A 67232-nucleotide genomic window follows, 5' to 3' on the forward strand; every position below is an offset into this window, starting at 1 on the left:
ATCAATTCTGGACGGGCAAATACTTTCTATGTAACCATCGGGCTCGTATTCATCAACATCAATTCTCTAGGAGGCAGACGAACGCATCTTATCTTGAACATTACAAGCCCGAGACGGATACCTTTCATTACTTATTTGATCAAGATGTTCATCCTCAGGACAATCATTCCATCTATTCGGAAGAATCTTAGACTGCTCCACTTCTTTTATATATGACATTCCAACAGGAAACACCTCAATGTGTGTCAGCCTCAGCGTCAAAGTATCAAGTCTGGACGGGCAAATACTTTCTCTGTAACCATTGTTTTTTTATTTTTAATTTTAATTTATTAAATATGAAACATTGATAATTCACTATGATCATGCACCCATTATTTCTCATTGTTTTTATCTTTGGTTTCTCCTCCCCTTTCATATAATACAAACTGCAATGTATAAGCTCTTTCTCTTCCACTCATTGCGGAGATAACTTTTACAAGCGTGGCAGCTATCATGCATTCTTGAGTTTCAGAAGCCTTCAATTGTATGCTATTGGTCAAGGGATAAGAAAATGGATGTTGGAGTGGACTTTACTAGGGCAAGTTTGGCAAGTTTGGAAGCCTACGCGGTGAGCAAAAATACACACTAAAATATTTAGTTATAAATGGAAATTTTGATATTTATAAAGTCAAAAGAGTTTAGAATCAAAAATGGACAAAAGAAAAAAAAAAACACAAGGTGAAATCTGGGAATCCTAAATTCCTAATTTGTTTGTCCACAAGGCACGGGTATTCAAGAATAAAATAAATAAATATTTTTTTTCTTCCTATTTTGTTTAAGAAAAGGATGAAATAAAAACTTTTGGCTTTGAAGGAGAGAAAAAGACAGCTGACTACACTCTGCTGCAGCGCACATACTTAAATCTTTAAAAGCCGCATTTTCTCTCTGTAATCTCCGCCATATCCAAATGGCTTCCTCAGCTCCTCACTCTCAAACCAAACCCTACCAAAACCTCCATTAATCCCCGCAACTCCTTCATCTTCCTTCTCTCTCTGTCTCTCTCTATACATATCTATTTATCTACCTACTCTCACTCACTCACTCTCTCTCTCTCTCTCTAGCTATATATCTACAATGGCTTCAACGCCTCCACACTGTTCAATCACAGCGACAAAGCCGTGTCAAACCCACCGATACCCACAAAACCAGCACCTAAAATCTCAGCGCCAGAGCCGCCAAAGCAATCAATGGACGAAGCAACAAGTTTCTCTCCCAAAGCCTTTGCCTTTACCATCCCAAGCACCACGCACTGCCGCAAAAACACCCACTGCCACACCCACTTCCTCCTTTTCTTCTCTCTGCCCTCTCCCTCATCCAAAATCCGATCTTGTCACCGCTTTTTCGGGCCGCCGCTCCACACGATTCGTCTCCAAAATGCACTTGGGCCGCCCCAAAGCTACCATGGGATCCTACCGCTCTCCGCTCGCCGAGGAGGCCCTGCACCAAGCCGTCCAATTCGGTAATGACGATCTTGCTCTTGATGATATTTTGCTTAGTTTTCACTCCAGGCTTTGCGGGTCTGATGATTACACTTTTTTATTTCGAGAGCTTGGGAATAGAGGTGAGTGTTGGAAAGCGATTCGGTGCTTTGAGTTTGCAGTGAGGCGTGAGAAAAGGAGAACTGAGCAGGGGAAATTGGCTAGTTCTATGATTAGTACTCTTGGTAGGTTAGGAAAGGTTGAGCTTGCTAAGAATGTGTTTCAAACGGCTGTTAATGAGGGATATGGAAAGACTGTTTATACGTATTCAGCGTTGATTACCGCTTATGGGCGAAATGGGTATTGTGAGGAGGCTATCAGAGTGTTTGAGTCGATGAAAGATTCGGGCTTGAAGCCGAATTTGGTTACTTACAATGCAGTGATTGATGCGTATGGAAAAGGGGGAGTGGAGTTTAAGAGGGTAGTGGAGATTTTCAATGAGATGCTGAGAAATGGGGAGCAACCGGATCGAATCACTTATAATTCGCTCATAGCGGTTTGTAGTCGAGGCGGGCTGTGGGAGATGGCTCGAAACTTGTTTAGTGAAATGGTGGATAGAGGAATTGATCAGGATATTTATACGTATAATACCCTTATAGATGCGATTTGTAAAGGTGGGCAGATGGATTTGGCATATCAGATTATGTCCGAGATGCCTTCAAAAAATATTTTGCCCAATGTGGTCACTTATAGTACCATTATTGATGGTTATGCTAAGGCTGGTAGATTAGAAGATGCACTAAGTTTATTTAATGAAATGAAGTTTTTGGCCATTGGTCTGGATAGAGTTCTGTATAATACATTGCTTTCACTTTATGGGAAGCTTGGTAGGTTCGAAGATGCTTTGAAGGTTTGCAAGGAAATGGAAAGTGTTGGGATTGCCAAGGATGTTGTATCTTATAATGCACTTCTTGGTGGGTATGGGAAGCAAGGGAAGTATGATGACGCTAAAAGAATGTACAATCAGATGAAAGAAGAACGTGTATCACCAAACATATTAACTTATTCAACATTGATTGATGTGTATTCAAAAGGTGGTTTGTATATGGAGGCAATGAAGGTTTTTAGAGAGTTTAAGCAGGCAGGGCTGAAGGCTGATGTTGTGCTTTATAGTGAACTTGTCAATGCTTTGTGCAAAAATGGACTGGTGGAATCTGCTGTTTTGTTGCTTGATGAGATGACCAAGGAAGGGATTCGACCTAATGTTGTCACTTATAATTCAATAATTGATGCTTTTGGTCGGTCAGCAACAACAGAATGTGCAGCTGATGCTGCTGGTGGCGGCATTGTGCTACAGACAGAATCTTCATCTTCAGTTTCTGAAGGGGATGCCATTGGGATTCAGGTGGGAGATAGGGGGGATAACAGATTTATGAAGATGTTTGGGCAACTTGCTGCTGAGAAAGCGGGTTATGCAAAAACAGATAGGAAGGTTAGACAAGAAATCTTGTGCATTCTGGGCATCTTTCAGAAGATGCATGAGCTAGATATCAAACCAAACGTTGTCACATTTTCTGCCATTTTAAATGCTTGCAGGTATATCTTTTTATCTTTCATATATGTGTTATTACATTATTGAGGACCGTGTTGCTTAAAGATCCGTTAAAATCAAATTGCGCTGTGCATTACTAGATATTGAGATTTACGTGTGGCCTCCGTGTATTGGAATGTCGTTGAGAGTTTTAGGCTACAATGCCCATGATTAGATGGTTGGTTAGGAAATCTAATGTTGAGTACAATGTCAATGCTTTTATCTCTGTTTTGCCTTCCCCTAATCTCTTTGTATATGTAGTTTAATAGTCTCCCAGAATGTATGGCTAATCTCAGTTTCAATGGCCTTTAAATGCAGCCGTTGTAATTCTTTTGAAGATGCTTCAATGTTATTGGAGGAACTCCGGTTGTTTGATAACAAAGTTTACGGTGTTGCCCACGGACTTCTCATGGGCTACAGGGATAATGTATGGGTTAAAGCTGAGTCTCTGTTTGATGAAGTTAAGCAGATGGACTCTTCAACTGCATCTGCGTTCTATAATGCTCTGACCGACATGCTATGGCACTACGGACAGGTAAGTTTTACCAATTGAGATGCCACCTTTTCAGGCTTTCATGGTTTTCCCTTTTGCCCATACGAAATGACGTCAATATGTTTTTTTGAAGTGTTTCAATATTTCTCTGTTTTTTTTTAATAGAAACAAGGGGCGCAACTGGTTGTGCTTGAAGGGAAGCGCCGAAATGTATGGGAGAGTGTGTGGTCGAATTCATGCTTGGATTTGCATTTAATGTCTTCTGGGGCTGCCCGGGCAATGGTTCATGCATGGTTGCTCAATATACGCTCTATAGTGTTTGAAGGCCAACAACTGCCGAACCTGTTAAGGTTTGCATTTTTTTTCTTTTCATCAAACAAATCACTATTCCATAATATTTTCGGTCAGAAAGTTTAGTGTTCTGGTCGATTCCGTGCAGCATTTTGACAGGGTGGGGCAAACATAGCAAAGTAGTAGGTGACAGCACCTTAAGACGAGCTATTGAGGCGCTTCTTACCAGCATGGGTGCACCCTTTCGGGTTGCCAAGTGTAACTTGGGTAGGTTTATATCAACGGGATCCATGGCTGCTGCCTGGTTAAGAGAATCCGGCACACTGGAGGTGCTTGTTCTTCACGATGACAGGACTTGCCCAAAAAGTGCAGATTTGGAGCAAACCTCCAATTTGCAAGCCCTCGCCTTGTAGTAGTTGTATGTAACATATGACAATTTCTGGTATCCTTCTAAACATGTTTATAAATGTAATATATGTGTTGTTATCAGATTTTTCTAGCTTGATGCTCTCTTTTTTGTATCTGAATTTGGAATTTTGCAGTCTATTTTTCCATTAGGGGATGTAGCCTTCGAATTTTAATGGAATATTTACCCACCAGTGTTTCCCAGAGTCCCTCAGTCTAATTCTTTCATGCCATGGTCCATGAGTCCATGAGGTAACTCAATTCGCATTGGGTTGGTTGGGAACGTGAAAACCCTGTGACTCCTGAATCCTAAAACATGCTTGTTTCTAATGTGGTTTGGTGATTGATTTTCTACATGGAAATTAAAGAATTGATTAAACAAAATGTTGGATTAACTGGAAAATGAGAATACAATTTTGACACCCTCCCTATGCACAAGATCCCCTTGCGTTACGTAAATGCTGAGGCAAGATAGCAAAGCCTCGATAAATCACCTAACGTTTATCTACACTAAACACCACCGAAGGTTTATTGGTGTTGTCAGAAAACTCCACTTCTTCAAAAGATCAAATTGACCTCAATAATTAAACCTCATGGGTGTGTACATGCCATCTGATTTTTTTGGGTAAACTTAAACGCAAGGGGTTTTGTAAAAGCAATTTAAAACCTCAAGAGGAGGAGTTGTAATTTTCAAAACCTCATGGAGTTGCTATGAAAACACTAAAATCTTCGGGGTATCAATGTAAATAACTCTAAATCTTTTAACTACAGTTGATGCCCTAAACAACCTCTCAAGCTAACTTTGATTGAAATACAAATACAAAGCACTGCAACAAAACAGAAGACCCAAGATAGCAGGAGATTTAAAGAAATAATAAATAAATAAAACATATCTATAAATTATTGACTTAATCAGAACACATCCCTTTGCTTTATCTTTTCTTCGAGTGATTGTGCACAATATGAAAAACTTGTTGCAAAAGCCAATCCACCTTAAGTAGATGTAGAAGATAGTAAAAACTTTACTGAATACATGCGATGCGACGACTGATAAATGGATAATAATATGAAAAAAGTGCCACGATAATTCATGATGATTACATCACCCACAATAAGAAACATTGCATAATCTGTTAGTTTGTAAGTGTAGCTTCAAAACATACATACGCATGCCTGTTGATCAACCGCTTGTGTTGGGGGAGAATTAAGAAATGTAATACCTTTCATGTCCCTAAATCCTATCCTTATGAATCGTCCCGTATGTCACTCACTTCCAAGTACAAGAATATTATCTTAAAATTGCATGTCCACTAGTGTGAAGGCCAAAAATTAGGACATGAAGGGCCTCAACCATGGTGGAAGCTTTTGCTTTTTATAAAAAATGCAAAATTCATATCACAAAACCTTACAGGCCCCGTCACAGTTTGAGGAAATACCCTGAGTGGCTCTAATTTTCTAAAGCTCTTTCCTAGGCTAAGTTCATCTTCAACCTCGAAACAGCAAGGGCAAAGCAGATCTAATATTTGTGCATTTCCATTAGGCACAAACTGACATTCAGTAAGCCTTCCTTCTCAAAATTGGCCTCCGCACTTCCTTCTTTGCAGTTGTAGTGAATCCGGGTGTTGGTATTCCCACCGTGGCTTCATATAAATCCTTCAACCTTCAAGGTGAGGCATAATAAAAGTAGATAATAATTATAGCAAGTTAATGAGCACCAAAATGTCCAGAACCTGTCAAAAGTAGGTGTACTAGGAAGAAAAATAACATAACAAATACCTTGGAATACTGACAAACAGAGCAATCACTAAGACTCCAACAATAAGAGGGAAAACTGGTGCTGGAGTTAAATCCTGTAGGTCATGGAAGTGGAAGACGATAAGGAAACGAATGTTTAGTTAGTTTTTACTCTTAACCCACTTCATAGCCTCACATGCAAAAATTAAATCACCATAAACAAGAGTAAGCACCATGAAATCAGCAGCAACTAGGTTATATGATGACTTAAGAAAATAAAGATAGGGGCTCTATAACATAGGTTAATACCGTTGTACATTTACAAGATTCGTTTAAAAACTATTGGACAATAAGTGGAACAAACCTGTTTGTGGTGATCCTCTTTAAACATGTATCTAAGTGGGCCAACATGTATATGAGTGTGCTTCTCTAAATCGACTTCGATAATCTCAGATTCAAATTTGTGGCTGCTTGATGGAAGACTAGACCGGAGCTGCAGAAGGTGCTTACCCTTAGGTAAGTCCTTCACCTGGAAAAAGTTGGAAAGAGGAAGAGGAAAGACAGACTCAATCCGAGAAACATCACTAGATGATTTGATTTCCACAAGTAGATGTGAATGCAGTTCCTCGATTCTCTTTCCTTCAACGTGGCAACTTAAAATAGTTGTCTCTGGCTGTTCAAAGACCAGAAAATCTAATGCTTTGATATCCTCGTAGCCAACCTACAAATTTAGCAAAATGCTGAAATCAACATATATGGGAAGCAACATCAACAAAGGCTATTTTTCCATCTTCATTTTTCTTCTTCTTTTTCACTGTTTGCATAAAAATTTCTAGAAACTAACCTTGACAGTGACAGATTCTGGTGATGCACGCTCAATTTTAGCGCTACCCAAACCATCTTTTTTTACTACTTTGATTACATAGGTTGTGTCAGGAAGGAGTCCTCTCAAACGATAACTTCCAGATGAATCAGTCACTGTTTCCTCGTAAAAGCCCTTTGATTCTGATCTGGCTTCAACTAACACACCTTCTTTTGGTTGGCCAGACAACAAAGTGACCACACCCATGGCACTGGGAAGAGTATAAACCAACTTAGATCTCACAGAAAGCATAAATTAGATTTAAAATTGCACGTTTACACAGTTACACCGTTCAAATTATAGAGTGCTATTTAATATTCAAAAAATAGATTACAAAAACTCGGACCATGCATGCTCTGAAAGATATGATGCAAAGTAGCATAAGATAAAATATAAAGTCCATTTGAAAAATAAAATAAAATTATTGATTAGAAGTCAAAATTACAGTAGCATACTAATCACCAAAAGTAAACAATAATGACTAAAAAGGGAAGGAAAACAAAATCAATGAGGCACAGTTGTATTACATAAGCTTATACCAAGTGTTTGGGGCTCGATTTAACTTTTATCCAGTCTTGGCAAGGGACAAATCCTAATTACTTCCACATGGTTCAAAATTCTTACCATGAAAGAGAACGGTTTGCCACTGTTTATATGTGTGGAGGTAATAATAAAAAATAAATAAACATCCATATGATCACATATAAAAATTATGGCTTTATTACAAACTAAATATAAGAGAAGACTAATGGAAAACCTGTAAGCCACTCGAGTAGCCTGGAAAACAGCTTCTCTAGACTCCCCAGAACCAAGATCTATCGCCAGTGCTGGAGGGGAAAAAGCAAACTCCTACAGGATGTCAGGAACAAAAGTCATTCGTCGGGTGGAGTGATTAATTATAACCTTAGCTTTGGGATAAAAGTGAACCATTTAATATTGGGGTTTTAGGGCCCTATCACAGTAGTATCTTTTTATGACGACCAGTCTTTTGCAGTGGCGGATGTAGGATTTAATCATTAAGGGGAAAAACTTACACTCTAATAATACAAAAATTTATGAGAAAAAGAGAGGCAGAGAGCTAACTAGCTTGTAAATCATATTAACAAAACTCTGAATTTCAAATTTCAAAGACAAACCAGGTTCAAAAAACCCAGTGCATGTAGTACTGAAAAACTTGAATTTTGAAAGTAGAAACCAAATAAAAAATACTGTCCCACCTTAAACAGTTAAAGTTGAAAACTAATTGGACAAAGTAAACTGGTCAAAAGATCTAAGCCTGAACAAAAAAGGCATTGTATCTAGACTGAAATATATATATATACACACACACTATGGGCTTGTATAATTAGCTTAAATTTTTTTTTTCAGTTCCAATGCTTTTTTAGCCACATACTCGGTGGAACTGATTTTTCTTGTCATATATTATTTCCAAACAAAGGTAAGCACTGCACATTAGACTAGTTTTGTTCTAAAACTCGTGTTGAAACTTTGGTACTGAACTGATTAACCAAATGTATTTTAAACTCAGAGCAGTAAAATGATGGATGCTGATTGTTGAACCAATGTCTTGTAACCTCAGAATGCGTTCAAAGTTACTTAACTCGTACATTCTGAATATCCAAAACAAGGACTTTAAAAGAAAGGGGATGCAGAATAGGAACAAAAACAAAATAATTAGCATGAGCTTTTTATTTGAGTGCATATGCTAGAAGGGTACCTTCAGCAGAGGACGGAGATAGAAAGTCCCAGGAAATAAGTTGTTAAAGAGGAAGGTTCCACCAGCTCCAGATACTGAGTTGTTTCTGTAGCCATCATCGCCACTCAAAGATAATAACACTGAAGGAATAGGCTCTTTAGCATCATCTTTAGAATATATATTTACGGCAATTTGGCCAAGCTTCTGACAAGAAAAGGAATGAGGGCCAACTTTTTTCAAATGATAGCCAGGCTGCACAAAATGAAAGACATTAGGATGATAGCAATGAATTGCAGTCTCAAGTATGTCTTGTATTCAGTTCAGAAGTGAAGATAATATTAGTTCATTCCTGTCTTAATCATTAATACCACAAATATAAAGTATGTCCCAACTATTCCCTCGAATTATATATGTACTTTGACCATCTTAAGGCAAAACCAATTTGCATTGCACTACGCCAGGAAGGGAGAATCTTAATGCAGGAATAGAGATATCAACCTGTCTTTTGTTCTTGATTTAACTCATCCGTATTGAGAAAAATAAAAGACGTAAGAATAAGCACAAATATGTCAAAAAGATACATGATGGTTGCATCACAAGTTTAGCTAGAGAGGTTTTTACTGACAATCTTTAGGGAATACCTACAAACAATCTATCAAGTTATATCTCGAGATATATTAGCAGTGAAGGGCAAGATCTCCAAAATCTGAACTACTTACATTATATATCTCTTAAGTTGCTTTTATGGATTTTCCTCTAAAACATGCTTAATCCTCGTAAAATCAGTAATTATTACAAAATAAACACCACCAAGAATCCAAAAAATGAACAAACTACAAAAACATCTACCAAGTCATCAAAATTCAATGCATCACCTTGACGGAACACCATGCAGAATACTTTATTGCATTAAGTAAATTAATGTCATAACATAATAGATGTCCAAACCTTGGAAGCCTCAACACTGTATGTTATTTCATCATATAAAGGACCCCCAACAAAGGAACCATCCTTTCCCGTAGTAGTTTCAAGTACTAATTCACCGTCCTTAAGTTGAGCAATGCGGCTATCTCCAGCAGCCAGAATCTTAATATGAACATCAGAAAGAGGGGGAGAGACTGATCCTTTAATATATAAACCCAATCGACCAGAGAATGGAGGGATTGAAGCTTGACAACCATCATTTGTAACTACGACCTGACGAAGAAAAGTTTTAAGATTAATCTTGATACAACATAATAGAGACTTCTATTTCTATAGTTAGAAAAACTAAAAACCAATCCATACATGATGTTGTTTGGGATAAAACAAGATCTTCCCCATCTCATTATTTCTGCAAAACATCACAGATCATGTCATAAGCAAAAATCGTGAAATAACAGCAAATCAGTAACACCGATGTGGTACTAAGTTTTCTTAGCAAGAAAAAGTAAGTAAAACTGTGAAAGCATAGAGTAACAATTAAGAAATAAATCAAAAGACATATACTAAAAGGACAATATTATTGATGCATCTCAACATTTGAGATGTACAAGAGCTATAACTAAGCAGTACGAAAAAACTATGCACCTTGAATCCCGAGGAACGAAGGTAAGTTTTTCTCCGAGATTGGCCCATACAGAATATTCATACACAGCAGCACTTTGGTCATTTTCACTGGAAGTAAGTCTAGCTGTGGTCCCATCTATAATACTGCCCCCGCTACTTAGAATGTCGACAATGAAATTCTCAGGTAGCTCATTGACACCATCAAACGAGCTTGAAGCAACACTGATTTGTCCTTTAAGAAGATACTTTTGTCCTTTCAGATAAATAGGCTGCAAAATGAGATAAAACATGTGAGGTGAAGGAGATTCTACTTAAGCAAGGTTACAAAAGAAAGAAATTTTTTATTAAAAAAAAATGAAGAATCAAGATAAACACCTTACCGATGGGTTTAATGTATCAATCTCAATTGATGAGCTCCCAAAGGAAACACACGAGTTGACAAAATGAAGTTCATGCACTCCAGGATATTCTACACAAATATTCTGAGAACCTTTCTGCAGTTCATAAAGAGGAAAATAAATTTCACACGCTGGTGCATTTGCGTCTTCATTTAGTTCATCTGGGCTTATAAATGAACAGGGCAAACCTTAATTTTCAAATTAACGGATGAACCATCTGGTAGAGTCATATAAGCATCTACATCATGGGTGGAAATGGCATTGACCCAGTAACCTTTTTGAACAAATTCAATTCCTTTTACGTCGTCAAGACCAACATCCACATCAATGAAACTTTGCTCCCAGCACCAATTATCTTCTACAGCTGCAGGTTCTTCTGAATTGTGTTTGACCTAAAGTAGCAACAATCATCCAAAGAAAAACACATGTCTAAATCAATGGCATTTTATAGCAAGTCAGTGCAAATTCCGACATGCACACCTTTTTGCTCATCTCACAACAACTGTCTGCAGCACAAAAATACAAGTTAAACACAATGTTATGGGCAGAAGACAAGAAATGTACCTCAAATCTGTATTTCCCAGGGATGACGTTTTGAAAGAGAAATTCACTACTCTTATCCGTCAAACTAACAGTCCTCTCTTCATTTCGTTTACCAGCTAAACTAACAAGGGTAACGGAAACAGAAGCACCACACTTCTCCTTGCAGGCTACAGTACCACGCACATTGACTAATGCCTTAATTGTACAAAAAGAGGGGGAAAAAAAGGAAGGATCAGAAAGAAATATCTTAGTGATAAATTAAACATCTATCATAAACAAACGCATCTAAAATCATCAGAATTTATTGTTGACTAGATTTTGGTGTCCATAATCATATCATCTGTTCTAATAAACTACCTAGGCAATGAAATAACTAGACCACCAACCAAATCAAGTTGATGCCAAGATATTTTATTCATGGCAGAAGGGCTTCTAATGCATATTAGTATGAGAAAACATTGAAGACCCAATGATAGAGAAAATAAAAGTCATTATATTTTATAGAAGAAAAAAAAATCCATATAATTTACATAAGTTTACCTGAGAAAATTTCACGTCCAATAATGGACTTTTGACCACAACATCGATATAAGAGGGCAAAAACATTAGACCAGAAGCACTCTCAGGCGAAGCTGCTAAAGCAGATAAACGATATTCACCAGGTGGAACCTGGGCAACGTTAAAGACAAAGGTGAGGCAAATTTCATAGGTAATGGGGTTAATTTTGGATCTCGATGCACATGTCAATTAATGACTGGATGAAAGCCAGCAAAAAGGAAAACAAACAAAAACGAAATACAGCAGAAAAAATCAACATACTAAATTTATAAATACTCGCAAAGAAAGGTCCCAAGATCAGTTCTCATTTGCAGTTGTACTTCTATAGCTTATCAACTAATCTTATAACAAAAATGACTAAGTTGGTACAAAGCACTTTTTGTTTTATAGGAAGTTCAAAAGAACTTTAAGCAATCAAAAACACAAGATAGTAGTAACTTGAACCCAGTTCCAGTTATTTGTTGCTTCAAAAATATACTAGGATCAGCTCATTAACCAAACAACTTTACAAAACTTCCAATACCAGTCGCATATAAAATCAATGAAAAGGAGATCAAAGTAATTTAGTCCGGCTTTGATCATAAGAACTGGGTCAGTTATCCCTTCTCTTTCATAACCTTAGCCACCTCAATATAAGAAAAGAAAGTACAAGTCTCTAGATATGCCCAGAAACTAAAGAGCACATCCTCATTGCACATAAAGATAACATACCTCAAAGCAGAAACTTCCACTTCTATCAGTCTGCTTCACTTGAGGTTTGACATTTTCAGGGCCATGAGTCAAAGCTACCTAGAATATAAATGTGACAAATATTATTCCTGCACATAACATAGAATGAAGAGCATAGGACTGATTTTACCTTTGCCTTGTAACCAGAACTAGTCATCTGAACCACACCACAGACATCATAGGAAACTGCTTTAATATCCACAACTGAAGCCATGTTCGGTAATACCTGGATCAGCAAGCAAAGTAGGATAAAACACAATTCATTATGATATAGAAAGTCAATACAATTCACCTAGTTAAATGCAGAATATTGAACATTGTAGTTTCCAACACAAAAGGATGGTACCCTTGCTATAGAATCAATACAAAAGTTCAGAAATAGATTCTCATAAAATATTCTACCAAATAATCATTCAAACTGCTGAACTTGTAATGCTCTTTTGTGGCTTCTATTGCATAGCGATTGGAAGTAACCTGAAACATTGAACAGCTAAGTAAGCTAAATTCAATAGCAAGTAACAATAACAACAGTATGCCATCTAGTTTGGATAGAAGGTGTTGGAAGTTGGAACTATCAGGGATGCCATCTTGTAAATCTTTTGAAAGGAAGTTGGTTGCGATCAATTTCTTTCTTATTTTTATCCTGCTTCTTTGATTTAAAAGGCTAAACCAATATACATGTTCTATTCAGATAATTGCCCATGGTAGGGCCATCACTTGCGATATGGTTGAGAGGAGGAGTTAATGCTTGCCTTTCTTTCCATTTGTGTATCATGTGTTCAGATGAAGCTAGAAATGCACACAATTGTTTATTTATCGACCCATTGCATTAGATTTATGGTGGAAGCCTAGGGAAGTTGGATTAAGTTGGGTTATCCCCACATCAAGTAGAACGCTCCAGGAATGGCTAATAGCAAGCACCAAGGCACTATTAGCCGTTCCTTGAGCAATTATATTGATGATCTGTTTCTCCATTGCCTAATGCATTTTCATTATAGAATACCTTCGTTTGTTGAGAAAGAATGTTCCTTTAGGGCCCGTTTGGTTCGCGGATTCAACTTCTTGGGAATAAACTTCCCATGTCTAATCCCACGACAAGGGAATGGAGGTCCCACGACAAGGGAATGCTGGGAAATGAGGACTAGGAAATGCAACCATATCCCATTCCCATGTTTGGTTAGTGCAGTATAAGGAATGAAAAGTTATCAAATTTCCAACAATACCCTTGATTTTTTAATTATTAAAAGTTAATATATTAAGATTTTTTTAAGGGTCAAAAGTGGTATTTAAAAACAATAACATGGGTAAGTTAGTCCAAAAAAACTGTATTAAATGCTTTCCCAAGTGGGGGGAAAATTTTCCCAAGGTGAGCCAAGGGTGTGAACTTCCTCCCCCTTACATGGGAAGTCCATACCCATGAGTCCATAATTGCATTCCCAAGAGCTCACTTACCAAACATGGGAATGCAATTTGAAACCCATTCCCAATCTCCTAAACCTTGAACCAAACGGGCTCTTAGTGGAGATAAAAAGGCAGAAGTGTTGTGGAAGTTCTATATAATGGATGCTTTTGGGTGGTTTGGTTGGAATGAAAAGCCAGAATCTTCACCAAGGAAAAATATAGTCAGATTCATTGTGGAGAAGAGTTTGTTATTGGCTTCAGTCTCTTTTGCATTTAGAGATATATCGTTCAGTGTTCATGGGATTGGGGAGCTGCAAGTTGCTGATTTTTTTGGGCGTTTTCAATATTTTAGTTTGTAATAAAGAAAGCTAAAAGGGAGGAAGAAAATAGATGCATAAATTTACCTGGTCAAGCTTGTAATACCCTTGTTTGTCAGTGATGGACCTTTCATGACCATCAACTATGATTCTAACACCTTCAACACCTACATCATTTCCATCAACAACACGGCCACCAACAGAAAATCCAGTGACCTGCACAACAAGAATAGAAGATGATGCTGTTAAATATATGCTAACAATCACAACACACAACACAAAAATAACTAATGTTAGCATACACAAATAAATTATATAACATTTTCAAATGGATGCATGGGCTGCCAATTGTTTAATCCAAATGAAATCAGTATGAATAACATATTTGTTTAATATGTTTATAATGTTAGCATGCACAAATTTTCTATATGACGGTTCCGCATTGATGGATGGGAAGCCAATCAATAGAGTTAACCCAAACGAAGTGAGGCTATGTGACTTAACCCAGTTTAATCTTGTTCAGAAATTACAAAAGTATTTAGGGAAGACAGATCGTGAAACAAAGACTACGACATCACCAAATTGCCTGAATAACCTTGTTGGCCATTATGCACCTTACCTGGAACTTTTGGGGAACTGTCACATGTTGATGCTCCACAGTTACTGACATGACAGGAGGTGAAACATCAAATACTGTATTTTCCCCCTTGTAGTAAGGTATGAGCTCGTATGTTCCTGCCAATGATTCAATGAAACTGAGCACTAGGTTCAACTTGAAAGCAGTTAAATTGCTGAGATGCATATGATGAGCATTCTTCCATGCAAGGAAGAAGACTTCAAACCAGATGAATCTTAAAATTTCATCAACTGAATAAGGTGGTGCAGTAACTGAGATTTGTAATCAATACTTGGTCTACAAAATAAGGTAGCCAAAACATTGATTACAGAAGAAAATGATATAAACATAAATCTGAACGTAAATGTTCTGCCCTTTGTAGGGAGATAAGACTCATGCGGCCACCACACCTTCTTTTAACTTTTTAAGGGGGTAAGTGGTGTCCTTTTGTCTGAAGACCAAATTTTGATATTAGGTTATCAAAGGACAAAACCAAATTGTGGTTCTCTGTAAAAGTTGCAAGCATCTATTCATCTGAACTGCTCTTTCCTTCAACACATTAATGTTTTATTTTATTTTATTTTATAAAAGGAACACATTAATGTTTAATATTATTCACTTAGTTGTAAACGAAATGCTAGATGCAGTACCTGTATAGTTTGCTGACCAAAGACTTAAGGGCCTGTTTGATAACCATTTCAATTTTAGTTTTTAGTTTTCATTTTTCATTTTTCATTTTTCATTTTTTGTGCTAGAGTATAGAGGAAATAGGGGGAGAATGGAAGTGAGAATGAGAGTGGAGATGAGATTGAGAGGGAAGATGAGGGGGGAGGATGGGAGGGAGGAGTAACAAAAGTGAAAACTAAAACTAAAAACTGAAATCTATTTGAAATTGTTTTCACTTTCAAGTTTTTGTTTTCACTTTTGTTTACTCCTCCCTCTCATCCTCACCTCTGATCCTCACTCCCATTCTCACTCTCATTTTCCTCTATACTAGCACAAAAAATAAAAACTAAAAACTAAAATTGAAATGGTTATCAAACGGTCCCTAAAAGTATACTCTTAAATGATTCAAATTACATGCACCAACAGTTAAAATCTCAATGGTACATCTACAAATAACATCTAATCAAACAATAATAATACATATAAGATGAATAAGCAGAAAGGTAAAACCCAAACTGAAAGGATATGAGGAAAAAACGCTACCAAAACTGTGATAATAGAACAAATAAACAGAAAATATATAGAATTACCACAAGGTATCGATCTAAACACGAACATCCCATGAGCATCAGATACAGCATGGCAGAGGGCCTTCCTCATTCCAGAAGCAGTACCAGAACCTTGGGGACAATCTACCTCTAAGACGTCATCCGAGTATAAATAAACGTGAACTCCCAATATTGGATTTCCCTACCCCCCAAAAAAAAAAAAAGAATCATAAGTAAATATGCTAGAAGTCCAATTTCACCTTATCACCACATTAGGGGAGCTCACATAAATTAAGAAAATTTTTGTACTAATGGATGGATTTCTCAATGTATTGGACAGAAGATATTTAACATAGGGACTTGTGGAGAAAGCAAATTGTATTTTGCACAATTGTCGTCTCTAAAGTAACATTTTTACCTGAGAAACAACAAATCCACGAATATCATACCCAGGGACATAGAAAATGTCGTCAACTACGCCATTTCCAAACCCCAATTTCACCTGCAAGAAGCATATTATTTCAACACAAGTGGCATGTAAACTTGTAAACGCTTATCAATGGTAACATAATAGGATCTTATAAAACCAAGTAACAAGTACAAAGATCACATTGGAAATTAAAGGGGAAAGAAACACAACACACTAGGCCAAAAGGAAAGTAAAACAATCTTGGCAGGAAGGAATAAAACAAACCTCTGTTGAACCTCTAATTTCAACTTTCAAGTCAGGATGCGAAGCACGTAGTTCATAGTTTCCTGCACCGAAGAAAGGGCATGATAAGAAAGATACCATTTGCAGTAAAATTGATTAATGGAGAGAGAGAGAGAGAGAGAGAGAGAGAGAGAGAGAGAAGGAAATCTTTATAATATAAAAGAAAAATTAAAAACTTTTGGAAATCAAATCACAACTGGTGAAATGTGCAGACATCAGAAAAACTTGTGAATGGTGATATAAACAAAAGCTCAACTTTTGTACCTGGAATAATATTTTTGAACAAGTAATTCCCCCCTGCTGATGTTGGAACAGAAGAAACAACATCACCAGTATCAGACAAAAGTTCAACTTCAATATTTGAAGGACCTCCATTTTTAACAGAACAGCTCCCTCCGCCAACAGCTCCCACGATTCTACCAGAAATTGAGAACCTGCCACATATAAACAAGGTATTTTATACGGAAAATCCAAACCAAGCACAAGAACAGACAGATGCTTCCAAGATAATGAAAACTCAAATAAGAACAAAAGGAGAAATTGAAACAAACCCCGTAAACCGAAAATTAATATCTTCACTACCATTGCAGCCAGTATGATCAACAACAACAGGAACCTATAAAATACTACTATTGTCAGATCTTTTGACAAGCAAATTCTGAGTTGAAAGGCCATGTATGGGAACATATATACATGCATATACATATATATATATATATAGAGAGAGAGAGAGAGAGAGAGAGAGAGAGAGAGGATGATGCTTGGGGAAGATTATATAGATAACAAAAAAGTTAATAAACCTTTTCTGGGTTCCATGACCATCCTTCTGGCCCATTGATTTTAATTACAAAAGAACCCTGCATTAGAAATAATGGCTATGAGAAGCATTGAAGATCAAATGAAAACACAGAACGTTTCAGATAAGTATGGGTTTTGATGACCTCCGCTAATCATGTAGTATTTTTACAACAACACTAGAGCATGAGCATGTAATATAGCTTCCAAGCTCCATAACACGAAAAAAATAACAATAAAAATATAGCTGGAATAGAATGGCATGCACAAACACAAAGACATGGAATTGGTACAAATCCTTAAAATTCATGCATTAACATAAGAAATACCTTGTCATATACGGGAATGAAGTAGTAACCATTTGGAGCACATTGAGTACTATCCTTCAACAACCCATCAACTGTCCTAAGCTCAACCTAAAATCACAATCAAGAAGACATGAGTGCTTTATGCCAAATGCCGTCAAACCCAACAAAGAAAATCAGCCGGTAATTCCAAATTGTTACCGTGATGTGAGAATAATCCAATTTAGCATCCGTGGGCTTCCTCGCCTTGATCAAAGAAGAGCTAGCCTACAAGTTTTTCAAGTGTGATTGTTTGATCAGGTAAAAGGGTAGAACCCACAAACTCCAACGGCAAATAAAACGCAGAGAAGGAAACTAAAAGTGACTTTACCTCGACGAAGCCGCCACAACCGTGGATTGAATCGGCGAAACTGGTAGAAACCCAAGAGATTGCGACGAAGAATAATAAAAGAGAGGCGTCTTTGATGCTCATTTTGCGCTTGTGGTTTGGACTGCAGAGATTGGCGAGAGCCGAGAAGATGTGTCTCTCTGAAATCAACGACACAGATCTGGTAATTTACACGAGCTTCATATCATATAATAAAACAATGAACCAGTCTAGAGAGAGAGTCCAGAGAGTGGAGTGTTTCAGTCCATGCGAGGGGTTAAGAAATCAGAATAACGAGCGTCAATGCCCATCTTTGTAATTTTCACAAAGTGTGGGGCGATGTTTGAATTTATTGTAATTGTTGATATACAATACATATAGGCTAAGCCGCTATAGCCCTCTTTTTATTGTAAAATTAAAACTCCAAACTTTATTAAAATAACTTTTCAGAAAATTTAAAACCCAGCAGCCGCCCCCCCCCCCCAACCCGCCGCAACCCCAACGTCGCAGCAAGTAATTTCCCTCTCTCTCCCTCGGGGGTTTGATTCTGTCTAATGGCTACCGACGGATTCAGACGGCTACAGGTTTCTTCAGCTCCACCTCGAAAAATTAATGTCCAAAAATTTGCGGAATCACGAGCTCCGGAGCTTGAGACACTCCATACAATTGTATCTAATAGAGTGAACAATGATTTCCGGTCTCGGAGAAGCAAGAGAAGAAGAACCACCGCGTACGACAATCAAGCGGCTAAAAAAAGATGCAGAAAGAAGCGAAAACTTGGACTTGTTGATCAGAGCAGCAATGCTTTGCCTCCAGAGAAAGACGAAAAGAATGTTCCTCGTCGCATTCGTCGGAGAACTGAGCTTAAAATGAACCTTGAAAACGGTTTCTGCATATCAGGGGATGGCACGAAGAGGCTTAGAACACATATTTGGCATGCGAAGCGGTTCACAATGACAAAGCTTTGGGGTTATTACCTTCCCCTGGGTTTGCAGGGCAGGTGTAATGCATTACCAATTTACTTGTGCATTTACTTTTTTTGTTGAATTATTGTTATATTTATTCATAAAATGAATGTCCTTAATGCAGAGGACGGGGGTCCAAAGCTGTCCTGAAGTGGTTCAAGGATGGAATGCTTGTGCATGATGCAAGCTATCATGTAGCTATCCAATTGGAGGGTCCGGAGGCAGGCATTTACTTTACTTTCTATCTAATAAATTTATTTATCTCTTCTTTTTCCCCTTTATTTTCTGTTTTTCCTTCCAAAAAATGAGAAAGTGTTGCAATATGTTCTTTTTCCTTACTAAATTTTGATCTTATCTTATTTCATATGCATCCAGGATTCATTACTATCAGTGTTAGAAATGGTGATGGTGCCTTCTTCCTCATCAGCTTCTTCTGTTATTTCTGGTATCATATATGACAGTGCTATGGTAAGTTATCCAGTTGTATTTTTCTTGTAAGAGTGGATGACTTGAGATATTAATTGTATGACCCATTTTTTGCAGCTTCATCATTTGGGAGCACCTTTTTCAACCCCAATTGCTCCTGTGACCTATATGTGGCGGCCTTCTGGCCAACCAAGCGATGGATGTAATGGACTAGAGGGTACAGAGAACTCTTCTACCTTTCGCCAACTTTGGGTGTGGATACATGCTTCTGTTCTCACTGAAGCCTATCATACTCTGAAATTAGCTTGCCAGAAAGAGGTACAAACGCTTAATCTCATCAGACTTCACTTTGGAAGCATCTGGAGTCTGCGTCTAACTAAGTTTTTGTTTTTTTATCTTCTCTTGTTCTAACTTTTACGAATCTTACAATAGACTGTAAGTGGTACTGGTTTGGTATTTAATTTGTGAGCGAATAATGATGTGTTGCAATACGAAAACTTTTGTCTACTTTCATGCTCTGTATATGATATTCATGATAAGCCAACATTACTTTCAAATGTGATTCAAGTGGTTTATGTTCAGTGCTTTGTTGCAAAAGATTCGCCTCTAGTCTAGAGTCGGAGGATTTCATGCCAGGATAGAAAACTCATTACTGTTAGATGCTTACTGCATGTTCTCGATATATTATTTGCTGTTATTAACTCCATGCATTTTTATCTCAGATGGATAACAGGGGTATCTTGATTAATTGTATCTCACTTGAGGGTCAACTTGCGAAATTAGACGTAGTGGGATTAAAAGCATTTCAACTCCTTCAAAGGACATTATACCCTACTACAAGGTGAGTTATGGAAAGAATTTGATTCATTTAACCAAATAATGAGGTTAAAGATGGCTAATGGTGTTGTCTGGCTGAACAGGACTAGAAATGATTCTTGGAATTTGATGAAACATTCAGTTTCTGAGGCCAAAGATGATTCCCAATCTAAGATTATACTTGAAAAAGAGGACAGCATTCCTTCTTATGCAATCTTGTCTCTTAATGTCAAGGATCCTCGCACATTAACAGAGAAGGAAAAGATTGCATATGCTCCAGAATCAGGCTCTTCTAGTATACTAGGTGATGTTCTAGGAACTGAACGCAAAGAGCATGTTGTCTTTGGAAGATTTTCAGACGAGCCTGAAGGTAGTGGCATGCTCGCGGAAAAAAGTTTGTGGGACGTTAGCAGTGGAGTAAGTCCTCCAGTGGAAGAGGAGGTTATTTGCAAGGAAAAACATGACCAGCATAAGAATTTCCTCTGCCTCGATGATTCAAGTTCGGGGGCACTAAATACTTCAACCAAGTCTCCGTGCTCAAGATCTTGCCCTATTATGCTGTTGAAAAATAATAATGGAAGGGGCTTGAATATTGGGTAAACTCCTTTTCTCCTTGCTTATTCTTCATTTAGCGTTTTGTGGGTTAAATTAATTGCTGCATAATATTATGTTCTTGTATTAATGCTAGCTCTTATGTTTGGGTTTCGGTGGACACAATGTCCTCTGAGTTGTATGTTCATATTTTTCCACTTGTTAATATATTATGTTTCTCATAAGAAAAAAAAAGCTGTAGAGTCTCTTGCTTGTTTGTGATTCAGGTATATTAACAAGGTCCATATCTATTTCTTATCTGAAGCATGAAAATCATGACTTAAATGTTTACTATTGGCTCTTTGTGCAATAATTGATAACTCATATTTGAAGTTCTGAATTTTATGGGTAGCAGAATGCGACAATCAATTTTTCTGACCTGCCTTAAAATGACATCAGTTCATCAATTTTTTCTGTTGACTTTTGATCTATTTGTATAGTTACCTTAGAATTCAATCTCTTATTGCCTTACAGATGGTCTGTTATCCTCCCCTTAAGCTGGGTCAGGGCATTTTGGATTTCTCTTGTCTCCAAGGGGGCTCATGCAATGGGTTTGAGAGAGAAGCACTTGATTTCAAGTGAAGTAAGCATGTGAACTTTGTATCTATAATATTTTATATCAGGTTGTCAAATGTCACATGTAAGTCTCCTCTCTTTTGCAGGTGGGGTTGCCATATTTTCCTTCAGATTTTCCTGATTGCAATGCATATTTATGCCTCAAGGAAACTGAAGCTGTTGCCTCTAGTCTTAAAGAGGAACTTCGTCCTCCAGCTATAAGGCCTTTGAGGGTTCCCATTCTACCCCCATGGAACACTATCCGAGCTGCTTTAAACGAAGGATCAACTACAGTTGGAGGAGATGAAATTTTTAGGCAGGCAAATGGCGTCAGAAGCAATTCATCATCTAACTCAGACTCTGGACTTTCTGATCCTACATTAGCTGCCTGTCTAGGTAATTCATTTGATGGTTCTGTAGCACGGACGTCTGTTTCGCTGACAAAATTCTTGAATGAAATTCAAGGCTGTCATTTACGTCTATGTCCTCATGTGGCGGATAAACAGACAAGTTTTACTAAGTTTATGAGGGATGAAAGCAAGCTTGGGCTGGGCCAAAATGGGATTAACAAATTGAAGTACAATCACAAATTATGTTTTGTTAGGGTATTACTGCATGCTTACAAGGAAGGTTTTCTTGAAGAGGGAGCAGTCGTTTGTGCACCTCAACTGACTGACATATCAATGTGGAAGAGGTAGTCCTTTTTGCTTTGGACTTTTTATTCTGAAATTTTGTGATTTATTCCTTACATTGATATCCTATTTGCTTCTTATGATTATATTAGCACTTGGTGGCGCTTGCAATTTCCTCCGTCTTTTATTTTCTATTAGAGGTGTCTTAATGTGTTGGTGGTTGATAAGTTGATCGAATGTGTCTGCTCTAACGTGCCTGGACCATGATAAAGGCAGTATAGTTTGAGAGATCTATTGACTTATGTTAGGTTATGCCTCATTACCATCCGAACTTGCCTTGATGAAAGTTTACTGAAATTTAAATCCGACCATTGATAATTGTAATCTTGGGAGTGGCTTGTAGGTTTTGTGGCTATTTTTGAATGATATTTATCTGTATTTCATAGTAATATCCATGCTGCAGACCAATAATCTAAAGCCTTTTTAAATATAAAAAATAAAAAATAAAAAAAATAGCATCGTGTGTGTCTTGCAGGTCAGAGAGTTTCGATGGAGGACTTCAAATGCCTCAATCGGCTGTGACATCGTACTTCAAAGAGCAATCTTCTGGCAAGTGGGAACTCCAAATACCAGAGGACGCTGTTGGTAGAGAATCTCATCGTTGGCCAATAGGCTTTGTCACCACTGGTTTTGTTCGAGGGAGGTTAGTTTACAGTCCTCCTGCTACATCACAACTCCCAGCTTTTGTTTCTATTGTTCTATACATTTATTTTTTTGTCTTGACTATGTCGCGTTGAATTTTATATGCAGCAAGAAGCCGGTAGCAGAAGCTTTTTGTGAGGCAGTTGTACTTAATCGTCTTAGAGAGGAACAATGGGATTCGAAGCCAGCAAAGCGAAGACGAAAGGAAATTTATGTCCTTGTCAGGAATTTGAGATCTTCAGCATATAGACTTGCTCTTGCCACCATTGTTCTGGAACATCAAGACGAAGACGTGGAATTCATGTGAACTTCTGCAAACTGTGGAGAGAGAGCATGGGCTTTTTGTTTTCTGAAGTACCAGCAATCTCCGATATGCTTATCAAATGCGCCTTTTTTTTATATTTAAAATCTAACCAACTCAAAAAATTGGGATTTAGTTTCCAACAAACAAATGGCATCATCTTTCCAGAGATTACGGTATTTTTCATTCTGGGTTTTCTTCAAGTTTCATCACAATTTTTCTGGACAATACAATTCAGACCAAAAAAAGACTTCAAATATTTTGTTTAAATAGGACCTTGTAAAAGGTTGAAATTGAAACTCTTTGCAAAAGCAAATCTATCCTCGAAAGTTGGTTCTACCAGGAATTTACACCTCAACAAATAATTGCATTACATAAAATTTAAAACAAAGAATCTGAAATCATTAAGGAACGAAGTAATTATGATAATACATTTTACAAATAATAATAGTCGACGAATACAGCTCCCTGAGAAACATCTGCTTATCACTGGCAAAAAGAAGAAAGAGAGAAACATCTGCTTAACCAAATTGTTTTATCATTTACAGCTACCTCTAAAAGCGGCTCAGAATTCAAGAGCGCCGAGGGGTGAGATGCAGCCTACAGAAGTCCAATTAAACACCATGAATCTTTGTCCCTCGGAGTTTTCATAAGGAATTAGCTGCACAACAATGTCAATTGCAAGCACAGAACTTGTTACCGCGAAACAAATAAAAGTTCATCAACTAAGTACCACAACCACACAGGTAAGATTAAATTCGGACAATGATATCAGCATACACAAACTTCATGCACATGCACAAGGGTAGAGGGATAAAAGGAGAACAGACTTCATCTCTAACAAACGCTGAATATATCTGTACATGCAAAATGTATAATAAATGTGGCATTGGAAACATCGATTGTCATGCTTAGAGTTAAAAGCAAAAGCATGCCTATCGAAGAAATATATGCATACCTGCATACTTGCATATTGATACGATAGTAGCCGCATCAAAGAAAAGACGTTGTCCCAACCTAGGTGCCCCAACTTATGCAATCATAAGGTACATGCACTCTTAAAAGAACACTAAAAGATTCCAGTGTATAATTTAAAGAAGTGAAAATGCGTTAAAATCATAGGGCCCTCTTCTATGCAGTCAATCTACTCAGGGGAAACCCTTTCAAGCAAACTCTCAAGCTCGGGGCTTATTTCAATATCTTCTTCCTTCAATCTTTGACGCATCTCAGGATCCGATTTCCCAGCAGCTATGTAAGTCTTAAGCAACAAATAATACTCATTGGAACAGAGGCAATTTAGACGCTTCAGAATCTTGCAAAAGTTCTCAGCACTTTCAACATCTTTCTCTTCTTCAAAATACTTAAAAAATGCACTTGTGGTATCTGGGGATGGATGCCATTCCCCATCCACGGTTTCTGAAACAGCCGCTCCCAAATAGCTAACAGCCAAATCCACCTGACAGTTTTTCAAGAAGTAAAGCATGAACATTTCCCGAGCCTTAAAGAAAGGCCCTTTAGTCCTCTTACAGGCATCTGCAAAGACCAATGCAGCTTCTTCATACATGTCCTGACTGAGGTATCCACGTATAGCAGTATTTGCCAGTCGCATATCATAACTGGAGCATTTGCACTCCCATTCCTCAAAACATTCTTTCAAGCCCTCAATATCATTTAGCTTACAGAGGGCCTGAAGCATGATAAGATAGCTCATATTGTTGGTTGCTGGGAAAGCTTTCTTGAGGGATTCCCATACCCTTTTGACCTCACCTAGATTAGAAGTGCAGGCATAGAGGCTAATCAAGAAATGGTATGTATTGCGCTGCTTCAGGGGTTTCATCATTTCCTCTGACTTTTTAAGGGCTAGCTCAGCCTTATCAAAAATCTTAGCCTTTACATAAATCGCAGCCAGGTTACTATATGTTGACCAACTGCATTGGTTTCCATCTTGTTTTTGCATCTCGTCCAGGACTCTTTCTACTCCTTCAAAATCGTTTAAAGACGCAAAGCTCTGCATCCAGATGTTATACGTAAATGTGTCCAGAGGGATGTTCCTCTGCTTCATTTCTTGCACTAAAGGAGCCACTTTCTCTGGTTGCTGCTTTCTCATATGCATAGACATGATATTGTTAAAGACCAAAGAAGAGGAAGCAAACTCCAACTCATCCATCGTCTCATAAAGAGCCAATGCCTTTTCTTCCATCAGTTCCTTGCAATAACAGTTCAAAAGGGCTCCGTAAGTAAATCGATCCTTTAAAGACGGCGATAGGCCGCTGAAGTAATCCTCAGCTGCCTCTATCCCTTTCACTTTGGACGTAAGATCCAAACGTATGGCAAAGTCAGCTTTCGAGTAATTCATTTTCCTAAACTCCATCCATTCCATTATCTGCACTAATAAAAACAAAATCAACAACAAAACAAACTACTAGTCATTACCTTGAAATATATTAGCCAACCAATAAGCAATAAGCAATAAGCAATAAGCAATGAGCAATGAGCAATGAGCAATGAGCAATGAGCAATGAGCAATGGAATTAAAAACAAGGTCGACTGGAATTAAAACACCTAAAACTCCATAAAATAGCACCAATATTTGTCAGTTATTTTTGAATTTGAGATTAAAATTAAGCAAATAAGAAGGAGAAGGATAGAAGCGGAAATAGGCCTAACCTCTAAGGCATGCTGGAACTTGCGGTACTTGCGGAGCTCCTTGATGCAGCTCTCGAGCTCGTACTTCTTCAACATTTTGCCCTCCATAATGTACTGATTTAACGTCTTTGCCACGCTGCCTCCGGTGGCTCCCAAAGCCGATAGCCTCCGGTACAGCCTAGTGGGATTTCCAGGCTGACTCCGCGCCGACTCCGTCGCAGCCTCAACCGCCGTGCAAAGCTTCCTCACAAGCCAAGTGCCGGCGGATATCGAGCGGCTAGAATTCATTTTCGTCAGAGTTAATTCTCTCTGCCTCAAAGCCAAGGGTTTTGGTAGGGTTTAACAAATCGGTATTTCTGTTAGGATTTAATTTTAAACCTTGCTTCAAATTGGGTGGATTCAAGACGCTGCGTTTTGCGTCGCCATCTTTCTTATTTAAACGAGCCGGGTCATGGGTTGAGGCCCAGACCCGGCCCTGATTGATTATTGAGAGACAAGTCCCAAGTTCCAAGCTTTTGGAATTTCATCTCCGGAAAATGAAGGCTTTGGCTGTTGTTCGTCCCCCAAGCATTTGCTCATGGCCTCCGCAGTCCTTACCCAAATCTCAGTATCTCCGAAGCCAATGCTTTCGGGTCTCGTCCTCTTTGGTGGGATTTTTTGTTTTTGTTTTCGTTTTGGAATTTCTAATTTTTATGTTTATTAATTATTTATTATGCAGATAAAAGAGCCTCAGTCCGAAATACAGGCGAAGCAAGGGAAGAAGGGTGGAGTGATGGATGAAGTGTTTCTGCATTTGTTTAGGAAGAAAATGGTGGAGGAAGTTGGATGGGATTCCCGAAAACCCGGATATGATGGACTCATTGAAGTTGCAAACCGGCTTATGCTCGTAAGCCCAACCAATTCTGACACTAAAGAAGCTGCGGTACTCACTACTCTCCTCTCTTTTTCCAGGACTTAATTGCATAATATCTCGAATATGTAAATAAGAACTTCTATTTTTCCGCCGATGACAGTTTGATATGTGTGTAGAAAGTTGTGTTATTTATGAATTAATTTTACATATGTGACAATTTATGATTTGCAGGAATGTCTCCTTCTAAGCAAGCAATTTCCTTTTTTTTCTGCTGCAAATATTAGTGACATGTATAGTGAATTGGTTCAATAAAAACAAAAAAAAAGATGATAATGGCCATTAGTGAGTGTTGTTGTATGGTTTGTTGTGCTTAATTGGCAGGTGAGAATACTGAGATCCTTGTTTCCACCAATGCTGCTACAACTTTATAAATTGCTAATAGCACCCATACAAGGCGGAAAAGTAGCTGCCATCATGGTTGGTCTGTATTTCCTATTCCTCACTCATTTGATATATTATTATTATTATTATTATTTATCCTTGCATATATATATGTATATGTGATATGTTTTGAACTGAAGCAAGGGTGACTGCAATTACTTGTGAATGGCTTATGGGACCCTGCACTGTTAATTCTGTCGACCTACCCGACGGCACCTCGTGGAATAGTGGGGTGAGTGGTGGCCAGTCTGGTCACCTATGATATCCAATATGTATTTCTTTTCTTTTTTCTTATGTTTTGAGCTAAGCTCCTCAGATAATGAATGGCTATGGGATGGGAGGGTTTAGGTGTTTGTAGAGAAATGTAAGTACTTGGAGCAAAGCAAATGCGTCGGAATATGTGTGAATACTTGTAAGCTTCCTACTCAGGTCAGTAATTCTATTTTAAACTTTTTTGTCAAACGCTAGCCGAAAGAAGAAAAACGATTTTGGTTATGTAGAGGAGGTGATTCTAATTGCATAAAGATGGTTGCTCCAGGCTTTCATGAAAGATTACATGGGTGTTCCTTTAGTGATGGAGCCAAACTTCAGCGACTATAGCTGCCAGGTTAACCCAATACCTCTCTCTACACACATCATTTCAACATATTGATTCTCCGGCATTTAACTCTCTATTGAACTCCCAATATGGCAGTTTAAATTCGGGGTTCCCCCTCCGCTTCCTGAAGATGATGCCACTCTCAAGGAGCCGTGCTTGGACATCTGCCCTAACGCCACACGACGCAGAGAATTCGCCGGAAACATTAATGTACAGCAATGCCCCAAAGCATGAACACTGCAGCATTCATTTGCAACTGGTGATACATATATATCATACTACTAGATTTGAAAGGATGTGTCTCTTATGGACATAACTAGATAGTTGTGCAGCTCCCTTCTTGTATCTAAAAGTCTGCTGCTGTAAATAACAATAGCCAATGGAAAATAGGCTTGCGAAAAAGATCTCTCGTGTCAAAATTTCCTTTCTTCGGTAACAGCTTCTTCTAGGCCAAGGAACATATTTATCCTGTGTCGTTATATTGATACCCAGAAGATTGTAATCAAACAATAAATTAGGGCATCACTCGTTTACACTTCTTTGTCAAACCATTTTCATTCACGTATATGAGGCTGATGATGTTAAGCTGACGAGTAACTATTTTTATTTTAACACTAATCTTGAAAATTACTCGTACCAGAAAAACTTTCTTGCAAGGGGAATAGCATTGTTTTATTATCACCTGTCAATAATCCAATAACACACGTAGAAAAGTTAGCGTGCCATTGCACTATTGGCCGGGGATAGCAAAAAATATTATTCCCGTTGCATGAAAGTTTCTCTCTACTCATACAGATTCATGACAATCTTTTCAAAAATGATTATAATGTTACGACCAGTCGTGATTTGTGTCCTTAAACAAATACAGATAAACCGTTAGTAATTGAAGGCTTAAATTCATTTGAGGTTTTAAACCATTTAAAGTTGAATAATGCTACTCTTACCACATTTGTATATCACATCTTTATATATCTTATGTGGCAACTGAAGTGGACAGCCACATCAATTAAAATTATTTAATATTTTCTTTTCATTTATGATTTATTCAAGTATTTGTTTTTCTAATTGTCTTAATTAAAATACACTTCATTGATTTAATTGATGTGGCATATAACATGGACATGCCACATCATGTGGTAAGTGTAGCATTAAAGAGTTTAGGGTAATAATTAGTGAAAGGATGCTATTGAAACACGCTGCTCACGAAGTGTTATGGAAAAGATTCGTGTAAAATTGGGCTTCCGACAAAGTATAGTAGTAGACAGTCATGGGGCATCCGGAGGGCTATGTCTGATGTGGACGGAGGAGCTAGTGGTCACGGCTCTTTCTTTTGGTACAAACCATATTGACACTGAGGTGGAGATTCTTGGAGTACGAGGTAAATGGCGGTTCACAGGATTTTATGGGTGTCCAGTTACGGCGGAGCGCCATCGATCATGGGATTTATTGCGAAGATTAGGAGAGACAAATTATTTGCCTTGGCTGTGTTGTGGTGATTTCAACGAGATCTTAAGAGCTGATGAAAAGCTTGGTGGGAGAAGGAGGAGAGAGGGACAGATGCTTGGATTTCGACAAGCTATTGATACTTGCGGATTTAAAGACTTGGGTTACACAGGGCCAAAGTATACATGGTGGCGAAATAACCCGATGGAAATTCGTATACGCCTTGATCGCGCATTGGCTACAGCAGATTGGTGTTCTCGTTTTCTTGGCACAAAGGTCATTCATTTAAATCCTACCAAGTCTGATCACTTGCCCCTTAAAGTAATAATTAGTGAAAGGATGCTATTGAATGGGCGACGTAAGAAGTTATTCCGCTTTGAAGAGATGTGGGCTGAACATGTAAATTGTATGCAAACAATCCAAGATGGGTGGCAACGTACTTGTAGAGGCTCTGCCCCATTTACAACTACCGAAAAGCTCAAATGCACTCGTCACCAATTATTGGGCTGGAGTAAGAGCAATTTTGGCCACATGCCACACCAAATTAAAATTACACGGGAGAAATTGGGTGAGTTATTAGATGCACCGCCATCACATCATACAGTGGAGCTACGAAATGCACTTACGAAGCAGCTTGATTCTCTAATGGCAAAAAATGAGGTGTATTGGCGGCAACGCTCAAGAGCCACTTGGTTGAAAGCGGGAGATCGCAATTCAAAATTCTTCCATTACAAAGCCTCTAGCCGCCGGAGAAGAAACACTATCTCAGCGCTTGAAGATGAGCATGGACATTGGCAGACAACAGAGCAAGGTTTAACACAAACTGTGGTTAATTATTTCCAGCACTTGTTTTCTTCTACAGGGTCTTCCGAATCTACTGAAGTAGTGGACGGTGTAAGGGGGCGTGTCACAGAGGAGATGAACCAGGCTCTTTTGGCGGAGTTTACTCCAGAAGAAATTAAATTTGCACTTTTTCAAATGCACCCATCTAAGGCACCAGGCCCAGACGGCTTCTCTCCTTTTTTCTATCAGAAATATTGGCAGATTGTAGGTGAGGATGTGGTGGCGGCAGTCTTGCACTTCTTCAAAACGAGCATTACTTAAGAAGATAAACTTCACGCATGTGGCCCTCATCCCTAAAGTCCATGAACCAAAGAACATGATGCAATTACGTCCCATCAGTCTATGTAATGTCCTTTATAAGATTGGGGCGAAAGTGCTCGCCACCCGCCTAAAAGCAATCCTTCCTACTCTGATTAGTGATACTCAAAGTGCCTTTGTTCCAGGCCGTGCAATCTCAGACAATTCAATCGTGGCTTTTGAATCGCTACACATGATGCATAAGAAAAATCAAGGACGACAAGGGTATCTGGCTCTCAAGATTGACATGAGTAAAGCATATGATCGGGTAGAGTGGAGTTTTCTGGAGGCCCTAATGAAAGGAATGGGTTTTGCCCCACGATGGATCCAATTAATCATGGAGTGCGTGACGACGGTTTCGTATTCTTTCATGTTGAATGGGAATCCAGTTGGTTATGTCATTCCACAGAGAGGACTGAGACAGGGTGACCCCCTTTCACCATATTTATTCTTACTATGTGCTGAGGCTCTCTCAAGTCTTATTTTGCAGGCGGAACGACGTAATTTACTTCATGGAGTGAATCTATGTCGGGGGGCTCCGTCTGTTAGCCACCTTTTTTTCGCTGACGACAGCTTCTTGTTCTTGCGGGCAAACCAACAGGACTGTGAACAACTGAGCATTATTTTCCAAAAATATGAAATGGTGTCAGGTCAGAAAATACACTTGGAGAAGAGTTGTGTCTCCTTCAGTAATAATATGGACCGTACTGATCAAGATAACCTAGCTGCAGTTCTGGGAGTTAGAAGGGTTGACCAGCATGATGTTTACTTGGGGTTGCCTACTCATGTGGGAAGATCAAGAAGGCAATGTTTCAACTCTCTTAAGGAACGCATTTGGAAGAAAATACAAGGTTGGAAGGCAAAATTGTTAAGCTTTGCAGGGAAAGAAATTCTCCTAAAAGTGGTGGCACAAGCTGTGCCTATTTACATGATGAATTGCTTCCTCATCCCTAAATGTCTATGTGACGAAATTCAACAAGTGATGGCTCGCTACTGGTGGGGTGAGCAAGATGGCCAACGAAAAATACACTGGCTCAGCTGGAACAAATTATGCTTGCCCAAACAGGAGGGTGGGCTTGGTTTCCGTAATTTATATGCCTTCAATATGGCGCTCTTGGCCAAACAATTATGGCGCTTGATTCAAACCCCCGACTCTTTAGTCGCACGCATCCTGAAAGCCCGTTACTTCAAGAATTGCTCTATATTAGAGGCACAAATCGGACATTCCCCCTCCTATATTTGGCAAAGCTTATGCAAAGCACGTGTCCTTATTGAAAAGGGATCTCGGTGGCGAATCGGGAATGACCACAGTGTGCGTATATGGGGAGACCGATGGCTCCCTAACTCTGAATCTTTCCAAGTTTCCTCACCATAAGCAGAGGGGTTTGATGAGGCAAAAGTGAACTCTCTTATTAATCCAGTCACTATGCAGTGGAAGGAGGACCTTTTACAAGCTTGGTTCTCGACCGAGGAAGTGAATTGCATTCGAAATATCCCTTTAAGCTTCAGACACCCACCAGACATCTTGATTTGGCACTTTGAGAGAGATGGTCAGTACACAGTGCGGAGCGGCCATGAAGTCGCTCGTCGGGTTTTGCTCCAGCAAGACGGGGACGACACCAACATGATTGGAGGACCCATTGTAGCTTGTGAACACGTCTGGAAGAAGATTTGGAAAGCCCGAGTACCACCAAAGGTTCGTATATTCATCTGGCGCGCTCTCTTGAATATATTACCCACCAAGGATAATTTGATTCATCGTAGTATCTCTGAATTGGGAGGCTGTGTTTTTTGTGGGGCTGAAGAAACTGTGGCCCATGTGCTTCTCCGATGCCCCATGGCTATTGCTTCTTGGTCTTTGTTTCCGGCCTGGGCACACTTTAATTCTGATGCCACAGAGGAGTTCAAGATGTGGTTCCAAGGATTTGCTGCAGACCACCCCCTTCATGTGCTAGAGAAAGTCATGGTGTGCCTATGGATGCTATGGTATGAGCGCAATCAAATGGCCTGGGCAGGACGTCAACGGAGTGCAACAGAAATTGTTAGTGGAGCAATGCACTGTTTGCAAGAGTTTCAGGAAGTACAACCCCCTCCAAAGACCTATACCTCACGTGCCATTACAAAATGGGTGCGGCCACCGCCTGGAGCTATTAAAATAAATGTGAATGGAGTGTATCATGGTGAATCCAGTTTTGGTGGGGTTGGTTTGGTGGTTCGTAATTCTACAGGTGCCTTTCTTGCATGCAAGTTGGTTGTGCTAAATGGGATATCAAATCCCATGCATGCCAAACTGGTTGCATTAAGAGAAGGCTTAATCTATGCTGCCAAGTGGTCCAATCTGGAATGTCATATAGAAGGGGATTCTCAAGGCGCTTTACACTCAATACAACGGGGCCAAACTGATCTGTCCCATCTTGGTTGCCTAACGGAGGATTGTCAAACACTTTTGGCCAGCCAAGAGCGTGTTTATTTGAGGGTTACAGAGCGGAGTGCAAATGGGGTTGCAACACAGTTGGCTCGATATGCTCTACACTCTCAGAGAGTGGCACAATGGGTTACTGATCCCCCAGATTTCCTACAAGATGTTTTGTTCATTGATGTAATGTAATTTTCCTTTTGTATACGTTATGGGCATATGTGGTACTCTTTCCTACCCCGGAGCTTTTCCCTTGTGGTTTTCTCTGGGAAGGTTTTAATGAGGCCACGCATGACATGCCTTTTATTCCTCCCCTCTAATGGAATGAATTCAATCCTTTTCAAAAAAAAAAAAAAAAAAGAGTTTATGGTTTAAAACCAATTTGCTAATTTTAGTATTCCATTTTGGGATAACCAACTTGAATATAAACATGAATTTTGAAGAAAAAAAATAGATAAGCAAATTAATTTACAAAACAACTAAATTGCTGACATTAGGGTTGTACAGAAAAACAAATCATATGTACTCTGCATCTTCCTACTCATACTCAACAACCTCTCTTTTAAAAAAAAAAGGAAAAAAAAAAGAAATAGAACATTGGGCACACATGAGATACCGTTCGTATAAAGCACTTCATATGCAACACAATCTTTCCTTTCCTTTTTTAACATTTAATTTTGGGACAAGTAATTTCCTTGATCTGCAACAGTATGAAAAAGAAATAGAGGCATGACTAGTCTTGCACCGAGTCTAATTGAGGCCATTTTATTTGAAATCAAGAAGTGGATGTACAGTCCAATACAAAGCAGAGGTTTGCTGCAAACCAATACACAAGAAATAAAAGAATGGGGCATAAACAAAAGAATGTGTCAAACTATTTTACCATAAGTGGTACAAGCACAAAAGATCATCCACTATTTGTGCAGCAAGTCAATCCAGTTCACTAAATTATCTTTTTTAACTTAAAAAGACAATGAGAAATTGACTAAATTGATTGATCTAGCTGCAGAAGCCAATTTCTGAGTGAAGTAAAAAGTACAAACATACACCTTTAGTAACCAAAAATAAAAAATAAAAATAGAACTTACCAAGATCAACATAATACAGGCATATCAGGACTTGATCTACAACAAAAACAAGAGTTCTCATTTATGTGAGAGTGGTGTTCTTCAACTGTATGACTAACAGTCCCAACCAGAGCGCCTCCGACGTTCTCTAGGTTTATCTCTAGAACTGCAAAAGAGACAACAAATGAACCTGATCAGCACCACAATTAAATACGTGCAAACATGGACAACTCTAAATGAAGTGTAGACCAGAACATCGTATTAACCTTTCAGAAGGCTTCTGACTGGCATTTTCTCCAGAGTTCTGAGAAGATATGTTTACGACTGATGTAGGAGCAGGAGTAACTGTATTTGTTGCCTGAGTTCTAAATATGTCCCCGCCAATGGAGCCACCCGATACAAATCCTCTTAATGCTGGTCTCTGGGGAACACTAGAGCTGTTACCTGAACCCTGACTTGGAGAGTCAGATGCAGCAGCAACAAACTTGGTCTTGAACTGAGACATCATTCCTGTCCTCAGAGAAGTTACTGCAGCAGATCGACTAGTAGGAGTATGAGATGATGAATTATTGGATTCCGAATTATATCCAATACCCAGACCATAATCCACCCCACGCACACCTCGACCGCCGCCGCCGCCACCACCACCGCCGCCCCTCCCTCTACCCTTCTTTCCACCTGCAGAACCCGTACACTATAATCATTTGAAATGCTAGAAAAGGCTAATATAATATGTAATGGGCCTCCTACAAGAACCCAGCAAAAGTGAGTATCCTTTTCCTTGCAAAAGCATCAAGAAATAGCAGCTATAATATGATCAAAATTTATACCTCCTTTTCTTGAATCACGTTTAGACCTGAATCTGCCATCCTGATAAATTACAAATCCCATTAAAATAGAGCATGTAAGATCTCATACTAACATCTACGATAATACAAGAAACATAGTAAGGGAGAGCATCAGAAGTTCCACACAGGAGACAATGACACCCTCAATAAAACATAGAGATGCACATACACATAGGAGATAGAAACTGCTACTACCCACACACTAAAAAACAAACAAAAAACAGCATGAATAGTATTGTAGTGTATGATAGATACGAAACACAAAGCTACATGACAGATAGAAAACAAACATTAAAATCCTACGGCCGGAACTGAGGACATTCTGCATCAATGGCTCTTGAAATGTAAAACTATGTAATATCAGTGCACGTGGAACCATATGATAACTGGTGCATTAATGTCTAATAATATGTGATAGTATACTAACGGCCTGTTTCTACACGGGCTAGAAGGTACAGCCTTAAATAGGAGACTCTCCTGCATTTGGTAACACTCGCTTCTTATTTTAAAGGGGCCCGCATAATCCGGTTTAACATAAAACACCGCACTACACTAACACCCCACTACATAATAAGTCCCTAAAATATTCTCTAGATAGGACTAAGCTTGAACTTTCAATTAATCTCTATTCTTCAATCCACGCAAACACCCCAAGAACTCGTTGTAATGTAGAACTGGTTTACAAGTCAAGATGGGAGTACTACAAACCGTCTAACCATCAAAACTAGGCACTTTTTCAGCAATGGGTAATCATGATAGTATTAAACCAACGATCCATACAGCCCTGTAAATCCAACGACATACTAAAGCAATTCAAAATGTGGTCTTGAACGACTAAACAGTTCATCAAATCTCAAAGTCCACTACTAATCAGGACCAACTGATGCAGAATGCATATTATCTGTTCTACATCACCAACCTATGCACCTATATAATGGAGTGCACATAAATATAGTTTATTTATGAGACAGACACTTGCAGATGTACTCATCTAAATATTGCATTAAAAGAGAACATCTTAGCAGAGTCTATATCTAATAACTTGTATTTTCCTGGACTCAGAACATAATGCATTATTAGGATTGCAAAACTATGGTTATAGCCACCAGCTCTAAAACTAAAAGAAACTAACATAGGTGGATGCATGCATAAATTGAATATATAAGCCATAACAATACGTTAATAGTACTACGAAATTACCTTCATTGCAAGGTCCATGAGCTCCGTGGAGACATTCTGACCAGCAGCAACCAAGCTATTAACCAATTCACCAGCAAACCGTGCCTCTTTCTGAGTTATAAGGGTGTATGCAGTCCCATCTTTATCACCAGCACGACCTGTTCTACCAATTCGATGGACGTGCATGTCCATGTCTTTTGCAATATCAAAGTTCACAACTGACTTAATTGACTTGATGTCAAGACCACGAGCAGCAACATCAGTTGCAATAAGAACATGGTAAATGCCAGATTTAAATTTTTGCAAAATATCCATCCGAGATGCCTGGTCCTTGTCACCATGCAGAGCTGTGACTTTAAAACCTTTCTGGGAAAGCTGTGATTCGATCTCATCCACTGCAGCTTTTTTTGAAGCAAATACTAAAACATCACCCTCATCGATCATTCCAGGTAACTTCTCAAGAAGCCAGGGCAACTTCTCAGCATCAGTAGGAATTACATGAACCACCTGAGTGATATCCTCATTGGCCATTCCCACCTCACCCACTGTAACTCTTATTGGATCAGAGAGAATCTCCCTGGCCAACTTTTCAACTTTACGGGGCATTGTCGCAGAAAAGAGCAATGTCTGTCGGTCTGGCCGAATCTGACCAACAATAGATCTAATTTGAGGCTCAAACCCAAGGTCAAACATCCGATCAGCCTCATCAAGTACTAGGTAAGTTGCCCTCAGCATCGTCAGTGCCTTCATTTTAAGCATGTCTATCAATCTCCCAGGAGTAGCAACAACTATCTCACATCCTGCCTTAAGTTCTTTGAATTGATCAAGCTTAGACATTCCACCGTATACAGCAGAGACACGTATCCCATGTGATTTGGCAAATTTCTTGGCCTCTAAGTATATTTGGTGCGCCAGCTCTCTAGTAGGTGCACATATCACTCCAATAGGACCCTCTTCTTTCTGAAGTTCCGGCTGATCCATAATGTGGACTATCATAGGAAGGACAAAGGCCGCAGTCTTTCCAGAACCAGTTTTTGCAATACCAATGATATCTCTCCCAGAAAGAACTATGGGTAGAGCTTGGCACTGTATAGGTGTAGGCTTTTCATAATCTTGTTTCTTTATTGCACTCACGAGCTGTGAAGAAAATCCACACTCTTCAAATGTCTTAAGTGGCCTCGGTACATCAAAACCTGACGCACGGATGGCCAAGCTCTTCTTGTACTCAGCAACATCCTCCTCACTCATCCCTAAATAAGGAAAACAAAACATGAGTTAAGAAGTCTTCATTATGGAAAATCTGCCCATAAACTACATCCTTCCAATTCAAATTTCTACTTAAGAACTTCTACCAATCAAATATTTTCATTGTCATTCAAATTTAAAATATTTGAAGTACATTTCTACTAAATTCAGACCAACTAATTGAATTATTAAAACGGAAACAAACTTCTCAGTTGCTTGATTGGAATTTACCTGAAATTGACTCTTTCTCCTCGTAAAAATCCTTATTAAAGGGCTCGTAGTCGATCGAACTATGATCGAGAGCTGCAATCGGCTCAATTTTCCTCTTGTCCAGAACAATGGGATTATCATCCGAATCGTACTCCAACATCCCCGCATCGACCGCCTTCGCAGCCGCATAGACCTCCTCGTCGGAGTCGTATCCAGCGTGTAACGCATCGGAGGCCAGCGTCAGCGTCACGTCCTTCTTGGCCCTCAAAAAACTCTCCATAGGATCATCCTCCTCATCGTCCTTGTACTTCTCAGCCTTCTCTTTCGGCTTCGGGGGCGGCGCCGACCTCACCTCCTCGTGAATGCTCTCCATGAACGCGTCAAGAGGGTCAATTTCATCATTTTCGCCGCCGCCGCCACCTTCGTCGTGATTGTTGTTATTGCCAGGGTCCTTGGAACCATCGTTATCGTCGTAATCGATGTTGTCAAGGTCGGTGTCTTCGTAGTTGTCGTGGCTTTGTCCCCGCGACGACGGAGGCACGTATAGTCGCTGAGGCGCTTGCTGGGACCGCTCGAAGTTGAAAGTCGATTGCTTGTTTATGCCAAAGCCTTCGAATCCGAATTTTCTCTTCGACATCTTTGAAAATTTGTAAGGTTTGGTTGCAGTGAAGAAAACCCTAAATTGGTATGTGTGTGTGAGAGAGAGAGCTTGAAAAGGATAAACCCTAGGTCTAGGGTTTGGAATTGGTTAGGGGTTTCAGCTCTGACGAGATAGGAAGAGCAGGTTTAACGAGAAGTAAGCCGGAGGGGGCCAACGGTCGCCGACTATCAACTAAGATTTGGGATCGGGCTAGATGGTTCCGGGTCGGGTGCTGATTGGGTCCTAATCGACATTTTTGTATTGGATATCTTTTCTTTTCTTTTGGGATTCGTTACATTATTGGGCTTTCTTCTCTTAGCCTGGGCCAGGCCCAATTTCTTTACGTAAAATTGTCCATTAAATTTTTTTCAAATAAAATAACAATTACACCAATTTGCAAACTTATTACAATGGTTACCAGTCAATGGTAATTGTTATTTTATTTGAAAAAGATGAAATTAGATTGTTAGAGCCGCGTTATATCATATGTTGGTAACGTGATTAACCAAGTAATTAGAGACAATATCTATAATTCCACATCGACATATTACAAGAAGTGAGGCCACATCGACATATTACAAGAAGTGAGAGAGTGGGACTCCACTCTTCACTTTAAAATGATCCTCTCTCTTCTTCTCCTTATTTTTAAGACCAACTCCTTGTAAATTGTAAACAACTATACTGTTATTATGGTGAGAGCATCTCTCTTTGTGAACGTAGCACATTCAAGTAAACTACTTACATTTATGTTTTTTTACATGCTTACACACACCTGCCGAAAGACGTTGCCTATTGATTCACACAACATTCATCAAATACATATCACCCTAAGGGCCTATTTGGGAGTGCTTCTGAAATGGCTAAAAGCGTTTTCTGATGACTAAAAGCACTTCTAACATCGTTTGGCATAAAAGTTTAGAAGCGTTTCTGAGTCATAAAAGCGCTTTCTGGAGAAGCAACTGCTCTGTACTTCTTCATGAAACATAAAGCACTTTAATTTTTTATGGAAATTCAAGATTTTTATAATAAAAGCACTTTGTTAGAAGCTCTTATAAGCAGAAGTACTTTCTAAATAAGCAGTCCCAAACAAACCCTAAGTTATGTACAATTTTGGGCCATCAACAATCTCTAATTAGTCATTACAAAAATTAGTTGATAAAAATAAAAAAAAAATAAAATAAAATAAAAGCAAACTAGCTGCAAAGGTGTTTTTACAACAGGTGTATGAGGAATCACAAGTTCAAGATGACCATCCTGGAGGGCCTTCTCTCTTGGTGATCCGGAACTAGTGAGATCAACTAAAGCATATGATTCAGCATCAAGATTAAGTAGTTCCAAATATGCATCATCCTCTGGAGTTGCAAAACCTACGACAAGTATACGGTATACCCCTGGTGGTGGCCATACGTTACCAGTCACAAGAGCAGCATCTTGAAGTACTTTATCATACGAGTTGCCCTTAATATCCAATTGGTATTGACTTCTAATATTATTTTCTTGTAACCAATGTCTCATCACCAAATGTTTGCATTTCAAATGTGTAAAACATCCTCCTAAATCTCGTCTTAACCACTCTAGTAACTGTTTTCAAGTATTCTTGATTACGGAGACGTTGATGATATATCTCTTCGTCCAAACATATTTGAAAATAATTACTGAATCGCTACATTAGTCCAAAAATTTGACTACTTAAATTGAGGTTGGAAAATATGCGAATTGTGAGACGAGGAGGCTCCTTAATCGCTCTGTTAGTAGAATAGAGCTTTAATCTCAAGGTCTCTTAAGTATATCGAGAAGATGACGTGGTTACATATGGTAGAAATTGTAACCCAATTCCTAAAAAACAGACACTTTCATTTCACACACAACACAGAAAGAAACACCATTCATAGCCGTGCTCTGCTGCCACACAATATTGTAAGACAAGCCAAAAGTCGCTTTTTTTACCGTTAATTTGTCTGTTGTTATTTCCGTTAACCGCGCACGTTAGCAACGAAAAAGAGCCTGTGCGCCTCCCCACAAACCAAACGATTAAAAAAACAAAAAAAAGCAAAAAGCACTGATAACAGAGTGAACTCAACGATACCTCCACCAACAGTCACAAACTTCTCTCTCTCTCTTTTTCTCTCGGAAAACGGGACCCAACTTATGAATTCAACTCACTCCGTTCCAACGATTGAACTCGGCCATGGTGATTTGGACTTTGAGTTCACTGTTCCGAGCTCGGATTTTCACGACCATGTCTCCGCCGTTGATCCTCGTTTGAGCTCTGTTAGCAGCGGTCTCAGCTCGTAGTGTTGCTTCCTGTTCAAGTCTGCGCTAATCGACGGTCGTGATCTCGCTGTTGATTTCAGATCTGAAGCGTTACCCAGTAATCGACGGCGTCGATGATGTCTGAGCTCACAGGTTCTCTCCCATCCCCACCGCTAATTCTAATTTCGTTGCTCATTGTTCTTAAAGTGAGGACTTAGTTGTGTAATCGATTTAAAGCTTGTACTTTTTTATTTTTTGCTGATTTTTCTATCCATAATTCCAACAACTTTTTTAGTGAGTAAGCTTATTAATTAAAAGAGCTATTTTGCTTTTTTCTGGTTATGAATTGAGTGGTAGCGAGGTGTTCCGGTTGCATAGTAACCCTTTATTTGGATGCAGAAAAAAGTACGGAAAAATAGGAGAAATAATAATTATGGGTTTTGTCCCCTTATGAAGACATTCGATTAGGGCTCACAAAGTGAGTGATGTTTTTGTTTTCTTGGGTCCCTGCAACCATGTGAACCATTCTTTGTAAAACTTGCATTAGACGTCAGATTATGACTGTTTTAATGTGTTTGTTCTGGAGCCAATCTAGCTGGAAATTAGGTAACGAGTTTAGAGCTTTTCTTATCATGAGAGCTTCTGTGAGTGTGAGTAGTTTTTTATGGGTGAATTGAACGCTAATTTTGAATCAACAATGCAGGAATATTGAAGAAGGTCCGATGGTTGTCGATGAAATACTTGCTTTTGTTTTGTTATGTGATATCCATCATCGATGCAGCACCATCAATATCCCCCATGGGTGCACCGTGGGCAGCACCTGATATGCCAAATCTTCCCCTGCCTGCTGATTTGCCAGTGTCCCATAGACACTGGCAAAAACATTTCTTGCCACGTGCTGCGCCAGTTGCACTATCACCTGCACTCCCTCCTTTTTATGGTCCCTTAATAACTGCTGGTCATCCCCCTGCAACTTCTCGATTGTCAAGGCCAGCAATGAAGAGGAGTGGCTTGGCACCTCCCCTTGCTGGCTTTCAGAATATTGCCCCAGCACAGTCGAGTGCTGGTGCAATCCCTTCGGGTTTAGCACAGCCCCCGCTCACTCCTTCCATTTCCAGTAAGTTACACTCTGAACTGTGTTATTTATTTTCCCCCCTTTTTTTTATGAATTCAATAATTTCAGATGACTGCTTTATCATAAATAAATAAAAAGTAAGACAATCACTAATAGGCCTATTCTTCACTATTTTAGTCCTTCTCATAAGAAAAGAAAGTCACATAGACTTTTTCATTTTTTATATCTCCCTTCAATGGTCATCCTTACGAACAAAAAAAGAAAAAAGAAAAAAAAAGGCCAAATAAAAAATCTAGTAGACGTTTCGTTAGCATCATGATGGTTTTAGTTCGTCTCTTTTTTCTAATCACTGTAAAGATGACTAAATGGTTTCTAGTTTGGCTTTTTTCTGTTAAAGAATGGTCAGATTATCAAGTTGGGTTACTGGATCATGTATGCTGTCTGTTTCTTTTCTTAGGAAGAGAGGTCCCTTTTCAAAACCATATAAATAAATAAATAAATATATACACACACAAACCCCTTCTTAAGGGGGATCTCTTTTTACGATTCACCAAAAGGGATTCTTGCAAGTGTGTGCTGTAGATTGTTGCAAGTGTTCGTGAATTGTGCGGGGTTTAGCCAAGAAACTATGAAATTGCCACTTTGTTTCCTGAGAACTTATTTGGCATGGGGCAAAGAAGAAGGCTGTTACACTTTGAAGATGTGCAGTTTTGGCTTCTATTTTGACTATTTGGATAGAAAGGAACAAGATAATATTTGACAAGAGGATGGACGACGTGGTTTTAAGAGTCAAATTTCTAGTCTCTCTTTGGGCCTCTTTGTATTTTATGGAGTTTTGAGTTGAAGTAAATTTTCCCTTTAAGCACTGGTTACTGTGTTTTCTTGAAGGACTTTTTATCCGTATTTCATTTTATTATATACGTTTTTTTTTTTAATAGTTCCCTGTTCCCATAAAAAAGCCAAATATTTATATGTTGAAGTTATTGACAAGTGATGAATTACTAAACTTCCTACCTAATTTCTTATTAAAAACATATCAACTACTCAATTCTTATTTATTCTGCACAATGTAATTGTGCTGAGACCTAACTCTTGCTGACAAAGGTTTTTTTTTCTCATTCCTTCCAGACTGTTGCAAACCAGACATGGTATTGAGACGCGAAAGTCGGGGTTGCCACTGTGTTTATCCCATTAAGCTTGACCTCCTCCTCTTAAATGTTTCACAAAATCCTAATTGGAATCTTTTTCTTCAAGAATTAGCTTTGCAGCTTGGTTTGAAAGTTTCGCAAATAGAGCTGATTAACTTTTATGTACTCAGCTTATCAAGGTTAAATATTTCGATGGATATTACTCCATATCCAGGGGTCAGTTTCTCAGCAAGTGATGCATCTGCAATAAACTCTTCTCTTGTCATGCACAAGGTTAATTTAGACCCCGCATTAGTGGGCGATTACAAACTCCTCAATATAACTTGGTTTAAGCCTCCACCTACTTCTCAAGGTAATTCTGACATATCCCCAATGTTTATATAATCTTCTATACTGTGTTCGTTTGCAATATGGCAGTAATCTTTATGGTGAGACAACTGTAGTGTTTCAAGTTCTAAATAGACATAGCTTCATTCTTTTAATCCAGACCAAAAAACTTTGAAATAGGTAATATCTGCATTAATGTATTTGTGTGTTTGCTTTTACCCTACTATATATATATATATATATATATATATACGTATATATTATTTTGGCTGTGTAGGGCTAGAGTAATAATTTTGCCCTACTGAAGATGTTGTGTGCTTTTGTTTTGCTGGTTGGCCTACTTGCTTCAAAGAAGTCAACTCTATTATATGAATCAGAATATTAACATGCTCTTGTTTTTTTTTGTTTTTTTTGTTTTTGTTTTTGAAGCTCCTGTTGCTACATCACCAGTTGAAGCCCCAGCAAAACCATCACCGACTCATACGTCCTTAACTGCTTCAAGTAAAGGGAAACATTCAAATTTGAGTCTTATTATTGGTATTGGTGCCGGAATACTGTTAATTTCCATTATAGCTGTGCTCATACTTTGTTTATGCACGTTCCGTCAAGAGAAGACTAAAGAATCTAATATAGAAACAGGTATGTGGTTCCATTTTCAGATTCATACATTTTCCTGTTTTCTTCTGGTTTCAATGGTATCCATGATCTTTGGATATTATCCTGGTCATAACTTACTACTGCTAGGAACCATTGTGTGGACCAACCTTTAATTACGCTTTCAGAGTTTGCAGTCATGAAGATATTATTATCCAGATGATATTCCTATCTCGTTACTAAAAAAGCAATAAATGTAAATGTAAATCATGCCTGACAATCACAAATGGTGTATGTCTGTGTATAAATATGGTTAAAGTTTTTTAACTAGTTGCATTTTCAATGATCTAAATCCAGTTAACCAGCTGCAGAAAAAATTTGAAGATCTGATGAAAAGAGTTGCATGAAACACCAAAGCAGAAACTTGAAATAGATTTGAGTTTGACTTTTCTGCATTAGTAGTAGTATAGATTTTCTGTTCAAGTTGCTTATTTCATGCTTTTTTTTCCTCCTTTTTTGTGGACTTTTTCAGCCCCAGAAAAGCAGAGCAGCGTCGAAACAGTTCCAGCAGTAGGATCTCTACCCCACCCAAGCAGCACTCGGTTTCTGGCATTTGAAGAACTTAAACAAGCAACAAACAACTTTGAACCTGCAAGCATACTCGGAGAGGGTGGTTTTGGCAGGGTGTTCAAGGGCGTCTTAAGTGATGGTACAGCTGTTGCAATTAAAAGACTTACTAACGGAGGGCAACAGGGGGATAAGGAGTTCTTGGTTGAGGTTGAGATGCTTAGCAGGCTGCATCATCGTAATCTGGTGAAACTTGTGGGTTACTATAGCAGTCGTGACTCCTCACAAAACTTACTTTGCTACGAGCTTGTGCCAAATGGAAGCTTGGAGGCCTGGCTTCATGGTAATTTCTTGAATCACATAATGCCATCTAAAGTTAACTGTTTCACTAAATTTATTTAATTATTACTGGGTGTAGCGCCTCAAAATAGAAAACATGTTATATCCTAATCATACTTTTTCTTTTTATATGCATTGCTGACAATGCTCTCTCTCTTTCTCTCTCCTCCCATCTCAGGTCCCCTGGGAGTAAATTGTCCTTTAGATTGGGACACCCGAATGAAGATTGCACTTGATGCTGCCAGAGGACTTGCTTACCTGCATGAGGACTCACAACCGTGCGTTATCCACAGAGATTTTAAAGCATCCAATATATTGCTAGAGAACAACTTTCATGCTAAAGTTGCTGATTTTGGCCTGGCTAAACAGGCACCTGAAGGCAGAGCAAATTATCTTTCTACTCGTGTGATGGGAACATTCGGGTTGGTCTCAATTTCTTACTTAGCTTGTCATTTCTATCATTTGGAATGGCACTTAGATGTAATTATTTAATTTTACAGGTATGTAGCTCCAGAGTACGCCATGACTGGACACCTACTTGTTAAAAGTGATGTTTACAGCTATGGGGTTGTCCTTCTTGAATTACTCACTGGAAGAAAGCCTGTAGATATGTCACAGCCAGCCGGGCAGGAGAATCTTGTGACCTGGGTTAGTATTATTCATACAGCCCCTCATTCTTCTGTTTTTAAATTGACCATTTCTATCGAAAAGGATAAAAAGTAACCAGTTTAATATTCTTAGGAAAGAAAGAAAAAGAAAAAAACTAGTGGTATATTTGTTCCTTCTTTTGAAGCATAAAGTATATTCAATTGGTCTTTTGCCATTATTATTTTGGATGGTTTGTGTGACATTGGGTTTTCTATCTTCCAGGCAAGGCCAATTCTTAGGGACAAGGATAGGCTGGATGAGCTCGCTGATCCTAGTCTTGAAGGAAAGTACCCAACGGAAGATTTTGTACGAGTTTGCACGATTGCAGCAGCTTGTGTTGCTCCTGAGGCAAGCCAACGCCCTACAATGGGTGAAGTGGTACAGTCATTGAAGATGGTGCAACGAATCACCGAGTATCAGGATTCCATGTTAACCTCTTCCACTGCCAGACCCAATCACAGGCAGTCATCAACTACCTTTGAGTCCGATGTGTCATCTTCAATGTTCTCGTCTGGTCCTTACTCTGGTCTAAGTGCCTTAGATAATGACAATGTGTCTAGGGCCGCAGTTTTCTCTGAAGATCTTCACGAAGGACGATGATTGCGTGACATAAGTCGACATTCTGTTCAAAGCATAGTTGACCGTCTGGTATAGCAATGTAGGAGCAGTCCCCTTGTGAGCAGGGGATATACAGGTTGATTTTTTGAGTAATAGGTAGGTTTTGTAATTGTGATTCTTGTTGTGGGGAAGGATGAGTGTCTTTTTGTAGTCCTTTATGTGGGGGAACCACTGTTCAGTTTTCTCCATAGGCAGTAGTTCTCCGCACGGTGGATGAAATTTTGTATATGCCTTGTAAGCTTGTTTCATGAAATTGGGGTTTTAAGTGTTTCGTATTTATATATCCATTTTCCATGTCTTTCAAAGTCAATGTGTTACTTATGACTCAAGGTCCCACATTGGAAAAATAAGCATCTTAGATTGGTTTAAGAGCCCCTGAGCATCCTTCCTTGATGAGCCGGTTTTTAGGGCAAGTTCTACCCATGCTATTAACAGGGGCTACTATCGAGGTCTAACATATTGATGGTATCGGACATATTGGTAGTTCAAAAACAATGAAATTTTGATGGAAATATCGGGATATTATCAATATCTATAAAAATTGAATAAAAATCACGGAAATTATAAGAAAAATTTGGAATTTTTTTATTGAAACTTTGGAAGATGTTTATTTAGTCAATTATCTATTAGTTTATCACAAAAAATTGGAAGTTAATGCATTGCATGATGTGTTTAACTAATTTAAGTTGATTATATAGCGAGCCGACAAACATTGTAAGTGTAGAAAATATGTAGTAATTGATGAAAGAATATTAAATACACCATAATAATTTATATATGATGATTTACTATAATATTTTACACTTTATACATTACATATATGAGTGACTTATTACCACATAAAGTTCTCATTTGCATATTATCACAAAAACACAAGTAATATGGTGGTTAAGGCGTTGGAGGAGTGAAATGGCAGGAATTCGGATCCCCTTTGGGTGTGTGCTTTGTGTTTTTTTTTTTTTTTTTTCATTGCATCAATATTTTTGATATTATAGCGATATTTTGACAAAATATTGCTAAAGTGTGAGCGAAATTATTGATATAGATATTTTATGATATTATCGATATTTATACGATATGTGTATGAATACGTTTCGAAATATCCGTGACTCGAAAAAATGATAATATCCTCAATATTTCGTCGATATTTTAGACTATGGCTACCACCGGTCAATGTCAATAGAGTGTGTGTCAACAAGTCTAAAAATTTTGGTATTCTAGAAAGTCAACAAGCCTATTGTTAATTACATGAATATTAATTTGACTTGTTAAGAGTAATTTGATTGATAATGACTTTCTTTTATATATATTATATGAATAATAATTTTTATTTCAAATCCGATGTGGATTGATCAGTTGACTCTGAATCTGATTATAAATGGATTTGGACTTGGATTAAGGCTAATCTCAACCGAATTCGATCTTGTTACAAGCCTAAAGAGAGGAGAGGTAGAATTGAGAGTCATGTCACATAATTGCACCTTGATTATCCTCAGTTTTTTCAACAACAAAAAAATTGAAAGCATCTCTAAAGAAGAAGGAAAGGTCACAAGATGACTTATTTAGAGCAGCAATAACAGATAAAAAAGAGTTAATTGTGTAGGGTATGGATTATAGAAGAAAACAAATGTGGAAGTAATAAGTTCGTCTGGAGATCCCGGCTGGTAGTTTTGGAAGTGATCACTTAATATCGAAGTTGTCGGTCGTGTAACTGATGCATGTTATTGTTTTGGTTAATATAATGAATTATTATCCATGCACGTGAATGTGTCTTAGCTTATTTGATGAACAACTGGGCACTTATTAATTGCTTCAAGACAACCTGTGCTCTATAAAACATGTGAGTTGCTGCTCTTGAAGACAATATATATGCTGTCATGGACCAGTCTATGCACTTGAAGAAGGAGATGATGACACTCTTTATTTTGTCATAATTTATAATTTTATGAGATATGTGGAACAGTATTATGTAGGAAGAGTAGATTAAGGAATGTATTATTAGGGTTGTGTGGCTGGGTAATTGACTATTAAAGGTGTTGATGCTCAAAATGGCCCGGCCAATATTGAGTTCAACTTAGTGATGAGATGTGCAGGGTCTTCAGCAGGGAAGAGGGCTGAGGCCCTTGGTGAAATAGGTTGGTGGGAGACCTGCAGAAGATAAAGTGGGAGAAGCAATCGTTAAGCTTCGGACACCGGTGGGGTGCCGGCCGAAGGCTCTCCGATGCCTAAGTCAGTTACAAGTAGTAATTCTGGCAGAGTAACAGTAAAACTGGGAGAATAGTTACCCTTTTTACTTGGGTACTGTTCCCTATTTATAGGGAGGTGAAAGTAGGAGCTTTGCACAAAGTTCCAATATAGGACTTTGTGCAAGTCGTTGTGGTGGCGACACATGTCCTGGAGATTAGGTTTGGCAGTTGGGAGCTTCGGCAGGTGTCTGGCACCTCGGAAGTGTGTCTTCCTTTGGCAGGGGAGAAGGCGTGGCTGCCTTGGTGCTAGTCGTTTTGATGCTGGGTCTGCTCGGTTCATTATGGTGTAAACAAAAGGCTCGTGTGAGAGTGATTTTGTATAGACCAAAAAGGACTTCTGTGGAGAATTACCTCTCCATATATAATCTCTGTAGTGGTTTTAAGTGATTTTATGGAGAACTACATGGAAGGTGCTTCTCTCCGAAAGTAATTATGACATATCTAGTATCACTCTCAAACGAATCGTAATTATTAATAACAAGACTTTTTAAAACAAAACCAAATAAATCACGTTAAGTGATCCACAAGAAATCACCCTAATTATTAGATACATTATTCTAATCTACTTTAGTTCATTTTTTGAACATGCTGATAATGCACATGTCTAATAGTAATGATAATAATAATTCATTGTGGATCTCAACGAGTATATGAACACGTGAAATGCAAATCTTTTCAGCCTAACATTTTAAATGACACTACAATTATTAAAGGAGAGATAATAATATGATTAAATTTAAGAAATGTTTTGAGTTAGTGTCTTTGGACGCATGATGACCAAAAAGCAAAAACAACTGCGTTTTGAAGCTTCTAGAGCCTCAAGTTTTCGGATATTTTAGTTGTATGTTGAACCAAGGTCACAAATTAAAAATGTCTCGTTAAGAGTATTTAAGAATTTTGCTAACGTAAGTCATCCACAATTACGATGATATCATAATTATTAATCAATGATTGTAATAGCTTCACAGAACTATAAGCATGCAGACTAGCCTAATCCAGAGGCCTTGTAAGGTTGGAGGAGTAGTCCATTTTTCCAGAACAAGACATGACATGTTCACGTGTCCCCGTTATCCACCGAATTGGTCCGAAATGGCTCTTCTTCGCATGCAGCACGCGATTGCGATGCTAGTGCTGAAAAATGTCCTCTTCTTTGTAATCAACTCCACCTTGAACAAACATGGCTTGTTTGCCATATCTAATATATCCAGAAAAAGTACGCATAATTGTTGTTAATGCGCGCAAAAGAAAGTGTATGATTTATGCAAAGAAGAAATTATATCCATAGTTCTTGACCCACCCTACCACCACGTATTATAAATAATTGCTCACATTATTCCGAACTTTTGAGAAACTCTTCCATGAGATAGACCTGTTCCGCAAATCAATTATAGTAATGACATGTTTACTAATAAGTAACGAGAATACGAAGAAAGATAATATAATAAAAAATAAAAGAGAATCGAATCAACTATCTTCTTTTGGTTGATATTAGTTGGTGTCGTAGAGTGAGGCTTTCGTCTCCCAAGAATCTTTGGATCAATGAATTTGTAACATAGGTTTATTTGCAAGATACATCACAAAGGATAAATTACAAAATCAAATCAAGTCCACGTAAATAATGAGATGGATTTAACAATAATGTTAATTATTTTATCTTACACAACTTCCAAATAGAAAAATATGTATCAAAAGCATATGATTAATGCAGTTCTCTTCCAATGAATACTTTGCCCGCCCTGCACAAATATTGACGCGGGAATCTGAGAATCTCGTTAAGCATAATTATCACGTTAATAATCGTAATTAGTCAACCTTATAAACAAACACTGAACTCGCCCGACCCGACTCAAATCCACGTCACTCTTCACTGTTTATTCTGCCACTTTTTTGTCTCTTTCTCTCTCTCTCTCTCTCTCTCTCTCTCTCTCTCTCACATACGACTTGTCGTCCTCAACGACGACGACGACCGAATCGCCTTGGCAATCTCTCTGAGCACAAACTTCTGAATCTTCCCAGTCGAAGTCTTCGGGAGCTCGTCCTTAAACACCACCGTTTTGGGCACCATGTAGTGCGGCAGATTTTCCCTGCAATACTCCATGATCTCCTTCTCCGTCGGCTTAGGGCTCACGTCACTTTTCAAGCTCACAAACGCGCACGGCGTCTCCCCCCAGAACTCGTCGGGCTTCGCCACCACCGCCGCTTCGTTCACAGCCGGATTCGCGTAGAGCACGGACTCAACCTCCACGCTGCTCAGATTCTCGCCCCCGGTTATAATAACGTCCTTGGATCTGTCCTTAATTTCCAAATAGCCATCGGGATGCATCACGCCCACGTCACCCGTAAAAAACCACCCGTTTTTCTTCAAACATTTTGCTGTATTCTCCGGGTCTTTGAAATACCCCAGCATCACGCACCCGCCTTTGAACACTATCTCCCCAATCTCCGACCCGTCTCGCTTCACTGGCGAACCCGAATCCGGATCCACCACGTCCACCTCCGTCATCCCAATCGTCCTCACCCCTTGTCTCGCTTTCAGCTTTGCTTTTTCCGTCATCGGGTATTTATTCCACTCCGGCTTCCAAGCACATGACACGACAACCCCACCCGTTTCCGTCAACCCGTAACCGTGGCAAACCAAGAACCCGATTGACTCGGCCCGAAGCAGGACGCTTGACGGCGGCGGGGCTCCACCAGTGAGGATGTGAACCGGGTGCGGGAGCGGGTCGGATATCGGGTGGTTGACGAGCATGTTGAGCACGACCGGCGCGGCGCACATGTGAGTGACGTTGTGGGCTCGGATTGAGCTGTAGATTTTGGGAGCGTCGAACTTGCGGAGGCAAATGTTGGTTCCACCCACTGCGGCCATGGCCCACGGGTACCCCCACCCGTTTGAGTGGAACATCGGCAAAGTCCACAGGTACACGCAGTGTTTGGGTACGGACCAGTCTATGATGGAAACCAAGGTGACGATGTACAAGCCTCTGTGGCTGTGCACGACGCCTTTCGGAGACGAAGTCGTTCCGGAGGTGTAGTTTAAAACCATCGGGGCCCACTCGCTAGCCGGCCGGACCCACTCGAACGACGGATTCCCTTTCCTCACTAGATTCTCGTAAGTGTCAAGGAAGTACTTATTATCAACGGCTGGGATCGGTGTTGAGCGGTGCTCATCATCGGTGATGAGGATGAGAAGTGGTTTTGGGAGGTGAGGCGGGAAGAGAGAGAGTGCTTGGAGGGTGAGAGAGACGGAGAGGTGGTCGACGAAGATGAGCTTTGATTCGCTGTGGCGCAGGATGATGGAGATGGTGTGGGCGTCGAGGCGGGTGTTGATGTTGTTGAGGATGGCCCCGGACATGGGGACCGCAAAGTGAAGCTCGTACATGGCTGGGGTGTTGGGGGCCACCACAGAGACCACCTGGGAGCGCTTGACGAGGGAGGAGATGGAGGAGGCCAGCTGGAGGCATCGACGGTGGGTTTGGGCCCAAGTGTAGGTGGTGGTAGTGGTGGTGGCGGTGTAGATGATGGATGGGCAGTTGCCGTTGACAACCGCTGCTCTTTCGAGGAGAGTGAGGGGAGTGAGAGGGCAGAGATTTGCAGGGCTTGGCTTCAACTGGTCCATTTTTGGGAGGTGTTTGAAATGGCGAGAGAGAGAGAGAGAGAGAGAGAGAGAGAGAGAGGATGAAGAGGTGGTGAGAGTGGTGGAAGGAGAGGGAGGTTTGCATTGGTTTTAAGTACACAAAAAGCTGAGGCTTTATCAGGATTGGGAGCTACCAACCTTCTGTCTGACTTTTTTTTATAGACATTCTCTTATTATGATAAGTGTCACTTTTTTTACACTCAAAATAGTATTAATGTCATTAATGCATCACACAAATTAGTTTTTATTTTCCAAGTTTACCCTTATTAAATGTATTTATGTTTTTTAATAACAATCTATTTTTTTTATAACTTTAATATCACCTTGTTAAAAATTAAATAAAAAAATAAAAACTGAAGTTTTTTTAAAATTTTAATTTTTCCAAAGAGAACGCGTAACAAAATAAAGATGATAACAATGTCATGAAACAAACTTTATTTTTATTATTTTTTTAAATATGACGTTTTTCTTATGTTTTTTATTATTATTTATTTTTTAACAATGTGCTAAAGAAGTTATATCAAAATTTGAATAAATTGAAGGAAATATAAAAGCCAATACATTTTAAAAGGGTAAATTTGAAAAACAAAAACTAAATTGTGTGATGCATTTAAGTATAAGGAAAATGACACTTAGCACAAAGAGAAGGGAAAAAGTACAAAAACAAAAGCTAGAGCTCCTATTAAGATTCAGACTTTATTAGGAGTTCGTACGGTCTTTCATTTAGTGGAGGTAGGGTCAAGGGTCAAGCTAGTACGTGAGGCCGGCTTGTGAATATTTTAAGAAAATAAATGAGGGTGGGAAAAATGGACCACTGGGGACCAAAACACGTGAAAACTAAAAACAAAAAAATGTTCGTTAAACGCAAAAAAGGGAAAATCAAAACGGAACAAAGGCATGGTTGTTGTTTGGGGGTTTTTAAAAAAAAAAAAAAAAAAAAAAGCAAGAAGATTCATCAAGACTCAAGAGTGTTGTAATTTCATATTTTGACAAGAAATAACACATGTTTGCAATTTTCTAGCCAAATAATTATTTATGTAGATGTAGATTAGGTGAATTGGTTAAGATAGTGTGTTCGTCTTTGAAATGTATATTAGAAAAAGAAGACTTCAAGGTTAAATTACATATTGTTAATAAGAATACCCCAACGCCATGTGATATTCGATCTATCGGTCATGAGTTTTTGTATATGTTGGAGCAAATGTCTTATTTTTCCGTTTGACATATTTTTAGTGAAGTCAACATAATGGAAGATAATTTAGTTAATTTTAGACATTTATATGATCATCCATGTATTTAGTTTTGTAATTTCCCTAGTGCCATTTTGTTCAAGTTAAAATTTAAGCTGTATGATTTTAGGATCCATTGTCATTGTAATATACTTTGTTAAAGACTCACAAGTATCATTAGGAGGTGGATATCTTTTTTACCTCTTTACTCTTCTCTAAGCAATCGTTCCTCCATGAACTATTGAATTCTGTTTAAATGATATATTTTGTTTGCCACACTGTTTATATGAGAGAAAGCGAGACCCAAAAAAGACAAAGGAGACAGAAAAGAGAGAAACAGGGGCGGAGGCTTGTTAAGGCCTGAAGGGGTCTGGGTCCTCCAAAATTTTGTCACAATTTAATATTTGGTCTTTGCTTTCTATTAGTGTAGGAAGTATACATAATAATTATTGTTTGTGGCTCCCTCACAATAAAGAAAGATGCATTTCTCTTTACAAGTAAAAGACTAGGTGATTTCTTCACAAAATAGAAAGACTAAAAGTGAATTTAGAGCCCACCAATATATTGATAAAAAATAAAAACATCCAATCAAATAAAATTTTAAAAAATAAGAAGTAGACTTTTATCCAAATAAAAAAAGATTGGAATTTTAATTTTTATTCCTATATGAAGCAACATGAACTTCGTTTGAAGCAGTCGCACACATCAAAAGGAAATAATTGAATTTGGTTGTTTGCTCTCCAACATCCTGCTTCAAATTTTTTAATTCCAAGTTAGATAACTTTACATAGTCATAGTTTTTATTCTTTGTTTATTTATTTTTTATGATAATACATTTGTATATGTTTATATGAGTGAAAATTTCTCACAGACTCTTTGATTATGTACATCGAAAGGAAAATTGCATAAAATTTTAGCATTGACTCAATCATAGATGGTTTTCGAGATATGATATATTGAAGAGTGTTATTTTAATACTAATTGAATAAACAATTATTTTCTATTTTTTATTTTTCCAAACATTGTTAAGGTTGAAAATTTGAAATTTTTTAATGTCTTGTTTGGTTTATATGTTGGCCCCCCAACACATAAATTCTTGGTTCCACCACAAGAGAGAAATACTGCCATGCAATGGATATAACACTTTTTGTTATTCTCAGCCAATAACGTAATGACATGTAGGATTATTTTTTCACATGTCTTTATGTTATTGGTCAAAAATAGCAAAATAATATTATCCCCGTTAGAAGAAATTTTTTTTGCACCACTAGCCATGCTTCTCCCACCTTTTTTTTATTTTTTTTATTTTTTTTATTTTTATCACCTTTCTTAGTTCGATCATTTTTCCCTCCTTGAAGCTCTTCTCAACATTTAAACGTAAACTCCATTATTTACTATTATAAAGAAAAAGATTTTGTCCTATTGTAATTTATATCCGGTGTTGTATTAAGATGGGCTTTCATTGTAACCAAAAATAAAAATAAAAAAATGTACTTCATGAAAAGGCAGCCTAAAAGGCAATTAATAAACGCAAACTTGGACCAAACATATCATGTTATCATGAACCTCGTTAAAAAGAGACACTTCAAGCACGGAGGTAATAAGTTGTACCATGAAACACATGAAACACATTGGACACAGACATCTTCCGAAACTTCATTTTGGACAAACGAGCAAGCAATATTGTCAGCCCAAAGGTAAGCCTAGCTATACAAACAATTTAACGAACACATGGCGTGCATTACTCAAAGACTCATGTGAAGCAAATTTGCACCAAAAACAAAGACATGTCAAGCCAGCCAGTACGTTACACATGGAAGGGAGGACATTTAATTAGAATACGCATGAATTGTTTGAGATATGTGTTTGTTCTGTTTAATATATTTTCTTAAAAAATATCTTATTTTACTTTTAAAAAAATTAATTACATAAAGTTGTGTCAGGTAAATGCACAAATTAATGTCAATCTTTCTTAATCTCCTGAAGTAGAACAACCCGATCAACAAACATTGAGTACGAGATGGGCTACAATTTGTAGGACCCAAGTAGGGTTTCTAGGCTCAGAGTTCGAGAGATATATCAAGAATTCTATAGTGAGGGCCTGTTTGTCCTTTTCTTTGTCCACCGCTCCTTTTGGCCGCCTACGGGGTTCGGCTTTGCTCATAGGAGCGGAGAGGCTTGCTTGAGCAACACCAATGCCTCGATTGGATGCGTCTCTTGGCTCGCAGAGAGGACTTCTTCAATTTCTGAATAAAATTGAAAGTTGAATCAGTTTGCCAAAAGCGAGCGGGCTTGATTGAGGCCCTGTATCTCAACTCTTCGTGACTCTGATTCATGGTGTTGCGTAGGCGTGCCACTATTGGGTATATGACCAGCCCAATAGATCTGGTGTGGATGGTTATGAATGATTAATCCTGATGAAGTTTGAGCGTCTCTTTTTGGACCTCTTCTCAAACCATTGTGCTCCAAGGGGGGTACTGACCTAGATTGATTCTTTTCTACGCCTCAGTTAAGAGGACTTCTGTAATAACCCAAACCTTAATTAATATTTAACTATTAAACTATTAAGAGAAAAGGGCACTTTTGCCCTTAGAATATTCTAGTAAAGGAAAAGTTGACTTTTTGACCGAGAAAAAATTTGACTATTCTACTTGTATCTTTGTGTAGAGCGCGACGAAACGAGTCCGTGGACTCGAATCGGAGTTATAACGAAGAAAATACGGTCAAAATACTTAGAAGAGCAAAGTGGTAATTTTTGAAATCAGGATTTTTAAAAAAAAAATCTGACTCTCTCTCTCTCTTCCCTCACTCTTCTTCCTCAGACCACAGCCCCCCCTCCCCTGTTTTTTTTTTTTCTAACCCGTCACCTTCAAACCTCCATAACCACCGCCACACTCCACTCCAATCAACGGGACCGGACCCAATCGAACCACCGCCGCTTCCTCTTCCTTTCCCGACTGGTCCCTGCCCTTGGAACAGCTATTTTTCGCTGGAAAAAGCTTGGAATCACGCCGGAGTTGATAGAACTTCCAAGCTTTCGTTCTCCTTCATCCGGCCACCAAATCGGACGAGTGAGGTATGGTTTTCTAGCTATTTTCCATGCTCTAGCTGTTGGTTGGGTAGGATTCCAGAAATTCCAAGCGTACATCGTTCGATTTTCCAATCTAGGTTTCAGTCGGTTTTGAAAGTGTGATTTCGGCCACTTTCGGCCACTTTTTGAGGTAGGTCCAAGAACAAAAGTGGTTCCAAAATGGGTGTTTTATCTAAGTTAGGAGTTTGGGCCTGCGGTTTGGAGTTTTTCCGGCCGCCATGAATTTCTCAAGCCACCCACACGCTGCTGGCGCGTGTGGCGGCGCGTGGGGCAGTTTGGTGGGGACCATACTCAGCCATAAAATGATCCTCGTGTCGTCACGAGCATGTAGGAATTCGCGGATCTTAATTTGGATAACGTATGAACCCTGAACAGATTTCGCATCTGGTGTGATTTCCGGGTTAAATGGGTTCGAACCGTTGTTCGTGCGTTTGTGACCAAACCAACCGTCCGTTTGAGACCAAACTCTTGGGACTTGTGTCCTAGGTTTAACGAAACATTAATGTGGGCATATGAGTAACTTTAATTGGATGCACGCACTTCTAGGAGTCAGGGGTCAGGATTTTATTTAAATATTTATATCGAGCAGTTTTATTAATATATATTATTATGATAATTGAATCAGCACCCGGGCACCAGTTGACCCGCAGGAAGGACCTTTAAAAGGTCCAGCGAGCTCGGACCAGTTGTGAGTGGACTTTTCTTTTATAAATGATTTTATGCAAATGAATTTCATTATTTGATCTTGAATAAGTTTTATTGATTATGGTTTTTCTAGCATGATGTGTTGAAGTTAAATATCTTTATTTATATGCTGCCTAGTTGAAAATGCTAAAAAGATGTGTAGAGTAAAGATTGAGATATATATCAGATAAAATGGCATCAGAGTTCTAGATTTAACAAAAATTCAGTTATTCATCAGACCTTTCAAAAATTTTATATTTTCTTAAGCCACCTTAGGTACCCAGTTATAGAAACAGTTGCCTTCGGTATATGTTGCCTTCGGATATGACGATGTCCACGGACATCCAGTTTGCCTTCAGTTTTGTCAGCGCGCTTGACATCTGCCTCACGAGTTTTGGGAATGCCCAGACCGTGGGAGCCAGGAATGCGGATCAAGTTGACTACGGTCCCCTGAATCCTGCTAGTTTGCGGCTCGGGTTGACTTTGTGTCACCGAGACCTGCCAGGGGAATTGACGGGTTATCAGGAATTGACAGAATTTAAGGGGTACACCTAGGTGGTAGTTTAAACTATTTTCAGTGCTTTTAAGAGTTTAAAAATGATATGAGTATGCTTGACATATATTTATATATTGAGTGCATTGATTTCAGTATGTATATGATTAAAAGAATGAATTAGTTTTGTATAACTGTTTTTTGAGTGGAGTTAGTATGTTCTTATGCTATTTTTTCTTAAAACTTTGTTTTTGGGTCCACTCACATTTTAAATGTTTTGCGCCCCCAGGTTGTAGACGTGCATCTGAAAGCCACCACAGGGCAGTTTCCGCTTCCTGCATCTCTTCAGCTTAGTGTAGGGTCCTTGACCCTCCAAATGTTCTTCTTGTAAATTAACTGGTATAGATGCTCTGATAATGCCCCTGGGCTCGAACTTTATTTTTGATTGTACATGTATTTACGCATGCTGGAAGTTGGGTTGTATTTATGCTCGTTTTGGCAGGTGAAATTTTGGGATTGAACAAATTACATGGGAGACTCTGCCGAATTTTCGCTAGAAGTCAAGGCTATTTTGAAATTAAGTTTGTAACCAGAAGGGCAACCAGGTTATTTGTGCTCGGCACCTGCCAGGTGTCGATCACGAACAGGGTTCGGCTCGGATTCCAAAGGGGAATTTGGGTCGGGTCCTGTCAACTTCAATATTTTTTCTGCTGCGAGTGTCAACCTGGCAAGTATGAACAGTACCTGAACAGGTAAGAGAGAGAGAGAGAGAGAGAGAGAGAGAGAGAGACCAAGATCGTAGTTAGTAAGACCATATCTGGGTTTTATCAACCAGTTTCAATATCTATATCGTCCTCAGGCTGGATTAATAGTTAACTCGGGCCCAGTGGTATAATTTAGGCCCAACTCAACTTCCTATCCCTCCTCTCATTACTATTTTATTCGGGCCCCAGTTCCCTTTAGGGCCCGAACGTTGTTTCTTTGGACTTTTATAAAGGAACGAAGGCGGGAATTTAATTTTACATGTTAAAATCATCTATAATTCGTTTTAGGCAATTAGATGAATTTATTTAAGACAATTTTCTGCAACTTATACCTGATCTAAGTGTAAACAAGACTGAATAACAGAACCTTCTTCAATTAAACCCATCAATCATTCTTAAATTCAAATTACAAAGCAAGGAATGAGAGACTGGAGATTTCTCAATCCAGTTAAGTGATTACATGAATTGAAACAGATTACTTTTAAAAGAAAATCAGATCATGAATATGGCAGAACAACGAGAGATAAACACAGGCGTTGTCGACTGGTTATCTAAAGAAAGTAGGCAGATTGTTATCTTTGAGAGTTGTCAAGTGTTTTTCAAGACGCTTGAGTGTGATTTTGGAGAAAGAGTCCTCTTCTTTTGAAGTAGAGCCTCTTTATTAATAGAGATGGAAGGAGCTCGTAATGATGGAAACTGCGAAAAGGCCTTTGGCTTGCGGTTCAAGGTCAGCTGTTGGTTTGTTGGTCTTAACCAGTTTATAGAGGGAATGATGGAGGGCTTCTGTCAGGAATCGTTGGTTTTCTTTATGAAGTTCTCTTGATTTGACTCCTTCGTACTTGAAGACCTGGCTGACAATTTGATCCTACTCTGGTTTTGGTGGCTTCTATACAGCTTGTTTTCTTGTTGGGAGAGAAGGAGGTCATGTAATAACCCAAAACAAAATATTTATAAAGAAAGAAAATATCTAAAAAAGTAAGGAAAATATCTTTTAGCAAAAAAACAATTTTACCCTCGCATTATTTAATAGGGAAAAAGTTGACTTTTTAATCGAGAAAGAATTTGGGAATTCCGCTTGCGCCATTACGTAGAGCACGGCGAAATGAGTCCGTAGACACGGAGTGGGCCCGAATCGGAGTTGTAACGAAAGAGTTATGGTCAAAAGAGTCTCAGTGGCATAACCGTAAATATTTTGAAGTTGCATCTATATAAACCCAGCAGCTCTTTCTCTCTCTGCGCGAAACGGGCCGCCGCCTTCCAGAGGCTTCTGGCGCCGCCTCTGAGCACCAATGGCCACGGGACCGGTGGCGTTGGAACCGCCATCGAGTCCCCTACCTTTTCAAACCAATCTCCACCCTTGGGCCGCCCTGAGTTGGCAGGAAAACCATGATTTCCGACGGAGGTTCCTTCGAAGCCACCCGAACTTCCAGCTCAACATTCTCCTTCGTTTCTCCACCAAATCGATCGATTAAGGTGTGGTTTCTAAACTATTTTTCATGTTCTAGCTGAGGGGTATGTGGGTCTCGATGGAATTTAGCTCTAAGGGGTTCGATTTTCGACTTGAAGTTTGGCCGGAACTTCGGCCGCTCGAAACTACTATTTCTGGTCACTTTTTGGGGGTTGTCCAAGAACAAAAGTGACTCGAAATGGGGTGTTTTACCCAGGGTAGGAGTTTGGAGTCTTGGTTCCGAGATTTTTTCGGCCACCCTGTATCGCTTTGGACACCCAAAGCTGCCTGCGCGTGCTGGAGCGCGTGGGCGAGTGTAGTGATGTAATTCTGTCCAGTTTTGTGACCCTCGTGTCGTCACGAGCGTGTGGGATTTCGCGGATCTCGATTCGGAGTCCGTTTGAGCCCCGAACGAATTTTCCATATCGCGCGATCCGTGGGTGCAGTGTCGTTAAATATTCGGATCGCGCTGAATTTCAGATATGTCGGTCTACACGATGTCATGATCGTGTAGGATTCGACGGATTACGAATCAGAGTCCCGGATACTCCGGAATCGCGAACCCTGGGGCTATGGTTTGGATTTTAAGCGATAACGCAATTTTAGCTAATCCGACCGTCCATTTCGGACCCAATTTGCAGAACACGGTTCCCTCTCTGTAAGGAACCTTCAGGGAAGCCCAGATTGGCCATCGAAGGTCGTGGACCCATGGGGTCCCGGGTCGGCCGATCAGGCAGTTTATCACTTAGTTGAGCATCGGACCTTCCCAAAACTCGTCCAAGTGTCTGAAAGGGCTAACGAGGGCATACGAGTAACTTGGAAGAAGATGCACGTATTTCTAGGAGCCGGGGGCAGGGGATTTAGTTGAAATTCTTTTTAGTCAGCAGTCTATTAATTTAATCTTTATGGGTAATCAGGCATCAGGAGCCCAAAAGGATTGCAAAAGAGACCTTCGAAGGGTCAAAGTAGCTTGGACCATCTGTGAGTGGACTTTCTTTCATGAATTATTTTATATAAATGAGTTATATAGAGGTTTTCCATAAATAAGATTTTATAAGTGATTTTATATTGATTTTATATAAAAGAGTTTTTATAAACGAGTTTATTTGACTAAATTCCTTATTTGATCTTGAGTAAGCTTTATTGTGTTTCCGAGCATGATTAATACAGAAATAGTTCTATAAGTTGTGTGCTGCTTACTTTTACATGCTTAAGAGTTATAGAATACAGATTTTGAGGCTTATGACAGAAGAAATAGCAGCACAACTTGAGATTTCAGTTGTTATTCAGATTTTTCTAAAGGATTTTATTTTAAAACCACCTCGTACCCATTAATTTTTGGTGATTACCCAGAGTTGGGCCGATGTCTACGGACATCCAGTCCGATTTCAGTTTATGTCAGTGCACTTGACTTTGCCTCACGAGTTTCGGGGACGCTCGGACCGTGAGTGCCAGGATTTGCGGCTCGGCAGACTTGGTGTCCCGAGACCTGCCAGGATTGCGGCTCGGCTGACTCTGTGTCCCCGAGACCTGCCAGGATTGCGGATCAGGCTGACTACGGTCCCCTGCATCCTGCCAGAGCGACTCGAGTTGACTTGGTGTCATCGAGGAATCTGCCGGCGGACAGGCTGATCATAGTCCCCTGATTTCGCCAGTTTGCGGCTCGGGTAGCCTGCGTGACGCCCGAGACCTGCCAGGGAATTGACGGATAAGACAGGGGTACAATTAGGTGGTAATTTTAAAGAATTTTAAGCTCTTTTATACAGTTATGACTTTCAGCTATTTTATACTAGCTTCTCTGATTTTTTAGGCATTGATACATTTATATAGTTTTGTTCAGTTATACAAGGTTTGAGTACAGTACTTTTAGACAAGTTTGGGTTCAGTGTTTTATACAAGCTTTGATTTCAGTGCTTTTGAATAAAATTTATCGAGCTTGAATATGATTTACATAGAATACTTTGAGTTTAGTATGCTTTAAATGAAGAGTACGTATTCAGCTTATTTAACGATTTTTATAGTGGGGGTTATTATGATTGTTAAACTGTTTTCAAGAACTCTTATGTTTGGTCCACTCACATCTTCAAACTGTTTTCACCCCCAGGCCGTAGAAGCACGCGGGATCCACCACCGGCCAATTATAGCTTCCGCACCAAGGTAGAGTTTGTAGAAGATCCTTGAAACCTTGAAAACTTTAAAGTATGCTCTGATATCTAGTATTAGTGGAAAAATGGAGCTGAGATCTGTTTCTTGAGAAGTTCTGGCTGTTGGGATGGTTTTACTGATTGTTTAACAGGTGAAAAATTTTGGGATTGGTCAAAATACAGGGGAGACTCTGCCGAAATTTCGGCAGAAGTCTAAGGGAATTTTAAAGAAAATTTGAAGCAAGAAGGGTAAAAAGGTCTTTTGTGCCCGACATTCGCCAGGTGTCGGACACGCACCGGACTTGGCTCGAATTCCAAAGCGAAAATTGGGTCGGGTTCTGTCAGGTCAAGTCGTCATTAATGGTGATAATCCACTTCAGCCTCCCACGTGGGCCTAGAAAACACGTTTGCCGATTTTAACCTTTAGTGCTAGATAAGGATCTCATCCTTTACAATTTGGGCATTCTTATTGATTTATACCAAAAAAAAGCCCGTTAGGAAAAAGATGACTCTTTAAGAAAAGACAAGTGTTAATGGGCCTGCTTTTTCCTTTAAAATATTCTTTTTGACCCGTTAGACCATTTTTGGTCTATTTACCAAAACTGGATACAAACAGGGCCTTATATATGGCTCTTATATAAGGTCTTATCTCTTAATCGTTGGATCAAATTAGTCAGTCGTTGGATCAAATTAGTTAGCCTGATCCAACAGTTAAAATATAAGACATCACCTAAGGGCCATAAATAAAGCCCTTACTATAGAATGACTTATCTGATTTGGGCCCTACTAAATTATTGACTGCTTCCTTCCACTAACAAGAATGTCATTTTTAAGGATGATGATGCCTAAAATTCGATCAACTTTAAATATGTGAGATGCATGTGCCTTTGACATATAAGTGGGCTGGTCCAAAGAAAAGGGGACAAAAAGAGTCCTCATCAAAGTATGTAATTAGTCTTCGTTTTATAGGTGATGGAGAGTCCTCAACTTCTTGGCATTTCTTCGTAGCCATACGTTAAGGTGATAGCCTAAATTATTGACTCACTTCCTTTCACTAGTTGGGATAACAAGAATGACATTTTGGGGACAATGTTGATGCCTAAAATTCAATCAACTTTAAATATGTGAGATGCGTAGAGTCCTCACTTGCTACAACATTTCGAGTGAGACTTATTGGCATTACTTCATGGCAATACGTTAAGGTGATAGCCTATCAAAGTGTGGCACGCGGTTAGTATGGCTGAGTTGGTTGTTGGGTCAGTTATGGTAAAATATTTTCATGTTGCTCTCGTAGGTTCTAAGTGATTTTAGGAATTCAAGAGTAAATGGAGATCTTCAAACAAGTAAGCTAATGGAGATCTTCAAAAATTTGGTAAACTAATATGGTCAATTTTGTTTTGTGTGTCCAATAGCATTATTGATTTTTTTATCGACAATTAAATTCATTTAATACCCTGTTGAAGTAATTTTGCAATTTTCTGTTTCATGGACCACCTTCCTTGCTGCAGTAAACCGACATTCAACTTTTACAGCGTTCTTATATTTCATTTTCTTTCTCCATCAAGCCTCGTCGTGATCAAGGTTTCGTACACAACCGGAAAATGAGGAATATTAAATCATACGTGAATTTGAAAATTCACAGAAAATTACACGTACATGAAACGATATGTATCACCTTGTCGTACCTAAGCAAAATCTCCCCCATCATAATCAAATCATTATCGTTCCTTTAATTAATTAAATTAATTGACTAATTACATCCTGCTCACCCTGCTGCTGGACGACCCAATCTCCTTGGCAATCTCTCTGAGCACAAACTTCTGAATCTTCCCAGTCGACGTCTTCGGCAGCTCCTCCTTAAACACCACCGTTTTGGGCACCATGTAGTGCGGCAGCCTCCCCCTACAATACTCCATCATCTCCTTCTCCGTCGGCTTAGGGCTTACGTCACTCTTCATGCTCACAAACGCGCACGGCGTCTCCCCCCAAAACTCGTCAGGCTTCGCCACCACCGCAGCTTCGTTCACCGCCGGGTGCGTATACAGCACCGACTCAACCTCCACGCTGCTCAGATTCTCGCCCCCGCTTATAATTACGTCCTTTGATCTGTCCTTAATTTCCAAATAGCCATCGGCGTGCATCACCCCCACGTCACCGGTGTAAAACCATCCGCCTTTCATACACTTGACCGTCCCCGATTGGTCCTTCAAATACCCCAGCATCACAGACCCTCCTTTCAAAACGACCTCCCCAAGCGACAAACCGTCGCGTTTCACACTCCGCCCCGAGTTCGGATCCACCACGTCCATTCGAGTCAGCCCAACCGTTCTCACTCCTTGCCTCGCCTTTAGCCTCGCTCTTTCACTCGCAGGCAACAAATTCCACTTCCCCTTCCACGCGCACGACACCACTAGCCCCGCCGTTTCGGTCAACCCGTACCCGTGGCTCACCACGAACCCCATCGATTCGGTCCGGAGCAGAACCGCTGCTGGTGGCGGAGCTCCAGCTGTCAAGATCTGAACAGGGTTCTCGAGCTTTTCGGTTCCGGGAGGGACGTTTGTGAGCATGTTGAGCACCACGGGTGCGCCGCACATGTGAGTTACACGGTGTCGTTTAATCACGGCGTAGATGATTTGGGCGTCGAATTTGCGGAGGCATATGTTGGTTCCGCCAAGGGCCGCGATCCCGTACGGGTAGCTCCAGCCGTTGGCGTGGAACATGGGTAGGGTCCACAAGTAGACCGGCTGTTTGTGAACGCCCCAATCGATCAGGGAATCGATGGCCATGATGAAGACGCCTCTGTGGCAGTGAACCACGCCCTTCGGCGACGACGTGGTGCCCGATGTGTAGTTGAGGGTCATCGGGTCCCACTCGCTGGTCGGCGGAACCCACTCGAAGTCCTGATCGCCTCTCTCGATCATGTCCTCGTACATGCAGAGGAAACGATCAAGCGGTGTGCGTTGGGGTGCGTCAGCATCGTCGGCAATGAGGACGAGGAGAGGTTTCGGGGTGTCAGGCGGGAAGAGAGAGATGGCGTCGAGGACGAGGGATCGCGATTGGTGGTCGACGAAGACGAGTTTTGATTCGCTGTGGCGCAGGAGTATGGAGATGGTGCGGGTGTCGAGGCGAAGGTTGATGGTGTTAAGGATAGCGCCGGACATGGGGACGGCGAAGTGGAGCTCGTACATGGCGGGGGTGTTGGGAGAGAGAACAGACACCACGTGGCGACTCTCGATGCCGAGCGATGATATAGAGGAAGCGACTCGGAGGCATCGACGGTGGGTCTGCGTCCATGTGTAGGTGGTATCGTTGTAAATAAGAGAGGGGCAGTCACCGTAGACGGTGGCAGATCTTTCTAGAAAGCTGAGGGGAGTAAGAGGAGATGAGTTTGGAGGGGAGGGCTTCAGGTCTTCCATTATTTTCAGTTAAGTGTCATCAGAGTGCGTTTTGTTAGATATAGAGATAAGGCCAACAATAAAATATTTTGGAATTTTGAAATTTTGCAAGGGTAGTCATATCAATCCTCTTTCGCGGCTGCCAGCTTGTCTTTCTCTATATAGAAATATGAAATATGAAATATGGACTTGCCCATGCCATCAGAAAGGATAGATTAGAATATGAAATATGGAAATATTTAACTAACAACTTTTACGGCGGCAAAGTTTGGCATTGTTATACTGTAAAAATAATTCATATTAAATTTGTTGTGAAAAAAATTTGTTGTAAGAGAAAACAGTTTGGCTTTTAGTAAATTTTTTGTTAAAAGCGTCGTTGGTACCGATTCTCATATAATTAAAAAATAATTCCCGCATAATCAGAAAATGAAAGCACCTCATTAGCTACTTTTCTTTATAGCTTTCTCTCATAACAATTTTTAACAATAAGTGATTTTTTTCATAGTTTACCAAACAGGCTGGTCTTCCTAATTTTTTTTTTAAAAATCACTTATTACCTTAAATAAGCAATGCCAAACGGGCACTTACATGAATCCCTAAGCCTCTCCTCCTCCCTCAACCTCTCTTCCATCTCAACTCAATATCTCTCACTCTCAGAGCCAGTTTGGCATTGATGTGTTGTGAAAATAATTGCTGTCAGATTTGTTGTGAGAGAAATCATCTGTGAGATAAAGCAGTTTGGTGTTTGGTAAATTTTTTGCTAAAAGTGTTCTTGGTATTGATTTTACGCATAATCATAAAATGATTACCGCATAATCATTAAACTCAGCGCCTCTGCAAAACTGATTCATGCATAATCAGAAAATGAAAGCACCTCATTAGCTGCTTTCCTTTATAGCTTTCTCTCATAGCAATTTTTAACAATAAATGATTTTCTCACAGCTTACCAAACGGGTTGGGCTTCTCAAATTTTTTTTTAAAATCACTTATTACCCTAAATAAACAATGTCAAACTAACACTCAATCTGTCTGTCTCTCACCGAAACCAACCACCTTCATTTTTTTGTTGACAAAAAAACAAAAAAACCACCTTCATTTTTTAAAATTATTATATCCAAAAATGTATTTTTAATACTTACCCGTTGGAGTTCCCAAGGGAATCCTTTCACTGCCCAAAGAAACACAAAAATACGAGCCTTCACTTATTTTCTTATCCTTCCCCTCTCTTTTCCTTCTCTCTCCCCTCCCTCCTCTGTTTGATCTCCGGTTTTTACACTTCACATCTTTGTTCTCAGTTTTTTTTCGCATATTTGTTATACCACAAAATCCAACCGCACTTCATGACAACCGTCATCCCCGGTAACCGCAATTATGCGGTTCGGTGGTGATTCATATTTTGGCTATACCGCAATCATTCGGTCGGTTTTCGAATTGCAATCACCCCTAATTTTAATTTAGCTGTAAAAAAAAAAACAGTATAGTTCTAGTTGAGGGTAAAAAATCCGGGCGTATAGTATCCAACTAGTTGAGGGTAAAAATATGATAGTATTTCGCCTAGCCCAAAGGGCTTAGCCACATAGGCGTGCTTGGCCCGATATTTTGAAATCTTCATCCGTCTCGAAAAAAGTGACTAAGCCCAATTGGCCGAATTCTATGCTGCCCTGACCCAGTGATATACCATAACCATATGCATTACTCGTCCATGATGTAAAGTAAAGGATCTTAAATGATTTTGGCGTGTAGGTGTTATTGGGTTTAATTTTAAGGGCATCTAATTCTATTCTGATGAGTTTTTTTGTTTTTTTGGCTATATTTTAAATTTATTCTAAAAGTCTACATTTATGAAATTAAGGACTAAATTTTGTCTATAAACAATTAAAACTCTTCTTGTGGTTCGATTGACAATGATAATATGGTGGCTTTGCTTTGATTTTCTTTCTTCTATTTATATTGTATATAAGTTATAATATTTCGCAACCATTTAAAAGAAAATTGCACAAATACTCTCTGAAATATTAGGACTGTATATTTGCCACCAATAATATTTTTTGACAATTTGCAAGCCAAACTTCACGTTTGGTTTGCTTTCCTTTCTTAGCACACGGAAGTTAACTTCACAATCTCCTCATAGCAATTAGTTTTTCCTATTATAAATCGGATTGTATTCATATCTATATTATTTTCTACCTTAAATAGATTTTCTGTATTAGTATAAATAGGGACTTTGTGTAATATGTTTATATTCTCTACAAAGTTAAGTTCAGTCTAAAAGTATTTGCTTATTTATTGTTTTAGAGTGATTAAGTAAGAGCGAGGTCGAGTTCTGAAAAGTAAAACAGTAAATAAGCCAAAAGTATATTCTTTTGAGGGTCCGTGGCATAAAAATTTCTAGACAACCTTCAAAATGACACACAAAGCCCTATGTAACGGACTCGAATTTGTTTGAATTTTTTTTTTTGTGTGGACAAATTGCTCGAATTTGTTCGAATGGTTTATTCTGTTATTGTGCTTACCCTACCCCTAGAGTGGATGTCTCTATCGAAGGGAAAGCGTCGGAATTAAATTACGGGAAAGTTGAGCAGGGAGACTTACAGGCGAAGGAAGCGATTACCTGCCTCCCTTGCCCCCATTCATTTTCAGTTTCTTCTCTGATTCAATTTCAGTTTTTATAAGTTGAGAGAATTTCAAGCGAAAGCAGCAGAAGCAGCCGGTGGAGAAGGAATGGGGGTGCTCTCAAACAAGATCCAGAGGGATCAACTCAGACCTGGAGATCATATTTATTCCTGGAGG

General features: G+C 39.2%; 10 protein-coding genes across 16 annotated transcripts in view; 5 read left to right on the plus strand and 5 right to left on the minus strand.

The window, feature by feature from the left end:
* Nucleotides 1-882: 882 nt before the first annotated feature.
* LOC117623613 (pentatricopeptide repeat-containing protein At2g31400, chloroplastic) lies at nucleotides 883-4353 on the plus strand. Its single transcript, XM_034354661.1, has 4 exons — nucleotides 883-3053; nucleotides 3367-3583; nucleotides 3707-3891; nucleotides 3981-4353. The coding sequence occupies exons 1-4, from the start codon at nucleotides 1114-1116 to the stop codon at nucleotides 4243-4245; spliced, it is 2607 nt and encodes an 868-aa protein (XP_034210552.1). The 5' UTR covers nucleotides 883-1113; the 3' UTR covers nucleotides 4246-4353.
* An 895-nt stretch (nucleotides 4354-5248) lies between these two features.
* On the minus strand, nucleotides 5249-18331 carry LOC117623612 (nodal modulator 1). 3 transcript variants are annotated; one of them, XM_034354657.1, is made up of 27 exons: nucleotides 18036-18330; nucleotides 17867-17932; nucleotides 17690-17776; nucleotides 17366-17422; nucleotides 17117-17181; nucleotides 16830-16999; nucleotides 16548-16609; nucleotides 16272-16355; nucleotides 15896-16055; nucleotides 14643-14758; nucleotides 14111-14239; nucleotides 12708-12779; nucleotides 12436-12531; nucleotides 12288-12365; nucleotides 11559-11687; nucleotides 11040-11213; nucleotides 10664-10867; nucleotides 10458-10571; nucleotides 10099-10346; nucleotides 9817-9862; nucleotides 9478-9726; nucleotides 8551-8781; nucleotides 7591-7682; nucleotides 6816-7044; nucleotides 6336-6692; nucleotides 6014-6087; nucleotides 5249-5897 (listed from the first exon to the last, which is right to left on the minus strand). In XM_034354657.1, the coding sequence occupies exons 1-27, from the start codon at nucleotides 18135-18137 to the stop codon at nucleotides 5792-5794; spliced, it is 3597 nt and encodes a 1198-aa protein (XP_034210548.1). In that variant the 5' UTR covers nucleotides 18138-18330; the 3' UTR covers nucleotides 5249-5791. The 3 variants fall into 3 exon arrangements, with proteins under 3 accessions (XP_034210548.1, XP_034210549.1, XP_034210550.1); XM_034354658.1 differs by lacking the exon at nucleotides 11559-11687 and having other exon boundaries at nucleotides 18036-18331; XM_034354659.1 differs by lacking the exons at nucleotides 17117-17181; nucleotides 17366-17422; nucleotides 17867-17932; nucleotides 18036-18330 and having other exon boundaries at nucleotides 17690-17774.
* Nucleotides 18332-18518: 187 nt separating this feature from the next.
* Nucleotides 18519-23238, plus strand: LOC117623615 (uncharacterized protein C05D11.9). The gene is made up of 10 exons (XM_034354663.1): nucleotides 18519-19032; nucleotides 19122-19218; nucleotides 19373-19465; nucleotides 19541-19741; nucleotides 20146-20264; nucleotides 20344-20835; nucleotides 21305-21413; nucleotides 21493-22079; nucleotides 22553-22720; nucleotides 22828-23238. The coding sequence occupies exons 1-10, from the start codon at nucleotides 18587-18589 to the stop codon at nucleotides 23024-23026; spliced, it is 2511 nt and encodes an 836-aa protein (XP_034210554.1). The 5' UTR covers nucleotides 18519-18586; the 3' UTR covers nucleotides 23027-23238.
* Nucleotides 23239-23400: 162 nt separating this feature from the next.
* On the minus strand, nucleotides 23401-25997 carry LOC117622373 (pentatricopeptide repeat-containing protein At1g02370, mitochondrial-like). 2 transcript variants are annotated; one of them, XR_004584973.1, is made up of 3 exons: nucleotides 25688-25997; nucleotides 23979-25403; nucleotides 23401-23681 (listed from the first exon to the last, which is right to left on the minus strand). XR_004584973.1 is itself a non-coding variant. In XM_034353026.1 (2 exons), exons 1-2 carry the CDS (start codon nucleotides 25952-25954, stop codon nucleotides 24165-24167), a joined length of 1506 nt encoding a protein of 501 aa, XP_034208917.1. In that variant the 5' UTR covers nucleotides 25955-25997; the 3' UTR covers nucleotides 23754-24164. The 2 variants fall into 2 exon arrangements, 1 of the variants encoding a protein (XP_034208917.1); XM_034353026.1 differs by lacking the exon at nucleotides 23401-23681 and having other exon boundaries at nucleotides 23754-25403.
* Nucleotides 25998-26154: 157 nt separating this feature from the next.
* Nucleotides 26155-28091, plus strand: LOC117622567 (beta-carotene isomerase D27, chloroplastic). 2 transcript variants are annotated; one of them, XM_034353295.1, is made up of 7 exons: nucleotides 26155-26298; nucleotides 26385-26588; nucleotides 26901-27000; nucleotides 27101-27192; nucleotides 27309-27389; nucleotides 27499-27567; nucleotides 27655-28091. In XM_034353295.1, exons 1-7 carry the CDS (start codon nucleotides 26203-26205, stop codon nucleotides 27790-27792), a joined length of 780 nt encoding a protein of 259 aa, XP_034209186.1. In that variant the 5' UTR covers nucleotides 26155-26202; the 3' UTR covers nucleotides 27793-28091. The 2 variants fall into 2 exon arrangements, with proteins under 2 accessions (XP_034209186.1, XP_034209185.1); XM_034353294.1 differs by having other exon boundaries at nucleotides 26156-26313.
* A 4933-nt stretch (nucleotides 28092-33024) lies between these two features.
* Nucleotides 33025-37984, minus strand: LOC117622161 (DEAD-box ATP-dependent RNA helicase 24). 3 transcript variants are annotated; one of them, XR_004584957.1, is made up of 6 exons: nucleotides 37128-37984; nucleotides 35673-36901; nucleotides 34455-34494; nucleotides 33891-34302; nucleotides 33646-33790; nucleotides 33025-33257 (listed from the first exon to the last, which is right to left on the minus strand). XR_004584957.1 is itself a non-coding variant. In XM_034352736.1 (5 exons), the coding sequence occupies exons 1-5, from the start codon at nucleotides 37741-37743 to the stop codon at nucleotides 33739-33741; spliced, it is 2349 nt and encodes a 782-aa protein (XP_034208627.1). In that variant the 5' UTR covers nucleotides 37744-37984; the 3' UTR covers nucleotides 33411-33738. The 3 variants fall into 3 exon arrangements, 1 of the variants encoding a protein (XP_034208627.1); XR_004584958.1 differs by lacking the exon at nucleotides 33025-33257 and adding an exon at nucleotides 33258-33373; XM_034352736.1 differs by lacking the exon at nucleotides 33025-33257 and having other exon boundaries at nucleotides 33411-33790.
* A 1856-nt stretch (nucleotides 37985-39840) lies between these two features.
* LOC117622118 (receptor-like cytoplasmic kinase 185) lies at nucleotides 39841-45625 on the plus strand. The gene is made up of 8 exons (XM_034352668.1): nucleotides 39841-40152; nucleotides 40703-41116; nucleotides 42203-42574; nucleotides 42979-43188; nucleotides 43676-44053; nucleotides 44228-44471; nucleotides 44550-44697; nucleotides 44920-45625. The coding sequence occupies exons 1-8, from the start codon at nucleotides 40134-40136 to the stop codon at nucleotides 45295-45297; spliced, it is 2163 nt and encodes a 720-aa protein (XP_034208559.1). The 5' UTR covers nucleotides 39841-40133; the 3' UTR covers nucleotides 45298-45625.
* A 3540-nt stretch (nucleotides 45626-49165) lies between these two features.
* On the minus strand, nucleotides 49166-51252 carry LOC117622776 (probable acyl-activating enzyme 6). The gene has a single exon (XM_034353549.1). The coding sequence runs from the start codon at nucleotides 51175-51177 to the stop codon at nucleotides 49492-49494; it is 1686 nt and encodes a 561-aa protein (XP_034209440.1). The 5' UTR covers nucleotides 51178-51252; the 3' UTR covers nucleotides 49166-49491.
* An 11394-nt stretch (nucleotides 51253-62646) lies between these two features.
* LOC117622487 (probable acyl-activating enzyme 5, peroxisomal) lies at nucleotides 62647-64512 on the minus strand. The gene has a single exon (XM_034353164.1). The coding sequence runs from the start codon at nucleotides 64461-64463 to the stop codon at nucleotides 62802-62804; it is 1662 nt and encodes a 553-aa protein (XP_034209055.1). The 5' UTR covers nucleotides 64464-64512; the 3' UTR covers nucleotides 62647-62801.
* A 2387-nt stretch (nucleotides 64513-66899) lies between these two features.
* The window catches only part of LOC117621846, a 2062-nt gene continuing 1729 nt past the window's right edge, over nucleotides 66900-67232 (plus strand). Inside the window, exon 1 of the mRNA XM_034352390.1 lies at nucleotides 66900-67232. This exon is cut by the window's right edge and continues 25 nt beyond it. Coding sequence (XP_034208281.1) covers nucleotides 67164-67232 — 69 coding nt within the window. The 5' untranslated portion in view covers nucleotides 66900-67163.

Source organism: Prunus dulcis, chromosome 3, assembly GCF_902201215.1.
Source record: "Prunus dulcis chromosome 3, ALMONDv2, whole genome shotgun sequence".
NCBI lineage: Eukaryota > Viridiplantae > Streptophyta > Magnoliopsida > Rosales > Rosaceae > Prunus > Prunus dulcis.

What these genes read in the sequence shown, in the direction of transcription:
- LOC117623613 (XM_034354661.1), top strand. Translation starts at nt 1,114, where the DNA reads ATGGCTTCAACGCCTCCACACTGTTCAATCACAGCGACAAAGCCGTGT. An exon ending in GCCATTTTAAATGCTTGCAG is followed by an intron (nt 3,054 to 3,366) that starts GTATATCTTTTT and finishes CTTTAAATGCAG; the next exon opens with CCGTTGTAATTCTTTTGAAG. An exon ending in TGCTATGGCACTACGGACAG is followed by an intron (nt 3,584 to 3,706) that starts GTAAGTTTTACC and finishes TTTTTTTAATAG; the next exon opens with AAACAAGGGGCGCAACTGGT.
- LOC117623612 (XM_034354657.1), bottom strand. Translation starts at nt 18,137, where the DNA reads ATGAGCATCAAAGACGCCTCTCTTTTATTATTCTTCGTCGCAATCTCT. An exon ending in ATTAATTTTCGGTTTACGGG is followed by an intron (nt 17,000 to 17,116) that starts GTTTGTTTCAAT and finishes TATATGTGGCAG; the next exon opens with GTTCTCAATTTCTGGTAGAA. An exon ending in GCAGTTTGAATGATTATTTG is followed by an intron (nt 12,532 to 12,707) that starts GTAGAATATTTT and finishes TTGCTGATCCAG; the next exon opens with GTATTACCGAACATGGCTTC.
- LOC117623615 (XM_034354663.1), top strand. Translation starts at nt 18,587, where the DNA reads ATGGCTACCGACGGATTCAGACGGCTACAGGTTTCTTCAGCTCCACCT. An exon ending in CCCCTGGGTTTGCAGGGCAG is followed by an intron (nt 19,033 to 19,121) that starts GTGTAATGCATT and finishes TCCTTAATGCAG; the next exon opens with AGGACGGGGGTCCAAAGCTG. An exon ending in TCATATATGACAGTGCTATG is followed by an intron (nt 19,466 to 19,540) that starts GTAAGTTATCCA and finishes CATTTTTTGCAG; the next exon opens with CTTCATCATTTGGGAGCACC.
- LOC117622373 (XM_034353026.1), bottom strand. Translation starts at nt 25,954, where the DNA reads ATGAATTCTAGCCGCTCGATATCCGCCGGCACTTGGCTTGTGAGGAAG. An exon ending in AGTTCCAGCATGCCTTAGAG is followed by an intron (nt 25,404 to 25,687) that starts GTTAGGCCTATT and finishes TTATTAGTGCAG; the next exon opens with ATAATGGAATGGATGGAGTT.
- LOC117622567 (XM_034353294.1), top strand. Translation starts at nt 26,203, where the DNA reads ATGAAGGCTTTGGCTGTTGTTCGTCCCCCAAGCATTTGCTCATGGCCT. An exon ending in CTGACACTAAAGAAGCTGCG is followed by an intron (nt 26,589 to 26,900) that starts GTACTCACTACT and finishes CTTAATTGGCAG; the next exon opens with GTGAGAATACTGAGATCCTT. An exon ending in TCAGCGACTATAGCTGCCAG is followed by an intron (nt 27,568 to 27,654) that starts GTTAACCCAATA and finishes CCAATATGGCAG; the next exon opens with TTTAAATTCGGGGTTCCCCC.
- LOC117622161 (XM_034352736.1), bottom strand. Translation starts at nt 37,743, where the DNA reads ATGTCGAAGAGAAAATTCGGATTCGAAGGCTTTGGCATAAACAAGCAA. An exon ending in ACGTGATTCAAGAAAAGGAG is followed by an intron (nt 34,303 to 34,454) that starts GTATAAATTTTG and finishes CGGGTTCTGCAG; the next exon opens with GTGGAAAGAAGGGTAGAGGG. An exon ending in AGTCAGAAGCCTTCTGAAAG is followed by an intron (nt 33,791 to 33,890) that starts GTTAATACGATG and finishes TCTCTTTTGCAG; the next exon opens with TTCTAGAGATAAACCTAGAG.
- LOC117622118 (XM_034352668.1), top strand. An exon ending in GCTCACTCCTTCCATTTCCA is followed by an intron (nt 41,117 to 42,202) that starts GTAAGTTACACT and finishes CATTCCTTCCAG; the next exon opens with ACTGTTGCAAACCAGACATG. An exon ending in CTTGGAGGCCTGGCTTCATG is followed by an intron (nt 44,054 to 44,227) that starts GTAATTTCTTGA and finishes CTCCCATCTCAG; the next exon opens with GTCCCCTGGGAGTAAATTGT.
- LOC117622776 (XM_034353549.1), bottom strand. Translation starts at nt 51,177, where the DNA reads ATGGACCAGTTGAAGCCAAGCCCTGCAAATCTCTGCCCTCTCACTCCC.
- LOC117622487 (XM_034353164.1), bottom strand. Translation starts at nt 64,463, where the DNA reads ATGGAAGACCTGAAGCCCTCCCCTCCAAACTCATCTCCTCTTACTCCC.